At 34.7% G+C, this 72,089-nt stretch overlaps 6 protein-coding genes across 6 annotated transcripts; 5 read left to right on the top strand and 1 right to left on the bottom strand.

Annotated features, from left to right (window-relative positions):
* Positions 1–6,658: 6,658 nt before the first annotated feature.
* Positions 6,659–7,582, top strand: LOC141683341 (protein SEED AND ROOT HAIR PROTECTIVE PROTEIN-like). The gene is made up of 2 exons (XM_074488039.1): positions 6,659–6,889; positions 7,185–7,582. The coding sequence occupies exons 1-2, from the start codon at positions 6,703–6,705 to the stop codon at positions 7,490–7,492; spliced, it is 495 nt and encodes a 164-aa protein (XP_074344140.1). The 5' UTR covers positions 6,659–6,702; the 3' UTR covers positions 7,493–7,582.
* A 21,771-nt stretch (positions 7,583–29,353) lies between these two features.
* On the top strand, positions 29,354–30,298 carry LOC141683260 (protein SEED AND ROOT HAIR PROTECTIVE PROTEIN-like). The gene is made up of 2 exons (XM_074487961.1): positions 29,354–29,584; positions 29,880–30,298. Exons 1-2 carry the CDS (start codon positions 29,398–29,400, stop codon positions 30,179–30,181), a joined length of 489 nt encoding a protein of 162 aa, XP_074344062.1. The 5' UTR covers positions 29,354–29,397; the 3' UTR covers positions 30,182–30,298.
* A 656-nt stretch (positions 30,299–30,954) lies between these two features.
* LOC141684070 (sucrose synthase 2-like) lies at positions 30,955–38,719 on the top strand. Its single transcript, XM_074488904.1, has 16 exons — positions 30,955–31,073; positions 31,168–31,263; positions 33,312–33,444; positions 33,574–33,725; positions 33,829–34,027; positions 34,284–34,402; positions 34,472–34,688; positions 34,900–34,995; positions 35,193–35,366; positions 35,780–35,896; positions 35,990–36,156; positions 36,998–37,222; positions 37,462–37,783; positions 37,877–38,121; positions 38,202–38,340; positions 38,472–38,719. Exons 2-16 carry the CDS (start codon positions 31,175–31,177, stop codon positions 38,502–38,504), a joined length of 2,427 nt encoding a protein of 808 aa, XP_074345005.1. The 5' UTR covers positions 30,955–31,073; positions 31,168–31,174; the 3' UTR covers positions 38,505–38,719.
* A 382-nt stretch (positions 38,720–39,101) lies between these two features.
* LOC141684069 (sucrose synthase 2) lies at positions 39,102–47,943 on the top strand. The gene is made up of 15 exons (XM_074488903.1): positions 39,102–39,402; positions 39,783–39,927; positions 40,516–40,667; positions 40,789–40,981; positions 41,225–41,343; positions 41,417–41,633; positions 41,759–41,854; positions 42,342–42,515; positions 43,443–43,559; positions 43,650–43,816; positions 45,845–46,069; positions 46,297–46,618; positions 46,768–47,012; positions 47,082–47,220; positions 47,466–47,943. Exons 1-15 carry the CDS (start codon positions 39,305–39,307, stop codon positions 47,517–47,519), a joined length of 2,463 nt encoding a protein of 820 aa, XP_074345004.1. The 5' UTR covers positions 39,102–39,304; the 3' UTR covers positions 47,520–47,943.
* A 695-nt stretch (positions 47,944–48,638) lies between these two features.
* LOC141687218 (endoglucanase 17-like) lies at positions 48,639–51,493 on the bottom strand. Its single transcript, XM_074492418.1, has 8 exons — positions 51,150–51,493; positions 50,745–50,951; positions 50,433–50,633; positions 50,240–50,332; positions 49,987–50,148; positions 49,794–49,890; positions 49,378–49,541; positions 48,639–49,276 (listed from the first exon to the last, which is right to left on the bottom strand). The coding sequence occupies exons 1-8, from the start codon at positions 51,393–51,395 to the stop codon at positions 48,944–48,946; spliced, it is 1,503 nt and encodes a 500-aa protein (XP_074348519.1). The 5' UTR covers positions 51,396–51,493; the 3' UTR covers positions 48,639–48,943.
* Positions 51,494–66,395: 14,902 nt separating this feature from the next.
* LOC141682645 (putative pectinesterase/pectinesterase inhibitor 7) lies at positions 66,396–68,579 on the top strand. Its single transcript, XM_074487352.1, has 2 exons — positions 66,396–67,435; positions 67,772–68,579. The coding sequence occupies exons 1-2, from the start codon at positions 66,448–66,450 to the stop codon at positions 68,458–68,460; spliced, it is 1,677 nt and encodes a 558-aa protein (XP_074343453.1). The 5' UTR covers positions 66,396–66,447; the 3' UTR covers positions 68,461–68,579.
* Positions 68,580–72,089: the final 3,510 nt, after the last annotated feature.

Genomic DNA, 72,089 nt, shown 5'->3' with positions numbered 1-72,089 from the left:
GAGCATCCCAATGAGTTCTGTTTGGACAGCTTGTATATCTCGCCAATTTAGACACAGAATATGAAATATCTGGTCTAGTACAGTTAGCAAGATATTGCAAGCTCCCAATAATCTGAGAATACCTTAACTGAGACACAGGCACTCCTGAAGTATTCTTGACAAGGGCAACTTTCGAATCATAAGGTGTACTAGCGATTCTACACTGTGAATAACCATATTTCTCAAGTATAGATTTCTCTATATAATGAGATTGAGTCAAGGTTATTCCTTCAGTGGACAGAATCAATTTGATTCCAAGAATCACACTTGCCTCACCCATATCCTTCATTTCAAAATGCCTTTTCAAGAATTCTTTAGTCTCGTTAATAATCTCAATATTGGTTCCAAACAATAAAATATCATCCACATATAGGCACAAGATAACACACTCATTACCTTTAACTTTAGTGTAGACACACTTATCACTTTCATTAATCTTATAACTGAAAGGCAATATAGTTTCATCAAACTTTTTATGCCAATCTCTGGGAGCTTGTTTCAAGCCATAGATGGACTTGATCAACTTACATACTTTCCTTTCATTGCCTGATGTAACAAATCCATCAGGCTGATCCATATAAATCTCTTCCTCAAGTTCACCATGAAGAAAAGCTGTCTTTACATCCATCTGATGAATGATAAGACCATGGACTGAAGCCAATGCTATAAGCATTCGGATTGTTACCATTCTTGCAACCGGAGAGTATGTATCAAAATAATCAATTCCTTCCTTTTGCTTAAAACCCTTAGCTACCAGTCTAGCTTTGTACTTATCTATTGAGCCGTCAGGGTTCAACTTCCTCTTAAAGACCCATTTGCACCCAATAGTAGAACACCCAGGAGGGAGATCAACCAACTCCCATGTTCCATTGGAAACAATAGAGTCAATTTCACTCTTGACAGCGCCCTTCCAGTGCCTTGACTCAGAAGAATCCATAGCTTGCCGGAAAGTTAAAGGTTCGTCCTCGATATTGTAAGTGATGAAATCACCTCCAAAATCCTTGACTATTTTTGCACGCTTACTTCTCCTTGGTTCCTCTAATTCCTTAGGAATAGAGCTACTACTAGGTTCCGCCCCCACATTTGTCATCTTTTCCACATGATCAGGAATAGAACTTGATGTGTGAGTAGGATCTTCCTCAGAAGTCATTTCAGGTATTCCAGTCTTCATAGGGTAGACATTCTCAAAGAATGTCGCATCTCGAAATTCAACTATCGTGTTTGCCACTATACCATCTATGTCAGATTTTAACACTAAAAATCTCATAGCTGTAGTGGTTTCAAGATAGCCCAGAAAGATACAGTCAACAGTCTTTGGACCTAGTTTCTTTCTCTTGTGTTCAGGAACAAGCACCTTAGCAAGGCACCCCCACACACGAAGATACTTAAGACTAGTCATCCTGCCTTTCCATAACTCCAAGGGTGTTTTATCCATATGTTTCAGAGGGACTCTATTCAAAATATGGCAAGCCGTATTTAGGGCCTCTCCCCACATGTATTTAGGCAACCCAGAGTTAATAAGCATACTATTAATCATATCTTTAAATGTTCTGTTCTTTCGCTCAGCAACCCCATTAGACTCAGGTGTGTATGGTGGAGTAACTTCATGAACTATACCATTGTTTGCACAAAATTCATTAAAAGCATTACTCGTATACTCACCTCCTCTATCAGATCTCAATCTTTTAAGTAACTTACTAGTTTGTTTTTCTACTTCAGTTTTATATATAATGAATTTACTAAGTGCTTCATCCTTATGTCTAAGTAAATAAACATAACAATATCTACTACTATCATCTATAAAAGTAATGAAGTATCTAAACTGGTCCTTGGTCAACACACCACCAAATTCACAAATATCAGTGTGTACTAAATCTAACAAGTCTGAATCCCTAACAACGTTATGAAAAGGTTTCCTTATCTGTTTAGCAGACACACATACTTGACATTTAGAATTCTTTTCTATGGTATATTTTGGAATCAACTCTAAGTTCATCATGTTCTTAAGAGCACCAAAGTTTAAATGACCTAGTCTAGCATGCCATATATTTGAGGATTCAATACAATTAACAGTAGGAATAACATTATTATTCAAACTTCCCAAAACGGGATCCGCATTAATAACAAATAAACCATTTGACAAGTAACCCTTGCCAAAGAATGTACCAGTGTGAATAAGAACTACTTTATTACACTTGAACGAAATTTCAAAACCACTAGAAACTAAACAGCTTCCACTTATTATATTTCTACGCATGTCGGGAACATGATGCACTCTCGTCAGAGATAGAATACGTCCTGAAGGGAACTTCAGATCCACGTTTCCAACTCCATGTACTTGAGCAACACTTGCATTCCCCATCTTCACAGTCAAGCTATGACTCTGTTGATAAGATACAAATAAACTAATATCAGCACAAATATGTACATTAGCTCCAGTATCTATCAACCATTCATTTGACAGATAGGTAGAAAATATCACAGGGTTGTAGGATACATACCGGTCAACGTTGGTTTCAGAAGCCGTAGCCTCACCAACAACCATGTTCACTACAGGCCCACTTGCGGTTCCAAGCACAACATTTGCTTGTGCTACCTCGGTTTTCTTCGCTTTCTTCGTAGGGCAGTCCTTACTCCAGTGCCCAACCTGCCCACAAGACCAGCATGGTTTGTTTGCCTTGGGTTTCTTGGCCTTGTCCTTGTCACTCTTAGGTTTATTACTATTAGCTTTCTTAGCAAAAGCCTTCCTCTTTTGTCCTACAGTTGCTATGTTTACCTTCGAGGTACCGTGTTCAGTTGGCATCACATGTCCCTGTTTGGACTTGTGTTGTTCTTGTACCGAGATGTCCAGCATAAGGTTGGTCCAGGTGATCTCTCCTTTCTGTCTTTTCAGGGAGAGAGAGAACTCTTCCCAAGACTTCGGGAGCTTTTCAATCACACTCATCACCTTGAACTTCTCCGGGAGATTCATTCCAGACTCCTTCAAAGCATGCACTATCATCTCGAACTCATGCACCTGCTCAGTCATGGACTTATTTTCCACCAGCTTGAACTCGAGGAACCTTGCCACAGAATACTTTTCTAGACCTTGTGAGTCAGTATTATGTGTCTGGTCCAGCTTCTCCCATAAGAGTTTTGCAGAGTAGGCATCAGAAGAATAGACATCAAACAAAGTGTTTGTTAGTGCCGCCAGAATGGCCGCCCTAGCCACTCCATCCTTCTCAGCCCACTTCGCAAAAGCCTTAACTGTGTCAGCCTTCTCTTGATCCACTACTGGTTTCTCATATTCCACAACCGGCCACAAACCCTTTATAGTCAACCACAACTTCATCCTTTTCTGCCAGCGAGAAAAGCCAATGCCACCGTTGAATTTCTCCGGTAAACCGGTTAGTTCAACAGCTTGTGGGAAACTATAGGTGGTCCAATCAATGGCCCCAGCAGTTACACCCGAACTGCTACCACCACCAACGATAACCTCACTTTCGTTAACCATTATGCTAAATTCTAAATAACCAATAATCTCTTCAAGAATGTTGAGAAACTCACTAACAAGTATAGCAACATAGAGGCAAGTGTATAAAGAATTTAACAAGTTTAGGCCAAGACCACAGTTAACAAAACAAAACATGCAGGTAAACAAAATCAGTAACTGAAATAACGAAGAGAGAAAGAGAGATGTACCCGAAACCATAGCTTTCAACAGTGACTGAAATAAAGGTTTACAGATACAAAATGCCAAGAAAATAATCACAGCTGAGTCACCAGGCCTTGCTCGAAGTCCTGGCTGCTCTTGAAGAGATTATTGCCCCCTACCTGCTGCGTTTGGGATGTGCGCAATATCTCCACCAGGATAAAACAGCTCGGAGTTTATGTTAACAGCAGCAACAAAACCTCCACTTCGACCAGCACCTCAGTCACCGGAAAATATCAGCACTTCAGGACTTATGGGAGAGAAATGCAGAGAGGTTGAAGAGAAGAGATGAGAATGTAGTGTGTTGTATTCATTCAGTTTAGCCTCTATTTATAGGAGAGGAAAAATGAAACTGTCCACACACTTAATGTCTGAATTAAACTGCTCCATTAATGAAAAAATCAAAACTGATCAGATTTTGAATTCATAAATGAAAAAATCAAAACTGAACAGCTTTTGAATTTAAATTATTTGTAACAGCTTTTCACATTAACACCCACATTATTATCAGTACTTAAGTTAAGTTCTGATTTGACTCATCAGTACTTAAGTTCTGATTCTGATATCAGAACTTAACAACAAGTTCTGATTCTTATATCAGAACTTGTTACAGATCAGATTATTTGCAGGACTTAGCCTATTTCAGTACCCAGCCCAATAATCCAGTCACCGATAAATAAATTCGAATTAAAATAATTCTCAAATAAATAAACTCCTCGCCCAGGTCGCCTCGCGTACGCGAGACGCCGAGACATTCGCCCTTCGACCCGACCCGGGGCGGGGCGGGGCGCGCGCGCGTGAAGCACACAACAACACAATGGACCATCACACACCTTAGTAGTTGTATACTACTCATGTGGGTAATACCATATAAAGCACACAACCCCCTTTATTTATTTCAATGTGGGACAAACATTCTCAAATTTTCCAAGCTTTTCCAAGCTACTTTCATCTCTCATTTCATATGGATTTCATTAAGAAAATTCTTAAAACCATACATGAAAATTTAAGTTCAAATATCATTAAACAATTTCCAATCATTAGATTTTAGGATTAACATCAAGAACATAATTAAATTAAGCTCTAAAATCCTAATTTTCTAACAAAACTGGTGCTACTCTTTCTTCTCCAAGGCTACTTAAGACAATGAACTTGTACTCCATTCCAGCTTTCGTTTACACTCCTGAGGCTCCAGCTGCCGCCATCCCACCTGTTCCTCGTGGCTACTAGATGGGCTGCACTTCTTAGTTCTTCAAATATTCGTTCATTATATGGAGTTCTCTTACTTTCTTTTGAAATCAGGGTTTTTATTGAGTTTGAGATGTTATTATTTCTGTTGCCATGAGATCAAGTCACAGATTTTTTATAGTTGTGTAGTACTACCTGCTTTACAATTTACCGACGTTTGTGGTAATATTTTTTATTTTCTGTTATCATGAATTTACGAACAAGGAAGCTATAATTAAGTTGTGATTTTCTTTCAATATTAGCTTGAGAAGTTGCTAGCCTGATTCTGTTTGAATAGATTAAAGTGAGTTCAAAGCAGACATTCCTTCGTCTTTGGTTTAAGTACTTCTAAACGAGAGTAAAATTGTTTGATTTCACTCCATTGAGAACTGAGATAATCATCCAGAGCATCAAGGACCTCTTGGTTAATATTTTCAGCATAAACCTTCTAAGGTTATCTGTAAAAGCTCTGTGAACATAGCCCACATTTGATTTGCATCCCTACTTGGACATCTTATAGTGCTTGTGATCATTTTTGTTATCTCAGATGACAACGTCTACACCTGAATCTAGAAAAATCTTTTAAGGATACTGTAATGGGATAATCCAATAATAAGTATTACTAATTAAACTCTCTCACTATAAGAGATACTCAAAACGACAAGACCCCAATATGAAATAAACAAACAGCAAGAAATTTTTTATTAACGTGAGGTGTATGGACCAACACTCAACAGCTTAATTTTACTTAGCACCAGGCGAAAAGGGACCTAGAAGCCCCCTGACTTACAAGATCAGCCTTAGTTGCCCCTGAACGTTCTAAAATTCAAGATTTTTCCTGTGATCAGACCAGTTCCATGCTATCAATATAAATTAGGCAATTTAGGACTCTTAAATTTCCAAATTCGAGAACAATGAACCTCAGAAGTTCCATTTTGCTGATCACAGTGTTCTCAAATAAGGTGGTCATTTCCAGGCCTGAGAGTATAGTGTAGATGATTTCATTTACCTTTTGAACGTCCTTCATCTCCCAAAAACCTAAGAGATCTGAGCCAAAATAAAGAGAGGCTCCAAATCCAAATAATCAAAAAAATATGTATCTTTCTTCTAAAGATTTTCACTTTGAAAGAGCATAAATTGTAGTACTAAACTTGCTTAAGTACAATTTTTCTCTCAAGGACCTTCTCATAACAAAGTAGAGTTCCATTTCCACCATATAAAAATTCAAATTTCTGTAACAAATATAAAATATTTGTAATTCAAAGTGAATAATTTTTTTTCAAATAGTTGAATTTCCAATTTAAAGGATTAGTTAAATTAATATTATTATAAATACTAAATTCTTATATGTTTTTTAGCCCACACAGTGCAAAACGATACTAGTTATTACAGTAATAAATTTCCATCTTTGTACTAGATTAACAGGAAGAACTATTTAATTTTATTAAAGTTGTGGAAAATAGAAATCTGTATGATATCAGAATAAGGGCATATAAAATTAGTCAAGTATTAGTAGCAGCAGCTATACACAACGTGGAAACAAGTTTGCACTATATTAATTTCCAGCGCTGAGTTAGTGGCAAACCATCATCAGATACGAATAACAATACAGGCATGCAGTATCAGGATTTGGTACAATAACTTCCTTATAAAGAGTTCCTTGAATATGTTTACAAATCACAACTTACCTCGAAACATAAACACAAACACACGTTCTTCCACATAGAATCTTACTAAAATTCAGAATGGATGCAACAAGCAGGAGTTTTTCGCTTGCATTTTCTGTGTTTCTTGTCGCCCTGGTTGTTGTTTCGGCCACTGATAATGAGCATCAATCCGAAAAATCAAGCTCAGAAAAGATGTTAACAAAGGTTATTGGCATTCAGGGGACTATTTTATGTAAAACAGCCTCTCAACTCATCCCAATCAAAGGTAATGTTTCCGTAAATATGCATACCTCACTTTTTCATACCAGATATGACTAATTTTATTACTAGATTTTGTCCTGCTAATCAAATTGTGTTTTTACATTTTTATCTATTTTTGTGACACATTAGCTGGGAAGTAGCTTAGCCTTGTCGGTTTCTTACTGTGATTGATCTACTGAAATATTGAAATTGTCGAATGATATAAGATCTCGTTGGAAATGCCTTTATTACCTTAAATTTCAGATGTGCAGTTTACTTGACGAATAATGATCAAGTTTATGATCTATCTGACATTGCAGATGCCATAGCAAGAATAACATGTGAAGCAGTCGACAAAAAGGGCTATAAAACAGCCCCATTCTCTAAACTGAGTAGTCCAGCGAATGCAAAAGGTTATTACTTTGTGACATTGTCACCTGCAGAGCTTAAACAAGGATGGAGGATAACAGAATGCAAGGTATTTCTTGAAAAATCACCAGTGAAGAGCTGTAATGTTCCAACTGATGTGAACAACGGTAAAACTGGTGCTACTCTTCCTTCTCCAAGGCTACTTAAGACAATGAACTTGTACTCCATCCCAGCTTTCGTTTACACTCCCAAATCCTAAGGCTGAAGATCCCACCTGTTCCTCGTGGCTACTAGTACTTTTTAGTTCACCTATCATTCATTCATTATATGGTGTTTTCTTTTACTTCCTTTGGGAACCAGTTTTTATTCTTTCTCCAGTTTGTCAGGTTATAATTTGTAATTTGTTGTATGTTTTTCTTAATTCCACAATCAGCATGAGATAAATTATCAAAGTAAGACATTCTAATTCTGCTTGGCACCAGGCGAACAGGGACCTAGAAACCCCCTGACTTACTACTACGAGATCAGTAGCTCCTAGGTTGTGTAATCGATTAATCCACTTAAAAGAGGATCTCATTTAAGGGAGACTCGTCAGAGTTAAAAAAAGAGTCTAAACTTTCTAAATTTAAGATTTTACCGGTTCCATGTTGTCAATATAAATGAGGCAATTTGATTAGCGCCATGGAGTCTCCCATATTGCTTTTAATCAAGAAAACCAGATTCAACTCACATTGATAGGAAATTTTAACATTTGAGGGGACTGACAAAATAACTTAGGCTGCTATCACAATTCTTAAGAAGACATCCATGTCCTGCTTTTATGCTCCCAAGCCCCCCCCCCCCATAGGATTCCTTGAAAGACAGATTCATTTCTGCACAACCAATTACTACACATAGGGCACTTCTTAAGATTCTTAAACCATTGCAAAATGACAAAGTATCTTCTACATTAAAAGAGTTAAGCTTGAGAAAACCCCACCAATTTAAAGAAAATTTATGTCCCAACAGCATGTTAACTAAGACCAGAACAAGTAATTTTGAGTATCACACCAACTGCATATCGCTTACGCCAAGCAATCCAATGTTGTGTTTCTCAAAGTTCAGGAGGGCCTTAAAAACTTGTCATAAGTTAAAATTTGAGGCACTTTAATAAGAAGGTACTCTAACAATTTCCTAGTGGTGTCTTAAACACTAGGACATTCATCATGTGCCTCATTTTTAAGGCACCACTAAACATGTCCTATCTCATTTATTTAAATTAAAAAATTATTTTCCTCCCTTTTTACACATCTCTCTCCTCTCATCATTTACTTTCCCTCTTTATTATAATTCAAATATATTATTATTTTAATAATAAGGCTAAGACATATTGTTGGAGTTGATATATAATAAAATTATCTTAAATCACTAGGACATAATATTTTATTATATTTATAAAACATTTAGCATAACATGATTTCGAAATTTCCATAAAAATAAAAATAAGGACCTAGGAGGAACCTTTAGTTTTCAATTTCGAAACCAATGAAGCTCATAAGTTCACAATGTACTCAAACAAAGAGTTCATTTCCCGGCCTGAGAGTAAAATTGTGAATGATTTCATTCACCTTTTGAACTTCCTCCATCACCCAAAACCTAAGAATTTTAGAAAAAACAAGAAGGTCCGTCCGTGTAGAGTTCCAAACGAAAAACAGCTGAGTCGAGTTCTGTCCGAAACGAGCCGAGTTTAATTATTTTTAAACGAGCCGAATCGAGCAAGCCGAAAATAATGTTCAAAACGAGCTGAACACGAGTTTACCCCGAGTTGTCCACTAATAGTTTATAGTTCATATACATTTTTTAATCGACCGACTTTAAAGTATAATTTCTAATTACAAATTATATCAAGATTAATCTTAGAATTATACACGCACACGCACACTCTAAACAATCTATATTTGTTTTTTAATCTATACCATTTTATTTTTCAAGAAGAATTTTAAGAATATAACCAATTTAATTTTAAATTATTGTCACATTTGTAACTTTAGAAATCATACATACTTTTTAAACGACTGATGTCATAATTTTATTATATTTTGATATTTTTATTTAAATTAGATTTATGTAAATTACAAGTTATTTAATGGTATTTATGAAAATATGAAAAATTGGAGATGAATAGATAACGATAACAAAATTTGATAGTTTCCTTACGAGAAAACTAAATGTTAAATTTAGAAAAATAAACAAAATTTCTAAAAAAATTAAATTATTAATAAATGACGATAAATGTATTAATAAAAATATTTAAGTGATTAATATTAATTTATTATTTATAATATATATAAATTTTATCCGAATCGAATCAATTTGCTGAGTTCGAGCCGAGTCCTTACCAAACAGATTAAAAGCTCGACTCCTCTTTCTTACTCATTAAAGTTCATTTTCATATTCATGGTCAACTTGTTTAAGAAAACGAACATAATCAACTTTATTTACATGGACTGAATTGACTTTTGTCCATAAACGACCTTGTTCCTGGTTCCATGTAATCCAAGAATATGTATGAGATCCTTTATCTATTGATTTGCACTTTGAAAGAGCGTAAATTCTACCAAACTTGCAAGTAGAGTTTTGTCTTGAAAGAATTCTCACAACATAATAGAGTTCCATCCTTTAATCGCCATTTGAAATTTAGTTTTTTGTAACAAATATAATAGATTTGAAATTCAACGTAAATGATTTTTTTAAAAAACTATAGTAAAATTTCCAACATATGTGAATCGAACGGAAATAATTAGTTATGTTAATTTATTATAAATACTAAATTCTTAAAATATGTTTTCAGCACGCATCTTAGACGTATATAAAGTATAATTCCATAACTTATTTTTAAAATTTTCTTATTCTCAATAAAAAATTAAACATTAAATTTTTGTTCAGAATATTTTTTTTTAAAATGATTTATGCAACTATACTATATAGGAGTCTTAAAATACTTGTCGAACCATCCCTCTCAAATGTAAAGAAATGAGCACATGTTAAGAAAGTGTGATCGATGAGTTGTAAATTTTTTATTGATGGAGATTTTTGTGCATACATGGATTCATCAATATTGATGGGCTCTCCACCAATATTATTGTGAAAATAATATGTGATTAATACATATAAATCAAACAAGTGTGTGCGTGAGTAAACGACATCAAACAGAGAAAGAAATGATATAAACAGAAGAGAGATCCTCGAGTCCAGTTGAAACTGTCTCCTTAAAGCTATTTCGCCTCTCACCGTATGTGTGAGTCGATAGCCTCTCAGGATAAAACGAGGTAGCGGCGACGTTACGGATAACGAGCACCTTCAGCGAGTTTGAACGGGAACGAAATTATCACCGACAGAGAGAGAGGTAGGGTTTGTGTTTAGTAGGACGGATGTGTATGATGAGTAAGTTAACCCTAAACCCTATAACGAAAATATATAGACTTAGAGAAACGTGTGCACTACTTCTCTTATTTAATTAAACGCGTTAATTAAATTTAATTCGAGAGTCAATTATTATCTGTAATTGAATCGAATTATAACTGTCAAATTAATTCATATTCGTATTCATAAAAATAAATACCGAATAATGAATATTTATTTAAGAGCCCAAGCCCAGTGAAACTTAAATTAGCAAAACTAGTCCGTGATTATTTGGGCCAATTTTCTGCTACATTCGTGTCCGCACACCCGGGCAAGCCCGAAGGCTTCGCAAGCCTCAGATTACCCCTCGAAATCCCACAATTTGCACCCCCCCTGCGCGCGCACGTAGGAGATGGAGCAACACCTTACTAACACTTTTAAACATTACTAAAGTGTTGTTCTATATAAATCAATGGAAACCCTTTTTCCATTTCAATGTGGGATACAAGTTTTTCACATCTACATTTCCACCTTCAAGGGACCAACTTTGTATGATCACATATCATTCATCCCTTAACCATTTTGAGTGTTTCAAAGTGCCTCGGAAAGCTCTCACGGAGGAGAATATACTCCAAGTATGACCCACTCAAGAAAAGCTCAAAATGACTTGACAATATGGGGCTTAATACCCACATTTTCCAACAATCCCCCACATGGATGAGATTGATATTTCAGTAGCACACACCAGACAGACAGACACGGAGTTTGACTTGGTGATAGTTTCTTCGATCAGATATAGCATACAGTAGGTAGAGAATGCTCCTTGAACCTTCGCTCGAGTAAGCATACCAACTTTACTGGTAGACAGTAGACGTGCTTGTCCTTGAACTGTTCGACCGTTTGTGTAAACGATGATATACTTACCACTATATCGTTTTTGACTCGTTCAGCTCTCATGAGTATGTCCATTTTGGCCATGGAACATCGTCCTGGTTCTGCAGGAGTTTCTAAAGAATTGTGCCTCGCAATTCTCCTTTGAAGCGGCCCCACTTCTCTCCCACATAGGTGATCTTTATCTTATAGAGTAACCCGCGTTTACTCAACTGAATTCCAAGCGTGCACTCCTGAACTCCATGTATTCATCAGAGATCATTAAAAGCTCAAAGCTTAACCTCGTACCTTACGGGTCTCACTGTTTCCTCATCATAGGAACAGGCCAGGGGTTACCCCCACAGTGATTTGGTCATCATGATTTAGTTGTCCCATTGAACCAAGTTCTTGGGATCTCCAGTCAGTAATGGTTGGGTGTCCACCATGATGCCGTTAAGCAATAGGCTTAAGGCCCATCCCTCTCGATGTTTTCTCAACCACTTCTCTTGATAACCCTTTGGTTAGTGGATCCGCGACTTTTGACAGTATATAGTCAATAGTGATAATTTCGGTTGAGATCAATTGTCTAATGGAACTGTGTCGTCGTCGTATATGATGAGACTTTCCATTATACATCGTGCTCTGTGCTCAACCAATAGCGGATTGACTATCACAGTAAATCCCTATTGCAGTTACAGGCTTTGGCCATCTTGGAATATCCTCCAGAAACTGACGTAGATATTCAGCCTCCTCGGCGCATTTATCTAGTGCCACAAACTCAGCTTCCATCGTGGAATGAGTTATCACCGTTTATTTTGAGGATTTCCATGATATTGCCGCTCTAGCTAATGTAAACACATAGCCACTCGTAGACTTAAGTGCTTTCTTGCTAGATATCCATTTTGCGTCAGTATATCCTTCTAATACTGCTGGGTATCTGCCATAGTGCAGTCCATAGTCTCGAGTTCCCCTCAAGTATCTTAGTACCCTTATGATCGCTTTCCAGTGATCAGCTCCCGGATTACTCGTAAACCTACTCAACTTGCTAATTGAGTATGCAATGTCTGGTCTTGTACAACTCATGAGGTACATCAGACTACCAATTATCCTCGAGTATTCCAATTGGGAAACAGCCACACCTTTGTTCTTGGATAGGTGCAAAGTCATATCCATATGTGTCCTAGCTTTCTCAAAGTCATCCTTAAGAAACTTCTCAAGGATCTTGTCAACATAATATGGTTGACTTAATGCGAGACCCTCTGATGTTCTAGAAATTTGAATTCCCAGAATTACATTTGCTAGTCCCATGTCTTTCATGTCGAATCTTGATTTCAACATGTCCTTTGTAGATTTGATCACTTATCATTACTTCCGGCAATAAGTAGATCATCTACATATAGTGTCATCATGACATAGCCACTCTCGTTATCCTTGTAATAGGCACAACTATCACATTTATTGATTTTGAAGCCATTAGCCAGCACGACCTCATCAAATTTTTCATGCCATTTCATAGGCGCTTGCTTCAAACCATACAATGATTTCACCAATCTACAGACTTTCCTTTCTTGTCCAGGGATGACAAAACCTTCAGGTTGTTCCATATAGATTTCCTCATCTATGTCTCCATTTAGGAAAGCTGTTTTCACATCCATTTGATGTACAGTTAGATTACGCATTGCAGCGATAGAAAATTGTTAGTGTAGGTGTCCTAGAGGCAATACATTATTCTTTTAAATCTTTATGTCAGTTGATCATTCAATAAATGTATTTATTATGACCTTAATTACTGCGATATTTTGTTAGCATAATAAATGTCCTTAGAATCATGATACACATTGTATAGTTTAAGTACATGACTTGAACTTGAGATTATATAATATATTATATTCTTAAAGGTCCCTAGTCGAGTATTATTATATAGGACAATAATAATACATAGATAGACTAATATGTTGTTTGACAAGATAACCACATCTCATTGGTTATAAGTATGGGGATACTAAAGTCAATACATATGTACATGTGAGAGTACATGGTAACGGACAGACCCACACTGAGATTCTTCATGTTTAATAAAGTCATAGGAAAGATTCACAGTGATAATGGTGTAACGATCCTTTGACTTGAAATCATTATATTTCTATATGAGGATTAATATACTTTGACTACATTAAAAGTTACTTTTAATCGTGTGATGATAAAAGTGGACATCGGGTATATCATGAGTCGTATGAGAAATATGAATGATAGATAAATGATTTAACCCTCCTATAATTAGGAGAGATATTATTGGCCTCTTGATTGAGTGAGATTATAAAAGCATGGTCATGCTCAAATAATGATTTGTCTTGATAATCTACTCATGGATCAAGTAAACCCGGATTAAATATTGAAGAGGATGACTAAATACATGCCTCGAGTTTAATCTATAATATGTATGGTTAAAGGGATTATATTACACGAAAAACATTAATCACGAAAGGTTTTATCTAATCACGATTTAATTATTGTTTAATTGGGTAACAATGATGTATTACTAGATACCACTCATTGTTTATAATTTTATTAGAGAATAAAATTATTTCCAATTAAATAATAGCCTATAGGGTCGCACAAATAGAGCACTTAATGGAATAGTTAATTTAAATTATGGATTTAAATTAATTGATGATTATTCGAATTTTATTATAATTAAGTAAGACTTAATTGAGATAATATAAATTCAAATTAAAAGGAATATTTTTGCCCATAATAATTAAGTATGACTTAGTTATTAATTAAATAATAGAAATTCGTTTTTTATTATTTAATCCAATACCTACTAGGGTTGGGCTTTGCTGTTATGGGCCTTTTTAATCAGCCATTATAAATACATAATGATAGGTTAAAGAGGCTTGTACATTTTTGAGAAAACCCTAGCAGCAAAGAGAGGCAGAGGCAATTCGGATCGTTAAGAAGGAGGCTAGTACATCCATTCCGTAGTCAAGTTCGTGAGACGTTCTTGGAGGTGCTCGTGTGGATACCATAGATGTGTTTCTCCGAGAGGTAGACATAAAGCGTGATAGCTAGGATCTCCGTTGAGTTCGTGAAAGTTAAGCTCTTGAAAGGTATGATTCGTTATCTCCATATTCTTCCCATAATTATACATGGATCCTGTTTTGGGTTTCGAAATTTTTATTTTATTTACGTTTATCCGCTGCGTTTTATGCCTCGGAACCCAACAAAAACATCATCCTTATGGATGTTATTCTCGTTACAGGAGAATATGTATCAAAATAATCAAGGCCTTTTTGTTGCTTGTATTCTTTAATTACAAGTCTAGCCTTATACTTATCGATAGTGCCATCAGTTTTAACTTCTTCTTGAAAACCCAATTGCTACATAATGGTTTGCAACCAGTTGTCAAGTCCACTAATTCCCAAGTATGATTCTGCATAATTGTATCAACTTCATTCTTGATGGCCTCCTTCCACATAAGCCCATCAGGTGAGATAACCGCCTCCTTATAGGTTTTCGGGTCACCTTCTTCGAGCAAATAGGTCATAAATCTACAGACTCATGAGATCGTTTAGACGTCGTAGGTTGTTGGTTTCCTGGATTACAGGGAAACATTGTCTCAAAGAATGAGGCATTCCTTGATTCCATAATGGTATTCTTTTGAATGTCAGGAATCTTGGATTCATGAACAAAAAACCGATATGCAGTACTGTGTGGAGGATATCTGATGAAGATACAATCCACAGTCTTAGGACCTATCTTCACCTTCTTCGGTGTAGGGATCAGTACCTTTGCAAACATTTTTAGGTGTTGGTAACTTGGTTTCTTTTTCTTCCATATGTCATAAGGACTTACATCCTTATTCTTGCGCATCGTAATATTTAAAATATTATTTGCACTTAAGATGGCTTCTCCCCACATCGATTATGAAAGCCCAGAGCTTAACAACATCGCATTCATCATCTCTTTCAGAGTGCGATTCTTCCTCTCAGCCACACCATTTGTCTGAGGGGAGTATGGTGCAGTGACCTCATTGATTATACCATGTTGCAAACATAATTCCCCAAACGGTTCAACATATTCACCTCCACGATCACTTCATATCGTTTTGATTTTCTCAGTTTTTTGTGTCTCAACTTCTTCTTTATAGATTTTAAAATTTATATATAGCTTCATATTTGCTTTTCAACAAATATACATAGCAGTATTTTGTACAATCATCAATGAATGTAATAAAATACTTGTTTCCTCCTCTTGTTGGAGCGAATTTTAAATCACATATGTTGTTATGTATTAGGTCTAGCACTTTGGTGTTCCTTTCCACACGTTTAAATGATAATCTCGTTAATTTTGCCTCAACACAAGTCTCACACTTATGTTTTGAATCAATAGTGAGTTTTGGTATGTATTCTTTTGCACTTAAACGTCATAAAGTGTCATAATTTACATGTCCTAATCTAGCATACCATAAATTAGGAGACTCAAGAAAGTAAGTAGAAGAATTCTTCATTTCATTATCGTCCTTAACGGACATCACATTGAGCTTAAAAAGCCCATCGGTTAAATAACCCTTGCCTACAAACATAACACTCTTAGACAAAATAACTTTATCTGACTCTATTACAATGCGAAAGCCATGCTTATTCAACAGAGAACCAGACACAAGGTTCTTGCGAATATCAGGTACATAAAGTACATTCTTCAAAGTCAGATTCTTCCCAGAGGTCATCTTCAGGATCACTGTGCCTTCACCCTCAATGGTAGAAGTTGTTGAATTCCCCATATAGAGCTTCTCACCAGCATCGGAAGTTTTGAGGCTAGAGAAAATCGCCTTGTCTGCGCAAACATGCCTAGTAGCACCAGTATCAATCCACCATTCACGCGGATTCGAACTGACCAGGTTCACTTCAGAGATCGTAGCACAGAGGTCTATATCACCCATCTCCTTGGAGATATTATCAACCATATTTGCTTCTTTCTTCTTGTTTGGCTTCTTGGGCTTCTTGCAGTCAGAAGACCTATGACCAACCTTATCACAGTTGTAGCATTTCCCTTGAAATTTCGACTTCGAAATCCCTCCCTTGGGTGCCACCTTTGCCCCTTTACCATAACTAGTCTTCTTGGGCTTGGAGTTTTGAGCATGCTCCACCATGTTTGCCTTCTCAGTGGCAACATTAACTTTCTTCTCGGACCCTCTGTTGTCTTCTTCAATACGAAGTCTAACAATAAGATCCTCCATAGACATCTCCTTTCGCTCGTGCTTAAGGTAGTTCTTGAAATCTTTCCTTCCAGGTGGAAGCTTTTCAATAACAGCAGCGACTTGGAAAGACTCACTTATGACCATTCCCTCAGCATGAATATCATGAATGATCACCTGTAGTTCCTGCACCTGACTGACCACGGTCTTAGAGTCTGCCATCTTATAATCAAGAAAGAGGCCAACAATCCACTTATTTGCCCCAGCGTCCTCGGTTTTATACTTATGGTCAAGTGACTCCCATAAGGCCTTAGTTGTTGGCTTCGTATTGTACACGTTATACAACGAGTCAGACAAACAATTTCGCACATAGTTCCGACAAATGTAGTCGGAGTGCTTCCAAGCATCAGCAGCATACACAGTCTGCACGTTACTCTCAGCAGTGAGTAACGGTGGTTTTTCCTTAAGGAAGCGATCCATATGCAACGTGGTTAGATAAAAGTGCATCTTTTGTTGCCAACGTTTGAAGTTCGTTCTGTTGAACTTCTCAGGTTTTTCAGCATGTGCAGCAGGCACAGTTGGCATAACAGGTGCAGCAGGCACCACAGGTGGAACAGATGGTACGTGCGTCTGTACTACAGGTGTATGCACACCAGTAGGCACCGCAGGTATAATCGGAGGAGTGAATCCTGCAGATATCTGTCCAAGAGGAACACTAAACTGTCCAATGACAGTGTGTCCCACATGCACATGTCTCGAAGACACATGTCCAACATGTGTTTGACCCCCATCAGATCCTACGATCTGTGCGTTAGGGTTAATCGCCTACTGGTGAACCCATCAGATACAGCGATCTGTGCGTTGGGATCAGCCGTCACGTTTCCAGCTTTAATCACAGTTTGGTTCTCCATCGATCTGTTACTCAACAAAATAAGCAGATACAGATGTATCAGTCACAGATGTATAAAATAAAATAGCTTTAAGATTGTGAAAACAATCTGTGATTAATACATATAAATCAAACGAGTATGTGCGTGAGTAAACAAAATCAAACAGAGAAAGAAAGGATATAAACAGAAGAGAGATCCTCGAGTCCAGTTGAAATTGTCTCCTTAAAGCTATTTCGCCTCTCACCGTATGTGCGAGTCGATAGCCTCCCAGGATAAAACGAGGTAGCGGCGACGTTACGGATAACGAGCACCTTCAGCGAGTTTGAACGGGAACGAAACTATCAGCGACAGAGAGAGAGGTAGGGTTTGTGTTTAGTAGGACGACTGTGTATGATGAGTAAGTTAACCCTAAACTCTATAATGAAAATATATAGACTTAGAGAAACGTGTGCACTACTTCTCTTATTTAATTAAATTTAATTCGAGAGTCAATTATTATTCGTAATTGAATCGAATTATAACTGTCAAATCAATTCATATTCGTATTTATAAAAATAAATACCGAATAATGAATATTTATTTAAGAACCCAAGCCCAGTGGAAATTAAATTAGCAAAATTAGTCTGTGATTATTCGGGCCAATTTTCTGCTACATTCGTGTCCGCACATGCGGGCAAGCCTGAATGCTTCGCAATCCTCAAATTACCTCTCGAAATCACACAATTTGCACCCCCTGCGCGCAAGAGATGGAGCAACACCTTACTAACAATTTTAAACACTATTAAAGTGTTGTGCTATATAAAGTAATGGAAACCCCTTTTCCATTTCAATGTGGGATATAAGTTTTTCACATCTACATTTTCATCTTCAAGGAACCAACTTTGTATGATCATATCTCTTTCATCCTTTACCCATTTTGAGTGTTTCAAAGTACCTCGGAAAGCTCTCACGGAGGAGAACATACTTCAAGCGTCACCCACTCAAGAAAAGCTCAAAATGATTTGACAATATGGGGATCAATACCCACATTTTCCAACAATTTCGTGGACACCTCATCAAACACTAACTTTTGTCATCTGTCTAAGACACACTGAAAAATCCTTAATAAATTTCCCGCTCTGTACTAGACTAATATGTTATATCGCTATTTCTTTGTCAAAAAAAGATGTTTACCGCTATTTAATTTTGTTAAAGTTGTTTACGATTGTACTCTCCCTTTCTATAGCTTCTGAAGTTTAATCGACTTCAGGAAAAATGAAAATAGAACTGTATATAATATCAGAACAGGAGAATATAAATTAGTCAAGAATTAGTGACAATTAATTAGTGTTAAAGATTTGATTAATTGATTGAAAGAAGAATCATGTCAGGGGTCATAACGTTGAGATTGCATAAAAGGCTGTACCAAGAAATGAAAATGGGGCTAAAGAAAAAATAAACACTAGAACCAAATCTATTAAAGAAATAGTAGCAGCAGCTATACACAACGTGGAAACAAGTTTGCACTATATTAATTTCCAGCGCTGAGTTAGTGGCAAACCATCATCAGATACGAATAACAATACAGGCATGCAGTATCAGGATTTGGTACAATAACTTCCTTATAAAGAGTTCCTTGAATATGTTTACAAATCACAACTTACCTCGAAACATAAACACAAACACACGTTCTTCCACATAGAATCTTACTAAAATTCAGAATGGATGCAACAAGCAGGAGTTTTTCGCTTGCATTTTCTGTGTTTCTTGTCGCCCTGGTTGTTGTTTCGGCCACTGATAATGAGCATCAATCCGAAAAATCAAGCTCAGAAAAGATGTTAACAAAGGTTATTGGCATTCAGGGGACTATTTTATGTAAAACAGCCTCTCAACTCATCCCAATCAAAGGTAATGTTTCCGTAAATATGCATACCTCACTTTTTCATACCAGATATGACTAATTTTATTACTAGATTTTGTCCTGCTAATCAAATTGTGTTTTTACATTTTTATCTATTTTTGTGACACATTAGCTGGGAAGTAGCTTAGCCTTGTCGGTTTCTTACTGTGATTGATCTACTGAAATATTGAAATTGTCGAATGATATAAGATCTCGTTGGAAATGCCTTTATTACCTTAAATTTCAGATGTGCAGTTTACTTGACGAATAATGATCAAGTTTATGATCTATCTGACATTGCAGATGCCATAGCAAGAATAACATGTGAAGCAGTCGACAAAAAGGGCTATAAAACAGCCCCATTCTCTAAACTGAGTAGTCCAGCGAATGCAAAAGGTTATTACTTTGTGACATTGTCACCTGCAGAGCTTAAACAAGGATGGAGGCTAACGGAATGCAAGGTATTTCTCGAAAAATCACCGGTGAGGAGCTGTAATGTTCCAACTGATGTGAACAACGGTAAAACCGGTGCTACTCTTCCTTCTCCAAGGCTACTTAAGACAATGAACTTGTACTCCATCCCAGCTTTCGTTTACACTCCCAAATCCTAAGGCTGAAGATCCCACCTGTTCCTCGTGGCTACTAGTACTTTTTAGTTCAACATATGTGAATCGAACGGAAATAATTAGTTATGTTAATTTATTATAAATACTAAATTCTTAAAATATGTTTTCAGCACGCATCTTAGACGTATATAAAGTATAATTCCATAACTTATTTTTAAAATTTTCTTATTCTCAATAAAAAATTAAACATTAAATTTTTGTTCAGAATATTTTTTTTTAAAATGATTTATGCAACTATAATATATAGGAGTCTTAAGATACTTGTCGAACCATCCCTCTCAAATGTAAAGAAATGAGCACATGTTAAGAAAGTGTGATCGATGAGTTGTAAAATTTTTATTGATGGAGATTTTTGTGCATACATGGATTCATCAATATTGATGGGCTCCCCGCCAATATTATTGTGAAAATAATATGTGATTAATACATATAAATCAAACAAGTGTGTGCGTGAGTAAACGACATCAAACAGAGAAAGAAAGGATATAAACAGAAGAGAAGAGAGATCCTCGAGTCCAGTTAAAACTGTCTCCTTAAAGCTATTTCGCCTCTCACCGTATGTGTGAGTCGATAGCCTCTCAGGATAAAACGAGGTAGCGGCGACGTTACGGATAACGAGCACCTTCAGCGAGTTTGAACGGGAACGAAATTATCACCGACAGAGAGAGAGGTAGGGTTTGTGTTTAGTAGGACGGATGTGTATGATGAGTAAGTTAACCCTAAACCCTATAACGAAAATATATAGACTTAGAGAAACGTGTGCACTACTTCTCTTATTTAATTAAACGCGTTAATTAAATTTAATTCGAGAGTCAATTATTATCTGTAATTGAATCGAATTATAACTGTCAAATTAATTCATATTCGTATTCATAAAAATAAATACCGAATAATGAATATTTATTTAAGAGCCCAAGCCCAGTGGAAATTAAATTAGCAAAACTAGTCCGTGATTATTTGGGCCAATTTTCTGCTACATTCGTGTCCGCACACCCGGGCAAGCCCGAAGGCTTCGCAAGCCTCATATTACCCCTCGAAATCCCACAATTTGCACCCCCCTGCGCGCGCACGTAGGAGATGGAGCAACACCTTACTAACACTTTTAAATATTACAAAAGTGTTGTTCTATATAAAGCAATGGAAACCCTTTTTCCATTTCAATGTGGGATACAAGTTTTTCACATCTACATTTCCACCTTCAAGGGACCAACTTTGTATGATCACATATCATTCATCCCTTAACCATTTTGAGTGTTTCAAAGTGCCTCGGAAAGCTCTCACGGAGGAGAACATACTCCAAGTATGACCCACTCAAGAAAAGCTCAAAATGATTTGACAATATGGGGCTTAATACCCACATTTTCCAACAATCCCCCACATGGATGAGATTGATATTTCAGTAGCACACACCAGACAGACAGACACGGAGTTTGACTTGGTGATAGTTTCTTCGATCAGATATAGCATACAGTAGGTAGAGAATGCTCCTTGAACTTTCGCTCGAGTAAGCATACCAACTTTACTGGTAGACAGTAGACGTGCTTGTCCTTGAACTGTTCGACCGTTTGTGTAAACGATGATATACTTATCACTATATCGTTTTTGACTCGTTCAGCTCTCATGAGTATGTCCATTTTGGCCATGGAACATCGTCCTGGTTCTGCAGGAGTTTCTAAAGAATTGTGCCTCACAATTCTCCTTTGAAGCGGCCCCACTTCTCTCCCACATAGGTGATCTTTATCTTATAGAGTAACCCGCGTTTACTCAACTGAATTCCAAGCGTGCACTCCTGAACTCCATGTATTCATCAGAGATCATTAAAAGCTCAAAACTTAACCTCGTACCTTACGGGTCTCACTGTTTCCTCATCATAGGAACAGGCCAGGGGTTACCCCCACAGTGATTTGGTCATCATGATTTAGTTGTCCCATTGAACCAAGTTCTTGGGATCTCCAGTCAGTAATGGTTGGGTGTCCACCATGATGCCGTTAAGCAATAGGCTTAAGGCCCATCCCTCTCGATGTTTTCTCAACCACTTCTCTTGATAACCCTTTGGTTAGTGGATCCACGACTTTTGACAGTATATAGTCAATAGTGATAATTTCGGTTGAGATCAATTGTCTAATGGAACTGTGTCGTCGTCGTATATGATGAGACTTTCCATTATACATCGTGCTCTGTGCTCAACCAATAGCGGATTGACTATCACAGTAAATCCCTATTGCAGTTACAGGCTTTGGCCATCTTGGAATATCCTCCAGAAACTGACGTAGATATTCAGCCTCCTCGGCGCATTTATCTAGTGCCACAAACTCAGCTTCCATCGTGGAATGAGTTATCACCGTTTATTTTGAGGATTTCCATGATATTGCCGCTCTAGCTAATGTAAACACATAGCCACTCGTAGACTTAAGTGCTTTCTTGCTAGATATCCATTTTGCGTCAGTATATCCTTCTAATACTGCTGGGTATCTGCCATAGTGCAGTCCATAGTCTCGAGTTCCCCTCAAGTATCTTAGTACCCTTATGATCGCTTTCCAGTGATCAGCTCCCGGATTACTCGTAAACCTACTCAACTTGTTAATTGAGTATGCAATGTCTGGTCTTGTACAACTCATGAGGTACATCAGACTACCAATTATCCTCGAGTATTCCAATTGGGAAACAGCCACACCTTTGTTCTTGGATAGGTGCAAAGTCATATCCACAGGTGTCCTAGCTTTCTCAAAGTCATCCTTAAGAAACTTCTCAAGGATCTTGTCAACATAATGTGGTTGACTTAATGCGAGACCATCTGATGTTCTAGAAATTTGAATTCCCAGAATTACATTTGCTAGTCCCATGTCTTTCATGTCGAATCTTGATTTCAACATGTCCTTTGTAGATTTGATCACTTATCATTACTTCCGGCAATAAGTAGATCATCTACATATAGTGTCATCATGACATAGCCACTCTCGTTATCCTTGTAATAGGCACAACTATCACATTTATTGATTTTGAAGCCATTAGCCAGCACGACCTCATCAAATTTTTCATGCCATTTCATAGGCGCTTGCTTCAAACCATACAATGATTTCACCAATCTACAGACTTTCCTTTCTTGTCCAGGGACGACAAAACCTTCAGGTTGTTCCATATAGATTTCCTCATCTATGTCTCCATTTAGGAAAGCTATTTTCACATCCATTTGATGTACAGTTAGATTACGCATTGCAGCGATAGAAAACTGTTAGTGTAGGTGCCCTAGAGGCAATACATTATTCTTTTAAATCTTTATGTCAGTTGATCATTCATTAAATGTATTTATTATGACCTTAATTACTGCGATATTTTGTTAGCATAATAAATGTCCTTAGAATCATGATACACATTGTATAGTTTAAGTACATGACTTGAACTTGAGATTATATAATATATCATATTCTTAAAGGTCCCTAGTCGAGTATTATTATATAGGACAATAATAATACATAGATAGACTAATATGTTGTTTGACAAGATAACCACATCTCATTGGTTATAAGTATGGGGATACTAAAGTCAATACATATGTACATGTGAGAGTACATGGTAACGGACAGACCCACATTGAGATTCTTCATGTTTAATAAAGTCATAGGAAAGATTCACAGTGATAATGGTGTAACGATCCTTTGACTTGAAATCATTATATTTCTATATGAGGATTAATATACTTTGACTACATTAAAAGTTACTTTTAATCGTGTGATGATAAAAGTGGACATCGGGTATATCATGAGTCGTATGAGAAATATGAATGATAGATAAATGATTTAACCCTCCTATAATTAGGAGAGATATTATTGGCCTCTTGATTGAGTAGGATTATAAAAGCATGGCCATGCTCAAATAATGATTTGTCTTGATAATCTACTCATGGATCAAGTAAACCCGGATTAAATATTGAAGAGGATGACTAAATACATGCCTCGAGTTTAATCTATAATATGTATGGTTAAAGGGATTATATTACACGAAAAACATTAATCACGAAAGGTTTTATCTAATCACGATTTAATTATTGTTTAATTGGGTAACAATGATGTATTACTAGATACCACTCATTGTTTATAATTTTATTAGAGAATAAAATTATTTCCAATTAAATAATAGCCTATAGGGTCGCACAAATAGAGCACTTAATGGAATAGTTAATTTAAATTATGGATTTAAATTAATTGATGATTATTCGAATTTTATTATAATTAAGTAAGACTTAATTGAGATAATATAAATTCAAATTAAAAGGAATGTTTTTGCCCATAATAATTAAGTATGACTTAGTTATTAATTAAATAATAGAAATTCGTTTTTTATTATTTAATCCAATACCTACTAGGGTTGGGCTTTGCTGTTATGGGCCTTTTTAATCAGCCATTATAAATACATAATGATAGGTTAAAGAGGCTTGTACGTTTTTGAGAAAACCCTAGCAGCAAAGAGAGGCAGAGGCAATTCGGATCGTCAAGAAGGAGGCTAGTACATCCATTCCGTAGTCAAGTTCGTGAGACGTTCTTGGAGGTGCTCGTGTGGATACCATAGAGGTGTTTCTCCGAGAGGTAGACATAAAACGTGATAGCTAGGATCTCCGTTGAGTTCGTGAAAGTTAAGCTCTTGAAAGGTATGATTCGTTATCTCCATAATCTTCCCATAATTATACATGGATCCTGTTTTGGGTTTCGAAATTTTTATTTTATTTACGTTTATCCGCTGCGTTTTATGCCTCGGAACCCAACAAAAACATCATCCTTATGGATGTTATTCTCGTTACAGGAGAATATGTATCAAAATAATCAAGGCCTTTTTGTTGCTTGTATTCTTTAATTACAAGTCTAGCCTTATACTTATCGATAGTGCCATCAGTTTTAACTTCTTCTTGAAAACCCAATTGCTACCTAATGGTTTGCAACCAGTTGTCAAGTCCACTAATTCCCAAGTATGATTCTGCATAATTGTATCAACTTCATTCTTGATGGCCTCTTTCCACATAGGCCCATCAGGTGAGATAACCGCCTCCTTATAGGTTTTCGGGTCACCTTCTTCGAGCAAATAGGTCATAAATCTACAGACTCATGAGATCGTTTAGACGTCGTAGGTTGTTGGTTTCCTGGATTACAGGGAAACATTGTCTCAAAGAATGAGGCATTCCTTGATTCCATAATGGATTCTTTTGAATGTCACGAATCTTGGATTCATGAACAAAAAACCGATATGCAGTACTGTGTGGAGGATATCTGATGAAGATACAATCCACAGTCTTAGGACCTATCTTCACCTTCTTCGGTGTAGGGATCAGTACCTTTGCAAACACTTTTAGGTGTTGGTAACTTGGTTTCTTTTTCTTCCATATGTCATAAGGACTTACATCCTTATTCTTGCGCATCGTAATATTTAAAATATTATTTGCACTTAAGATGGCTTCTCCCCACATCGATTATGGAAGCCCAGAGCTTAACAACATCGCATTCATCATCTCTTTCAGAGTGCGATTCTTCCTCTCAGCCACACCATTTGTCTGAGGGGAGTATGGTGCAGTGACCTCATTGATTATACCATGTTGCAAACATAATTCCCCAAACGGTTCAACATATTCACCTCCACGATCACTTCATATCGTTTTGATTTTCTCAGTTTTTTGTGTCTCAACTTCTTCTTTATAGATTTTAAATTTATATATAGCTTCATATTTGCTTTTCAACAAATATACATAGCAGTATTTTGTACAATCATCAATGAATGTAATAAAATACTTGTTTCCTCCTCTTGTTGGAGCGAATTTTAAATCACATATGTTGTTATGTATTAGGTCTAGCACTTTGGTGTTCCTTTCCACACGTTTAAATGATAATCTCGTTAATTTTGCCTCAACACAAGTCTCACACTTATGTTTTGAATCAATAGTGAGTTTTGGTATGTATTCTTTTGCACTTAAACGTCATAAAGTGTCATAATTTACATGTCCTAATCTAGCATACCATAAATTAGGAGACTCAAGAAAGTAAGTAGAAGAATTCTTCATTTCATTATCGTCCTTAACGGACATCACATTGAGCTTAAAAATCCCATCGGTTAAATAACCCTTGCCTAAAAACATAACACTCTTAGACAAAATAACTTTATCTGAATCTATTACAATGCGAAAGCCATGCTTATTCAACAGAGAACCAGACACAAGGTTCTTGCGAATATCAGGCACATAAAGTACATTCTTCAAAGTCAGATTCTTCCCAGAGGTCATCTTCAGGATCACTGTGCCTTCACCCTCAATGGTAGAAGTTGTTGAATTCCCCATATAGAGCTTCTCACCAGCATCGGAAGTTTTGAGGCTAGAGAAAATCGCCTTGTCTGCGCAAACATGCCTAGTAGCACCAGTATCAATCCACCATTCACGCGGATTCGAACTGACCAGGTTCACTTCAGAGATCGTAGCACAGAGGTCTATATCACCCATCTCCTTGGAGATATTATCAACCATATTTGCTTCTTTCTTCTTGTTTGGCTTCTTGGGCTTCTTGCAGTCAGAAGACCTATGACCAACCTTATCACAGTTGTAGCATTTCCCTTGAAATTTCGACTTCGAAATCCCTCCCTTGGGTGCCACCTTTGCCCCTTTACCATAACTAGTCTTCTTGGGCTTGGAGCTTTGAGCATGCTCCACCATGTTTGCCTTCTCAGTGGCAACATTAACTTTCTTCTCGGACCCTCTGTTGTCTTCTTCAATACGAAGTCTAACAATAAGATCCTCCATAGACATCTCCTTTCGCTCGTGCTTAAGGTAGTTCTTGAAATCTTTCCATCCAGGTGGAAGCTTTTCAATAACAGCAGCGACTTGAAAAGACTCACTTATGACCATTCCCTCAGCATGAATATCATGAATGATCACCTGCAGTTCCTGCACCTGACTGACCACGGTCTTAGGGTCTGCCATCTTATAATCAAGAAAGCGGCCAACAATCCACTTCTTTGCCCCAGCGTCCTCGGTTTTATACTTATGGTCAAGTGACTCCCATAAGGCCTTAGTTGTTGGCTTCGTATTGTACACGTTATACAACGAGTCAGACAAACAATTTCGCACATAGTTCCGACAAATGTAGTCGGAGTGCTTCCAAGCAGCAACAGCATACACAGTCTGCACGTTACTCTCAGCAGTGAGTAACGGTGGTTTTTCCTTAAGGAAGCGATCCATATGCAACGTGGTTAGATAAAAGTGCATCTTTTGTTGCCAACGTTTGAAGTTCGTTCCGTTGAACTTCTCAGGTTTTTCAGCATGTGCAGCAGGCACAGTTGGCATAACAGGTGCAGCAGGCACCACAGGTGGAACAGATGGTACGTGCGTCTGTACTACAGGTGTATGCACACCAGTAGGCACCGCAGGTATAATCGGAGGAGTGAATCCTGCCGATATCTGTCCAAGAGGAACACTAAACTGTCCAATGACAGTGTGTCCCACATGCACATGTCCCGAAGGCACATGTCCAACATGTGTTTGACCCCCATCAGATCCTACGATCTGTGCGTTAGGGTTAATCGCCTACTGGTGAATCCCATCAGTTACAGCGATCTGTGCGTTGGGATCAGCCGTCACGTTTCCAGCTTTAATCACAGTTTGGTTCTCCATCGATCTGTTACTCAACAAAATAAGCAGATACAGATGTATCAGTCACAGATGTATAAAATAAAATAGCTTTAAGATTGTGAAAACAATCTGTGATTAATACATATAAATCAAACGAGTGTGTGCGTGAGTAAACAAAATCAAACAGAGAAAGAAAGGATATAAACAGAAGAGAGATCCTCGAGTCCAGTTGAAATTGTCTCCTTAAAGCTATTTCGCCTCTCACCGTATGTGCGAGTCGATAGCCTCCCAGGATAAAACGAGGTAGCGGCGGCGTTACGGATAACGAGCACCTTCAGCGAGTTTGAACGGGAACGAAACTATCAGCGACAGAGAGAGAGGTAGGGTTTGTGTTTAGTAGGACGACTGTGTATGATGAGTAAGTTAACCCTAAACTCTATAATGAAAATATATAGACTTAGAGAAACGTGTACACTACTTCTCTTATTTAATTAAATTTAATTCGAGAGTCAATTATTATTCGTAATTGAATCGAATTATAACTGTCAAATCAATTAATATTCGTATTTATAAAAATAAATACCGAATAATGAATATTTATTTAAGAACCCAAGCCCAGTGGAAATTAAATTAGCAAAATTAGTCTGTGATTATTCGGGCCAATTTTCTGCTACATTCGTGTCCGCACACGCGGGCAAGCCTGAAGGCTTCGCAAGCCTCAAATTACCTCTCGAAATCACACAATTTGCACCCCCTGCGCGCAAGAGATGGAGCAACACCTTACTAACAATTTTAAACACTATTAAAGTGTTGTGCTATATAAAGTAATGGAAACCCTTTTTCCATTTCAATGTGGGATATAAGTTTTTCACATCTACATTTCCATCTTCAAGGAACCAACTTTGTATGATCATATCTCTTTCATCCTTTACCCATTTTGAGTGTTTCAAAGTACCTCGGAAAGCTCTCACGGAGGAGATTATACTCCAAGCGTCACCCACTCAAGAAAAGCTCAAAATGATTTGACAATATGGGGCTCAATACCCACATTTTCCAACAATTTCGTGGACACCTCATCAAGCACTAACTTTTGTCATCTGTCTAAGACACACTGAAAAATCCTTAATAAATTTCCCGCTCTGTACTAGACTAATATGTTATATCGCTATTTCTTTGTCAAAAAAAGATGTTTACCGCTATTTAATTTTGTTAAAGTTGTTTACGATTGTACTCTCCCTTTCTATAGCTTCTGAAGTTTAATCGACTTCAGGAAAAATGAAAATAGAACTGTATATAATATCAGAACAGGAGAATATAAATTAGTCAAGAATTAGTGACAATTAATTAGTGTTAAAGATTTGATTAATTGATTGAAAGAAGAATCATGTCAGGGGTCATAACGTTGAGATTGCATAAAAGGCTGTACCAAGAAATGAAAATGGGGCTAAAGAAAAAATAAACACTAGAACCAAATCTATTAAAGAAATAGTAGCAGCAGCTATACACAACGTGGAAACAAGTTTGCACTATATTAATTTCCAGCGCTGAGTTAGTGGCAAACCATCATCAGATACGAATAACAATACAGGCATGCAGTATCAGGATTTGGTACAATAACTTCCTTATAAAGAGTTCCTTGAATATGTTTACAAATCACAACTTACCTCGAAACATAAACACAAACACACGTTCTTCCACATAGAATCTTACTAAAATTCAGAATGGATGCAACAAGCAGGAGTTTTTCGCTTGCATTTTCTGTGTTTCTTGTCGCCCTGGTTGTTGTTTCGGCCACTGATAATGAGCATCAATCCGAAAAATCAAGCTCAGAAAAGATGTTAACAAAGGTTATTGGCATTCAGGGGACTATTTTATGTAAAACAGCCTCTCAACTCATCCCAATCAAAGGTAATGTTTCCGTAAATATGCATACCTCACTTTTTCATACCAGATATGACTAATTTTATTACTAGATTTTGTCCTGCTAATCAAATTGTGTTTTTACATTTTTATCTATTTTTGTGACACATTAGCTGGGAAGTAGCTTAGCCTTGTCGGTTTCTTACTGTGATTGATCTACTGAAATATTGAAATTGTCGAATGATATAAGATCTCGTTGGAAATGCCTTTATTACCTTAAATTTCAGATGTGCAGTTTACTTGACGAATAATGATCAAGTTTATGATCTATCTGACATTGCAGATGCCATAGCAAGAATAACATGTGAAGCAGTCGACAAAAAGGGCTATAAAACAGCCCCATTCTCTAAACTGAGTAGTCCAGCGAATGCAAAAGGTTATTACTTTGTGACATTGTCACCTGCAGAGCTTAAACAAGGATGGAGGCTAACGGAATGCAAGGTATTTCTCGAAAAATCACCGGTGAGGAGCTGTAATGTTCCAACTGATGTGAACAACGGTAAAACCGGTGCTACTCTTCCTTCTCCAAGGCTACTTAAGACAATGAACTTGTACTCCATCCCAGCTTTCGTTTACACTCCCTAGTCCTAAGGCCGAAGATCCCACCTGTTCTTGGTGGCTAGTACCACTTATAAGTTCACCAATCATTTATTCATTATATGGAGTTTTCCTCTGGGAATCACCTTTTTCTTTTCTCGAGTTTGTGAGGTTATAATTTGTAATTTGTTGTATGTTCTATTCTTTATTCCATATATCTTAATGTATCATTTCCATAATAATATAAGTTTTTTTTTATTTAGTAGCTTATTCTCGTCTCTTTTATAATGTCACAGTTTTCTAATCCCTATCCGATATCCACTTGACTAATAACTATTTAATACAAGTTAATTTGAATTATTAGATTTCAATCTAATTAATTATGATGTTCAAATACAAAATTGCGTTAGAATTTAATTTTCATATCCGTTAACCGGGTTAAAATCACATTTTTAAACAACTCCTTAAATTAAGAATTTTAATCATTACACACCATGTAAAAATCCTTTTAAAATAATTTTGCAAAAACAAGGTATTTTAAATTCAAATTTCCTTATTTATCAATTTTTTAATTATTATGTTTCCCTGAAGCTAAAGCTAGCTCAATAATTCAAAAAAAATTAATCCCCAATAATATAGGTTTTGTTAAACAAACTATCAAAAAGAGGGGTTTTGTTGAACAAAAAATTGAAGAAAGTAAGTGATAAAAAAAAAATAGCCAAATTTTTTGAATGAAAGTTTTTAAATTTGTATTAATTATTTCTTATATTGGGTCACAGTTATGGGTACAAGTCTACTTGCTTTCCTTTCATTTTTAAACTGGGAGAAGGGATAACAAAAACAAAACTAGTCTGAAACTGAAATGTGTTGGTTCGGGGGCCTAGACAAAACAGGCACAACAGTGTCGACAAGCAAGGAGAAGATGCCACGAATACATAAAGTGGATCTCCTTTTACTCCACTATTTTACAATTTTCTTGAGTTATTTTACATTTCTGAAGCTTTCTTCAAATTTAACAGCAAAATGCATTGCAGATGATTAATGTCTAACGAAAGAATGCCCAGTGTTCGTGAAAGGGTCGAAGATACCCTAGCTGCTCATCGCAACCAACTCGTTTCTCTTCTCTCCAGGTCTATCCCTTTCTTTCTAATAATTTTCACCTATACATTTTTAGAGGTAATTTTCACATGTATATGATTAGGTTCAAACTAGAATTTGAAAATCGTAAAACATTTTCTAGCAACAAAATTTGCATTGTTGAATAGCATTAATTATGTTGAGGGCATCTTAAGGTTTTAGACTGGCTAAGTATCTGTCAAGTAAACCAGTGGACACTAAAGCCAAAGTTATGCCCCACGCCCTTGATCTACTCTTATACCCATAAATGGGCTTTAGAGTGAGGAGGAGTATAGAATATTATAAGATCATGATATTAGAGTTTGTGGTACTTTGATGTTACTTATTTTAAATGTCATGTGTTTAAATTGAATATTTTAATTTAAAAATTTTTAATTTGTAGGTGGAATTCTATTTTAATAATATGATATGGATATTATAAAAACTGTATTTTGGTTTCACCCATAGAAAATAATAAAATTGTTCAAACCGTAATATGATTATAATTCTATTTTCGTAGAATTCTGAATTATTTCTTGATATGGTACTTTGTTTCATCTTTGTACGATTACGCCGTATTTTGGTTTCACCCCTGGATTTCTCTTTCATGTAGAATTTTATTTTGTTTTTTAACAAAATATAGATTATTGGAATTATATAAAAATTACGATATTTGTGTTTTCCGTAGAATTCTTTTTTATTTTTTATTAAAATAATAAAATGGAATTCCTTATACATTGTTATTAATAAGGGAAATCATCTTTTTTAAAGGTTACTTTGGTTTTAGCCCTTTTCGGTTTAACAGACTTTTGGTTTCACCCCTTTTTAAATCTTATTATAGCTCTAAATATACCATTTTTATTCTTTTTTTGACTCCTATATCAATATGACTTAAAATTCTATATGTAATATTTTACCCGTTTTTTGATTCTTATATATCACATATTTATATTGTATTTATATAAACGGAATCGTATATACATTGTAATTTTTATATTCATAACTATTAAATTATATTTTAGCACCAAATACAAATTTATACATACATAAAGAATATTTTATTAGAAAAAAATATGCGATCACAAACTATATAAAAACACAAATTCAGCTAGCAATAAGAAATTTAATATGCAATTACTTAGTAATGTTGATTTAATGTTTTGTTAAATTATCCGTCGATCGTGTGTTGCTCATGGCTCGGCTAAAGTTCGGATGTAAAATGTTAGTTATGTCTTTTTGAAAAACATATACATAATAACGTTGAGTACAGGTTCGAATCCCCCGGAAGGAGAATTTATGATTATGCCTCCTGAGGTTAAATGCAGTTTACCTTGGTTCACGTGGTTTACAGGCTATTGAGACTATTGCGTGAGCCCGTAGGGTTTACCCAGTGCGCACCCGAAGGGTAGCGGCTGCGGGTTAACTACGATAAAAAAAAACGTTGAGTTTGTTGTTCTAATAAGATTTGAGTTAATGAAAACTGCATATAATTTAAAAAAAAAATTGCAATAATCGTACAATTTTATTTATTATATATTTTAATTATAATTTAGAATAAATTTCTATAATCATTATTTAATATTGATATTTTGATCTCGGCCCGTGTTTTGCACGGGTTATCAACTAGTTTATTTAATTTAATTTTTAAATATTTGTTGGTATTGGTTATATTTGTTGTTGTCAATTGTAACGAAACTGAGGGGAGTGTTGAATGTATAAGATCATGTTCCCCTACCACCTTAAGCTGGTTACGTATGAGAGCAGAACAGGGACTCGGGTGCCCCTTATTTGTCCCTTATTTGTTTAATTTAATTATTTGTGTTAATATTGGTATTGGTTATGTATGTTGTCAGGTTAATCGGTAACATAAGATCATGCTGGGTTAGGGTTGAATATCATAAGATTGGGAGGGTGTCAGGTTTGAGTGCGGGAGAGTTGAATTAGATAAGATCCTGTTGGGGAGGATTGAACAGCATACGATCTTGGTCTACCTTTGACAACTAAAGATTTTAGACAAAAAAAGTAGTTTTTTTAGTGAAATTTATTTATGTTTTTGTTAAAGGTATGTGTCCCACGGGAATAGAATACTGCAACCCCACAAGTTGATCGGCGAGCTAGAGGATGTTGTATGTGATGAAAATGGATGTTACAAGCTTAGAGATGGACCCTTTGGTCAAGTCATTAAATCCACACAGGTAAACCTTTCTTGTGTTTTATTCAATTTTTAAATAATAATCAAAGATTTAGATGTTTGTTTGCATAATAATTCTGCCCCTCTAATCATAAATTAAATTGTGCAATTTTTGCTTGTCATTTGGTATTAGGAAGCTATCGTTCTGCCTCCATTTGTAGCAATGGCAGTTCGTCCAAGGCCTGGCGTTTGGGAATACATTCGTGTTAATGTATCCGAACTAAGTGTCGAACAGTTAAATGTTGCTGAATATCTTCGTTTCAAGGAAGACCTCGCTAGTGGGGAGTAAGTAACTTGCTAAAAGTGTGAATAAAATTATGTACAGGATAACTTTTTCACATTTACTTACTGATATTGGCTATTTATCGGCTGATAATTAATTTGTTAGGGGTAAGGGTAACACTCCATATATGCTTGAGCTTGATCTTGAGCCATTTAATGCTTCTTTGCCGCATGCAACCCGGTCCTCATCCATTGGGTGTGGGGTTCAATTTCTGAACCGTCACCTTTCTTCAATTATGTTCCGCAACAAAGATTCATTAGAGCCATTACTTGATTTCCTCCGGCGACACAGATATAAAGGCCATGTGAGTTTGTTCTATAGCCATCTCGAGTTATTACTAGGTTATAAGTGGTTTTGTTTGATTTAATAGGTATTACTATACTTTAAATTTCTGCTGAACCTGTCTTTGCTTGAAAAGTAGTATTGTCCGCTCCCCATGGTTGCTCCGGTAGATAAATTACCCCAATTAGGCAATTCATATTAGGTTTAGCAATCCTATTATCTAACTTATAACTAGTTTGATGCTAAAGAAAGAATAATTAATCTGCAATATTATGTAGGTTATGATGTTGAATGATCGCATACGAACTGTTTCCAGACTAGAGGCTTCCTTAGCAAAAGCAGAAGATTATCTTTCTAAGCTACTGTCAGATGCACCCTTTTCTGAGTTTGAATACGAGTAAGCTTCTAATATTGAGCTTCATGTATAGATTCTTCTCGTAGTATATTATATAAGCCTGGCTTGCAGTTTGCAAGGAATGGGATTTGAAAAGGGCTGGGGAGACACTGCAGAACGAGTTCTGGAGATGATGCAACTTCTCTCTGACATCCTACAAGCTCCTGATCCCTCAAGCCTGGAGATATTTCTTGGTAGAATTCCAATGGTATTCAATGTTGTCATTTTATCCCCGCATGGGTACTTTGGCCAAGCAAATGTATTAGGCATGCCTGACACTGGTGGCCAGGTATTGATCATTCGATATTTCTACTACAAATTTTGAACTGAACTTTTTTATTTCAAACATGAGCTTCTGTCCTGCTGCTGCTCTGCAAATGGTGACAATTATATTACATATTAATGTTTTCTAATGACAAATTTCCGTCCCTAGGTATATATATGCCTGTCAGTAGTTATTATGCTGCTCCGATGTGTATCATATTAATTCTGATTTACAGATTGTTTACATACTTGATCAAGTGCGCGCACTAGAGAATGAAATGCTTCAGAAACTAAAGCAGCAAGGACTGGATATTTCTCCTAAAATTCTAATTGTACGTATTGATCTAGGCTGTGTATTTTACTATACGCATGAGCAGCACAACACAAACACAAGTGTATTATGGATGTACAACGTGAAAATTTCGTCGCTTTCCACCGCGTTCGACTTCAGGATTCTGTTTTTGTAATTCAACTTGTTTCCTTTATTCTAGATATATTTCTTACTTTACATCCAACTCATTGTGTAAAGGTGACCCGATTATTACCAGATGCAAAAGGCACCACATGCAACCAGAGGCTAGAAAAAGTTAGCGGAACAGAACACACAAATATATTACGCGTTCCTTTTAGAACTGAGCACGGTATTCTTCGTAGGTGGATCTCAAGGTTTGATGTATGGCCATATCTGGAGAAATTTACAGAGGTACTGTTGATCAATTTGTAAATACATAAAACTTGTGTTCTAATAGAAGTAAAGTTACTATAACCATCTTCTAATGTTTCTTAATAATCAATACCGCTATATCTGACCTACATACGTATTCAATTTATAGGTTGTGATTGTTTTTCAATCGAGTACACAAGTAACATAACACAAACTATTGTCTTTAAGCTATCAATTAATTGTGTAAATTCTACTGGATAAACTACACGATTACAATTAATTTTGAACTAGAATCAATATTCTGCGACAAATATACTACTGTTTGTTAATTAAAAATGAAATCACATGACAATCATATGTCCGTCTTTTAGTGCTTGGAGGGATCTGTAGCCTCTATTTCGATGCTATTAATTTTTTTAGAAACATTCTTTTTGCTTGTGAATATGTATCAGGATGCTGCAAGTGAAATTTCTGCTGAATTACAAGGCATTCCAGATCTTATAATTGGCAATTATAGTGATGGTAATCTTGTCGCGACTTTGTTAGCTGCCAAATTAGGAGTTACACAGGTAGTAATGATCTCAGAGTCTCCTCATCATACATATCCAATGTTTCTAAATAAGTTAATGTATGTGTATCTTACTTTCGCTTCATCTTTGCAGTGTACAATTGCTCATGCCTTGGAGAAAACAAAATATCCAGAGTCAGACATATTCTGGAAAAAGTTTGACGAAAAATATCATTTCTCATGCCAGTTTACTGCTGACCTGCTAGCCATGAATGCTGCAGATTTTATTATCACTAGTACGTATCAGGAAATTGCTGGAACGTAAGTCTCTTAAGTCTCTTATGCTGTATTGATCCTTATGGAACATCCCAAAATAATTGTTGATTAATATAATCGGATCTCTTTTTGCAATTACTGACCTAGAAACTAGAATGCTTGCACTTAATTATATTTATGACCTTCTGAAATAGAACAAGGCGAAATAAGAGAAATATTAGACAGAACTAATTGTGTCTGATTAATATAGAAATGCTTGGGTGGACTCCAAATCCTTGTTCCTAATTGTAATAATATTACTCAAATTTATTAGCTAACAGAGCTATATTCAAATATTCAAATTTATATTTATGTGAGTAGGTGCAATATGTATTAGTGGAGTTGCAGATATTTTTTTTTCAGACAGGAGTCTGATGGTCTAGGTCAAACTAACTATAGCTGGCTAGTGCAAGGCTATATACTTATCTTTTTGGTTACCTAATCTTATGGAAGATCAAATTCTGAAAGTTCAACCGTCAAAGCTGAAATTTACAGTTGGAATGAACTTTCAGAACTTCAGCCAGATCAGCTTCCAAATATAGAAGTTGTATAGACCTCACAACCTACTGTGATTGCATTAGCAATGTAAAGCTGTGCTATGCATAGTTTCACACGCAGAAGAATTTCTTAAGTAGTTAGCAAGTACTAAGAAATTAGAGGAACGGTCGGAAGAAGGGAAGGGGGCTCTCTCTACCTTTGACATTACTGTCCTCTACTCTTCACGAAGTCATTAACTGCATAGATTTCTAAGACTACTATTTAATTATTGCTTTTACTGAATACGGCCTTCGTTTTAACTTATGCACAACAGTAACACAAGTCTAACATGTATATTTACTATTTCCAGGAAGAATACAGTCGGTCAGTATGAGAGCCATACGGCCTTCACTCTTCCAGGCCTGTATCGAGTTGTACATGGAATTGATGTATTTGATCCCAAGTTCAACATTGTTTCCCCTGGAGCTGATATGGGCATTTACTTTCCATACTATGAAAAGGAAAGGAGGCTTACGTCTTTACACAATTTGATTGAAAAGTTGTTATATGATCCCGAGCAAAATGATGATCACATGTGAGTTAGTACCTTGCCATTCTATATATTTCTATAAATCTTTAGTTTTAAATAAACATGCACAATAGTCAAAATAAAGAAAAACAAAAATTTTATGCCTAAAATCAGTAAAAACTGTCATCATTAATTTGCTGTTTTATCTTATCACGGAATGCATAAATTTGTAAGCAGGTTTCTACTGTCAATTGATGTTAAAGTTCTTACTCCATAAATTCTTATGTTTCTTTGATATTGTGCAGTGGTGCGCTGAGTGACAAATCAAAGCCTATAGTTTTTTCGATGGCAAGGCTTGACAAGGTCAAAAACATCACAGGGCTTGTAGAGTGCTACAGCAAAAATAAAAAATTGAGGGAAATGGCAAACCTAGTTCTAGTAGCAGGTTACAATGATGTAAAGAAATCCAATGACAGAGAAGAAATTGTAGAAATCCAGAAGATGCATGATCTCATTGAGCAATACAACTTGAATGGTAATTTGCGCTGGATATCAAGCCAAACAAATAGAGCACGCAACGGGGAGCTCTATCGCTATATAGCTGACAGAAAGGGAATCTTCGTACAGGTAGAGAAGGTTTGCTTCAAAGCAGTTACCCTTTCGTTAACTATTTGTTATGCCAAGTTTTCTAATTACCCTCTATGTATTATCTTACTTCAGCCGGCATTTTATGAAGCATTTGGGTTAACTGTGGTGGAGGCAATGACTTGTGGACTCCCAACATTTGCCACTTGTCACGGTGGCCCCATGGAAATCATCGAAGATGGTGTTTCTGGATTCCATATTGATCCATATCATCCTGAAAGGGCTGCTGATATAATGGTAGAATTTTTTCAGCAGTGCAAAGATGATTCAAGTTACTGGCAGAAAATTTCGGATGGAGGGCTTCAGAGGATATACGAAAAGTATGACTTTCTAATGTTCTCGGTGAAATTGAAACCTAATTAAGTAATGTGGCACACAAATGCTTATGACTGTTTTGTAGGTACACATGGAAGATATACTCAGAAAGGCTTATGACACTGGCTGGAGTTTACAGCTTCTGGAAGTATGTTTCTAAACTAGAAAGGCGTGAGACAAGACGATATCTCGAAATGTTTTACATTCTCAAGTTTCGTGATCTGGTGAGCTCTTTAGTTATTTCAGATAAAATGCTACTAACTTGGTAACACGCGCACACATACACTGCTCAACTTGCATGTTACCAAATATTTTGTGGACCTTGTCTAAGCTTGTTTACACCTCAATGAATCAGGTAAAGTCCGTTCCTCTGTCAACTGACGGTTAGCATTGCCAGAGCCGGAAAAACTTGCTTTGTTATACTACATATTGACTAATCTAGACAGAGTTATATCAATTTGTATAGAATAAAAATTAGTAGCAAGAAACAGATTGAGCATACAAATTGGGTGCCTAACAGAAGCCAGTAGGAGATGTGTATCAAGTACTACTATGATTTTTCCCTTGTTAATTTATGAACATAGTCGCCTTTTTTTCTTGTCATGTTTACTTCTAGTTTGTTTAATTTCTATTATATCATGAACATAAATACAAATGGGATAATCAATATGTATACTTTGAAATCATTTTCCAAGATTTTGATATAAGAACTCTGTTTTATCTTTTTTTTTTTTTTCTGTTTTGAAATATACTCTGTTTTCGCTTGTTATTGACAAAGACAAACCATTGAAATTATAAAAAGAAATGGCCCGGTGGGGACCTATCTGAGAAAAATAAAGAAAATAAGTCAAATGAAGAAGCAGAGCTTAACACGTATACAAAATGCATGGACAGAGCGATAGAGATAGAATAAAATATGGGAAGCTTTTTCATTTGTATTTGTCTTTCTTCTAGTATGTTTCATCTCTATCGTGCCTTAATTCTATTGAAGTTTTAAAAAACAAGAAGATAAGTCTCTCTGTCACCGTCTCTCCCAAAATTATTATTTTCTTGGACACTCGCCGCTGTTTTATTCAACCCTGCAACTTTATAATTTTTTATATATAGTAGTACATAGTAAGAGTCACAAGATCAGTAGAAGCAGCAGCAGAAAAATAAAAGAAGGCTGAGGAAGTAAGAAAGAAAGAAATGGCAACTCGCGAACTAAAAAAATTACCAAGCATTAGAGATAGGGTTGAAGACACCCTCTCTGCTCACCGCAATGAACTTGTCTCTCTTCTCTCCAGGTACCATCTTTATCTTCTTCATATATGTATATGTATTTGTTAGTTTGAAGTTTCATTTTTTAGTTTTACTCTCTCTGTCTCTCTCTCTCCCTCTCCCTCTCCCTGAGTGTGTGACGAGGCCTGAGATGAAGATGTGTTATAGATGTTTTCGCTCTCTCTCTCTCTCTCTCTCTCTCTCTCTCTCCCTGAGTGTGTGGTGAGATGAAGATGTGTTTTAGATGTTTTCGCTCTCTCTCTCTCTCCCCCCCTGAGTGTGTGGTGAGATGAAGATGTGTTTTAGATGTTTTAGTGCTCTCTCTCTCCCTCTCTGAGTATGTGTTGAGATGAAGATGTGTTATAGATGTTTTAGTGACTATGTTTATGTGTGTTATGAAATGAAGATATGTGGCACAAGGGAAGGGGATACTGCAACCTCATCATTTGATAGATGAGTTGGAAAGCACTATAGGTGATGATGATGATGATGGTTCTGGAAAGAAACATCTTAGAGATGGTCTTTTTGGCCAAATTCTTCAGTCCACTCAGGTTTATTTTTTGATGCTTAATTATTCACAGCATGCAATATTACCACTACCTATCTACTCTGTATTTTACCAGAAGATATTGATATGTCTACATGCATATGACTAAGTTTACCCAAGTAGGATCTACTAATATATATACGAAGGGTTTATTAAGTGGAGTGAACATGTTAATTGTAATAAACCTTGTCTATTTTGTGCTGGAATTCTTAATAAGTGATTGAAGGTAAAAATGGTGAGTGTTAAATGTTTTAAGAGTCTTTGACTTGGGGAAAAAGGACAAAGAAGAAAGAATGATATTTTTGGTTATTGTAATCTATTTTTGAAGGGTATTAACTATGGCAATCATGGTTGGCTATTACTTGGTTTAAAAAAGTGGCTATTTAATATAACATGATAAGTTATGTAGTGAAACCTATGCACTTGCTCGGAAGAGCTGAATTCTCCTATTGGTATTGCACCTGAAGAAAGGAAAAGAAGTAGTACATAGAAGTAACAGGTCAAATTTGATTTCTGCACCAATCAGCTATTAAATAAGTTTTCTCTTTCTTAACCTTGTTCTTACTCTTTTTTTTTAAATTATTGGTTGCAGGAAGCAATAATTCTGCCCCCGTTTGTAGCAATAGCCGTTCGCCCAAGACCTGGTGTTTGGGAATATGTGCGCGTAAATGTATACGAGCTCAGTGTGGAGCAGTTAGACGTCTCTGAGTATCTTCACTTTAAAGAAGAACTTGTTGACGGGCAGTAAGCACTAATCGGCCTTTTTGCTTTCGCTCCCTCTTGCTATGTATATTTTACTTGTTAGTCCTTTGAAGGATAGAGTTTTGACAAATACTGACACTGTTGACCGGTGAACACGTGCCAGGATCAATGATAGGTTCATGCTTGAGCTTGATTTTGAGCCATTTAATGCTACTGTCCCACGCCCCACCCGGTCCTCATCCATCGGCAATGGGGTTCAGTTCCTCAACCGTCACCTCTCTTCAATTATGTTCCGCAACAAAGATTGTTTGGAGCCATTGCTTAATTTTCTTCAAGCACACAGTTATAAGGGTCATGTAAGTTTGTTCCTATAACCTACTTGTGTAATCACTATGCTTAATGTGCGTCTTATTCTTAATTGACAACAAATTGATATTGCGGTTCTTTTTTTATGTTCATATCTATAATGTTGTTTTTCAAGTAGTAGATACTGACCATTCTACCTCTTTAATATCTAGGTAGAAGTTTCCAATTAATGTGCACTTCTAGATTTGGGTCGATACTGGATGAAAAATTAATAATTTGCTAATCCTATGTAGGTTATGATGATTAATGATCGGATACGTTCCACATCGAGACTTGAGTCTGCTTTAACAAAGGCAGAAGATTATCTTTCAAAGCAACAACCAGATGCACCCTTTTCTCAGTTCGAATATGAGTAAAGCTTCAGTCTCTTGAACTCATAGTGTTCTTACTCTTGCTATATGGAATTAATAATCTTTGATTTGTAGTTTGCAAGGAATGGGGTTTGAGAAAGGCTGGGGTGATACTGCCGAACGTGTTCTGGAAATGATGCATCTTCTTGCTGACATTCTTCAAGCTCCTGATCCTGCCAGCTTAGAGACATTCCTGGGGAGAATTCCTATGGTATTTAATATTGTCATTTTATCTATACATGGATACTTCGGCCAAGCAAATGTTCTGGGTTTGCCCGACACTGGTGGACAGGTGGTGTTTACTATTCTTAACTAAAAATAATTAATAATTTTTTGTTCTAATGCCTCAAGATTGGCTCAGCAGAGTGGTGAATGATGCTTGTGGTAACCGTGTTAACTAAATTGTCGAATGTTCAGATTGTTTACATACTTGATCAAGTACGTGCTTTGGAGAATGAGATGCTTCTCAAGTTAAAACAGCAAGGACTTCATATCACTCCTAGAATACTGATAGTACGTTTTATATTCTCTTTCTGTTATACTTATATATACATAGGCTTGTGCTCCGAAGAGAACAAGTGTTTTTTTGCTAATGAGGACAATGGTTGGTTCTTTATCGAGTTATAAACAAAAACAAAAGGTGTAAAAGAGGCAAAATGATTGTTCTCCATAGGGAATGACAATATCTATTTACGGACAACTCTGCAAAAGGCATTATTTATTAATCCAAATATATACTTGTTTGTAATTAAGTAAAATAAAGAAGATATTTGGGTTTCAAAGAAAGACAACTAAGAAGAATTCTGGGAAACAATTAATTCACAGGTAATCTAGTAGATCTAGCAAGTGTAGCATTAATAGAATCAAAGGTTTTTTAAATTAACAGTGTAACTAACTCTAATTATTTTTTCAGTTAATTATATCAACAAGCATTACATTTGTGAGAAAAAATATTTCTGCTTTGTATACATCTTTATGCGTTTGGATCATATTTTTGAAGGTGACTCGACTCATACCAGATGCAAAGGGTACCTCATGCAACCAGAGGCTGGAAAGAGTTAGTGGAACTGAACACACACATATTCTGCGTGTTCCATTCAGAACTGAGCATGGGGTTCTTCGTAAGTGGATCTCTAGATTTGATGTATGGCCCTATCTGGAGAATTTCACTGAGGTAGGTATTAAAAATTCTCCTCAAAACCGGTTGATTCTCTGTTAAATTTAAAGTTAGCATGGTTAGTTTTAGGAAACAAATTTTACCATGTCTACTTTGTAAAAGTTGTACAGCTACATACCGTGCTTGCATTTATACATTTTTGTTTGTAAAATGGGGGTAATTACGTGGAGCATTATTTATTTGTGAAATATTAATAAGATACCAGATAGAGAGTGGACATGTTCTGCTTTTTTAAATAAGAAGACACCATAGATGAACCAAGCTACAAGTGCTTGCATTTTTTTTTCAATTTCTGTTTCTAAAATTGGGGGAATTACATTTAGTGTAGTAAGAGAAAATTAATAAATTTTAAGACAGATGGTCTACTCTCATAGGTAAAAAGATGCTATAGTTAAAAAAAGGATAGCTGGAGAGAGTAGGAAAATAACCATAATAACACATAGAAAGAGGTAACCTTAGAACCTGATTATGCTTATAAACAATAACAACAGGCTGTAAGAAAAATTGGTTTCAAGAAAAAAAAGAAAAGTAAAATGTATAAGAAAAGTGTTCAAGGAGCTGAATGCACGTTAAATCCATTGTGCATTTGATAGTTTGTTACAGTGTGAGCTATAGGAGGGCAACTAATGTTATGTGTTGCTTAGAGAACCATTGAAATCACAATGTAGCTGCAGTTGTTTGATGTCGCAATAGCGTGGTTCCGTCCACCTTCCACGAACTACCCATTTTCTTCAGATTTTCCATTGCACTTGCATCTGCAAATATAAACTATCTAAATATTAGGCCCATTTGCAACAGTTTAGGCTGCCATTGTCACTTCTTTTATATTCAGTCCTTTCGCTACTATGGTTTCGCTCAATGTCTACTAATATCTGTATTGGCTACTTAATCATACACATTGGTTTCTTCTTGCTTATGTATCAGGATGCTGCAAGTGAAATTTGTGCGGAATTGCAAGGCAATCCAGATCTCATCATTGGCAACTATAGTGATGGCAATCTTGTTGCATCTCTGTTATCTTATAAGATGGGAGTTACACAGGTAAAAATGATATCAAGGTATCTTCATTTTACGAATTTAGTATATTTCAGTAATTTGGTGTATATTATATCGTTGGTTTGAATGTTGCAGTGTACCATCGCTCATGCATTAGAAAAGACAAAATATCCTGATTCGGACATTTATTGGAAAAAGTTCGATGAAAAATATCATTTCTCATGTCAATTTACTGCTGATCTAATAGCCATGAACAATGCCGATTTCATCATCACTAGTACATATCAGGAGATTGCAGGAACGTAAGTCTTCATCCACTGTAATTGATATCTATTCGACGTGTCATACATATTGTGTCAGTATGTTAGATGTTTAGCATATTTGTCACTGGTATGGATACTGACACATCCACTTAGATTGCGAGATCTGTACAGCTGCCAGAAGTCCAAGAATAGGTTAATTATTAAGAGTAAACGACAATTTTTGCCTGATGCTGTGATGTATAATGCAAGGAAAAAGGATTTACAAGTAAAGTTTGTGACAAACATGAAATAGAAATGACAAGGGGTATAATTATTAATTATGGATGGTAAAGAAAACTCCTTGGCTATCACCTTTTCTTATATCCTAGGATGTAGTTCCCACAATTTAGGCGGGAAATACAAGTTATATTATTCATATAAGACTAACTAACAACAACAACAGTCTAAGAAACCATGCTCAACTTTAACACACCTCAGATGCCGAGAATTACATAGTGTTTCCAGCATAAAGGATTACATAACTAATATTCCCTTCTCAAATTAGTCTTATTGTGATTTCTGACAGTTAATCGATCGCATATTAATCTGTAAATTTGTTGTGATGCATGAAATCGTAAAAATCGCACTTGCTATCATCAATAGTACTTGTAATATACTGTATAATTATTAACATTCATGTTAGTTCAAATATTGGAATTCATATTAGTTAAGTTTGAATTTGTAATTTGACTTGAAAATTTGAGACAAAGCTCCTTTTAGGATTATATTGGCTTATGGTTGATCATCCCTCCTCGATGATCACGTGTGTCCAAAAATATTGTTGAATATGGCATTAAAAAATTAACTCATTTAGTAAACATTAATGGGGATGCCCAAACATTAACGGGGATGCTTGAGAAGTATTTACGTTGTGTTTGTTTGGGTGATGGAATAAAATACATAAAATTATATTTTTACTAAAGAGTGAGGTTATGACTAACGACACGACTAACGAGGGAGTACAAACTTGCTACGATAAAAATTGTGAAAAAATGGGTGTAAATGAAGCATTCACTTTCACAGTTGATACGATACCTAATGATGAAATAAATAAAATAACACAAAATGTAATATATTCAAATTCGACAATATAGTAAAAGGGTTTGTCTAGTGTCTGTGCATGACACATACTAAGCACTAAAATTAATAAAATTTGGCTCATTTTAATTGGTGTGGTTGTTGTGAATGAGGTCCACCATTATTAAGAAGTGAAATCAGTCAAAGTAATCTGAACTAATAAAATTTTATACACAGCCGATATTAAAAACACACTGTGAGCACTAATGTTTGAATTACCGATTTGGAGCAAAACATACTGTGAATGAAACTGGAACATACTTTGAATGGAACTGGAAGGTGATTTGCAAAAGAAAAAAATTTTTTGTGATTAATGTGTTGAGTAACCAGCTCATTTAAAACCTTAAGGTATTAGAGGAAGACCCCAATAGGATCATATATTTAACACTCCCCCTCACTCGAAAGCCCATTTATGGGTCGAAGAGTGGAACACCGGCGCCCATCTTTGGGGCATTAATTGTCTTTAGTGTCCACATTAAATTGTGAGAATATTGGGGGTGGCTAGGAATCGAACCTTAATTCTCCCGCCAGCCTAAGCTCTGATCTCTGATACCATGTTGAGTCCCCAATAGGATCATATATTTAACATAATGGTTTGTCAATTGACACACCATGTACACAAGTAAATCCGCCACTGATCACCACCACTCATATGCATTTTAGGAAACAAAATCTGACCTCTTATTCGACATCCAAGCATAGGTGCCGGTGATATGTCTGCAATAATGTTTCGGTAAAATTTTGATCAGGATTCAGGTCATTACATTTTCACACCTGTTGTATTTTGTTAAAATAGTATCCGTCTCTTTTAAAGACGATAAACTTGCCTAATCTCTTTTTGTTCTCTCATCTTTGCCATCCATGTGTACTTTAATAAGTTTGCTTGCACATATCTATTTTGACTTGCATGGTGGTTAGCAGAGATCACATTTTTGAATCTGCTATGTTCAGGAAGAATACTGTGGGTCAGTACGAGAGCCATTCTGCTTTCACTCTTCCAGGCCTGTATCGAGTTGTCCATGGCATAGATGTTTTTGATCCCAAGTTCAATATTGTTTCCCCTGGGGCAGATATGTGCATATACTTCCCATACTATAAGAAGGAGAGAAGACTAACGTCCCTACATGGTTCCATAGAGAAGTTGCTATATGATCCAGAGCAAAATGAGGAGCATGTGTAAGTTACTTCTTACTTGGTACTCCTTCTAAAGTATTTGCACCGGAAGATGGAAATTTGTGGCAATGATTCTGTTGCTTGACTCTATTATCGTGACCTCACTTTTATCTAATTTAATAATTAGAAGATACATAAATGTAGCAAGAAGCAACATAGATGAAGAAACAACTTTTTAACATTTGAAATTATTAGGATTAAATATTTAATATAATATGTTTTCAATGCAGAGGTTCGCTGAGTGATCACTCAAAGCCTATGATTTTTTCAATGGCTAGGCTTGATAGGGTTAAAAACATTACAGGGCTAGTAGAGTGCTATGGGAAGAATACAAAGTTGAGGAAACTGGCAAACCTTGTTCTTGTTGCTGGTTACAATGATGTGAAGAAGTCCAATGACAGAGAAGAAGTCGTTGAAATACAGAAAATGCACGATCTATTTAAGCAGTACAACTTGGATGGCCAGGTGCGGTGGATATCAAGCCAAACTAATAGAGCACGTAATGGCGAGCTCTATCGATATATAGCTGACACGAGGGGTATCTTCGTACAGGTATATTCTCTTTGCGCTGAGCTTTTGAAGGGAAGGAGCTCTGCTGCTTCTCCTCCAAACCTATTTTTTCGCTAATTGCGCTAAAGTTTCTTTGTTCTTTAATTAATTGCAATCTAAATATTCTGTTTTCTTCCAATCTTTTATTTTAGCCTGCATTTTATGAAGCCTTTGGACTAACAGTAGTGGAAGCTATGACCTGTGGCCTGCCAACATTTGCTACTTGCCATGGTGGTCCCAAAGAAATCATTGAGGATGGTCTTTCCGGATTCCATATAGATCCTTATCACCCTGATAAGGCTGCTGATCTTATGGCGGAATTTTTTGAGAAGTGCACAGAGGATCCCGCCTACTGGGTAAAAATATCTGAAGGGGGGCTTCAGAGAATATATGAGAGGTTTGTGTTCTATAATAAATTCATTTAAGTTCAACGGTAATGGCAATCAATGTACTTATATCATTGCAGGTATACATGGAAGATCTACTCTGAAAGGCTTATGACGCTGGCCGGAGTTTACAGTTTCTGGAAGTATGTTTCTAAACTTGAGAGACGTGAGACAAGACGATATCTTGAGATGTTTTACATTCTGAAGTTTCGTGAATTGGTGAGCTCTTCATCTACTCTTTGTCTATTTAAACCACTTTTGATTTCCAATGCATTTGATGTTGTAGGATTTTATAAATTATAGATGCAAATGCAATTATGCAATGTAAGATGACAATAATATTAATCTGGGCTACATTACAATTATCCTGCGCTATATTACTTTGTGCTGAAAACATAACGTCTTCCGCTTCAAAATTCAAAATGTTGGGGAGACCACGCTAATTATTCTCACTTTACTGTCAGGTAAAGTCCGTTCCACTGGCAATTGACGAGGAGGCTATTGATGGTAAACGTTAATATACCGGTGCTGAAGTAATATCAGTCTATATTTTCCAAGCAGTGTGATATTATTTACAATAAGGTTCAGGTGACTGTGAACGTCGAATACGATTTGTGTTGAAAAGAATAAAACATCATATTTGATAGGTCCACAGTATCCTGAACACAAGTGAAATTCATGGGCTTGTGTTGTATTGTATCAAATTGGTATACCTCCTAGTGGTGGTGTTTTTCCCCATCACCTATGGCTTAGATATTGGTTAACTTATCTTTAGTAAATTATGGTGATGTTTAGCACAAATTGAAGTTCTTAATTTGGGATCCTGACTCCCAAATAGTCATTCACCAGTACTGGATCTGGAATAGTTTTGGATTGTATTATGTATATCACCAGTACTAGAAACTGGGAATTGGAATGCATGGATCAAAGCCTTTTCAGTTACCTTTTTCTTTTTGCCAACTATATTTACCTTTTTCACTTCACTTGTTCAGTTAAAATATTCAGCAGATCCTTTATATTAGAAGCCACAGGACCATAGCTTAAAGATGATGGGAAATGTCTAGTTTTTAAGGCAGTCTCTTGAAGCAATCACCAATGTTATTTTTTCCCAAGTTGAGGAATCTTATTGACTGGGCTTGTTACTTGCCTGTGACCTGTGAGCCTGGCTCCAAAATCTTGAGACAGAAAGTGGTTCGAGTATGGATAATATTAAGACTTATGGCCAATGGATATCAGATGATATCTTCATCTTAATAGAATCACAGAGACTATAATATTACAACTAGTCTCAGTAAAATAAGATTAGCTTTTCTGGCTGCATACAACTGCTTGTCTGACATAGTTGTACAACCTTTTTGACCAAATGAACCACACCATTCCGTAGTATAGTTATAGTAGCATCATAGCATTTCTCCCAAGACAACACAACACCTATCCTTTTCACTTGCCCTTGGTCTCTTTAGTCAAATATGAGCATATCCTCTTTCAATGTTCTTGTAGAATTTTTAAAGTTTTTTTTTTTTGGTAAAATTCAAGTTTTTTTTCTAATATCATTAAGTTATGCTGGAATTGTAATATACTAGTACTATCTAACAAATGCACCAAAAATTGTTGTGCAAAACAAGTTAAACTAGATACACACATTAACAGAAGTTCATATAAAGAAACCACACTGTTGAGGTTACAAGTTGCACATCTTCACAATCAATACAAGCTTAGCGGAAGAAGTGTCAACAATATTGCAACTTCTTGATAAAACTGACATAGACACGATTAATTAATTCTAAATCTACTGTGTTTTTCACCTCGACATTTTCGCACAAGGTTCTGGGCTCAAGTCCATTTGAATCTCTTGCCCCAACACATCATTCATACTACCATTACTACAACTTGCAGATGATTAAAAGTGGATAAATAACATTTAGGAGTCTTGAATTTGTGCTTAGAGTTGGCCAAAAGAATGAGCAAGATAAGCCAATGTGCCAACAAGGGGTGCATTAGTGTATGTAGATGGTTCAGATTGTTCATAATCGGAACGCTCATCAGGGAACTGATCATGCTCATTAGGCCCTCCAACAACAGCACCAACCAAGATGTTTGGATCAGGTGACTCTGATCTCATGGCATCGAAACCTTGGGAGCATTGGATCTTTGCCGGGTGCGACGAGACGGACGGCAAGGATGCTGCCCTGTGGTGTATCCTCCGGGGGTATCTTGGACCATACCCAACCATGTAGGACATTTTCAAAGGATTGTCTCCCAGGATGTAGTCTACCTGTTTTATGACATTTCTTTAAAATATGTACCATGTAATAATTGAACAAAAATCAAAGAAAACATGAAAGAATATAAATGCATGTAAAATTGAAAATGTACTTGTTGTTTGGCTAGGGCTCTGAGTTTCTTGGGAGTGACAATGGTTCCACCACAAGTCACCAGCTTGTGTGAAGAAGTTAAGTACTTTGCATATGTAACCAGAAGAAAAGAAGTTGATGTAACATACTGCATGTTATCATCACCCATCTTGAAAAAAAGCCCACCTGTACCACAACCCTATCATTAAAAAGAGTTTCACATGTATTTTGAATCTACATATCTCCATTTCCCAGGCTATTATATCAATGATGTTTACTGTTGTATATACATGTAATCCATTTCTTACCAGCATGGCTAAAAAACTGTTTACATTTTAACCTCCAAGACTTGGACTCGTATGTGAATTAAGAACTGTTTGCTTCTTTTAAACTTAATTAAGGAAGATCACTATATATCTGAGAAAGAGGGAGGGAGACCTGGAGTGTACTGGTTTTGAGGAATGAGGGAACAGATGAAGTTATCTGCATGGCCTTTGTAGTCATGTAGGGACTGAACCTTTCCCACAAGAAATGCCTGAAATTGTGAAAAAAATACTTAGTTTAAGTTACAACACTGAGAGTAGCAGACTATTGGTGAGGCTGGAAGATTAGAGAAGAGAGGTTTTATGACCTTAGTAAGAAGAATCCTGGCTCCAACATGCTTGTTATCCCAACCAAATGTAGTGTCACCTTCACTAGCACCAAGAGTCTGTCCATTTACTTGAATGTAACTCAGGTATCTTGGATCTTTGGTAGCTTTATGCAACCAAGCAGCACCCCACAACAAGTCATCCTTCATACATAAATAAGAAAGATCGAATTTAAAAACCACAAGTATTTCAGAATCAATTTATGAAAAAAAGTGAAATTCAACCATATCTTACCTGAAAACCAGAGTAATCACAGTAAAAAGGGCACACATAACTTTTCAACCCATTGCTGTAGGCGCCTCTGTATTTGTCAGCAAAGGCAAACACCTATAACATATTTTAAGGTTAGTATATATTCTTCAAAAACTGTTAAAACATTTTTTTTGTTATCAAAGACATTTTTTTATAAAGATAGGAGGTAAAGTACCCTCTTGGCCCTGGCTACGAGAAGTCTGGAGTAAGCACGATCAGTTCTTCTAAAGACTAAAGAAGCAGCAGCGAGAGCAGCTGCAGTTTCAGCAGCCACTTCAGAACCAGGGTTATTTTTGTCTATCTTCAACACAGTTCTTGCAGTGTCCATATCTTCAGGTCTCTCCCAGCAAACATGGTCCTTGTTTGCATCACCCACCTATGCATATATACAAGCTCTATATCACTACTGGGTAGCCACATTTTGCTACAACAGAACATAATGTTATAAGAAAACAGAGATCTGAAGAACAGTGGAGAAAATGTTTACCTGAACAAAGATAGTGTCTGGTTGAGCGGTAGCTTTGAGAAGATAATCAGTAGCCCAACGAACAGCGTCTTTTGCATGGGGCAGCTCACTCTTCATTATCCCACCAAACTCAATGACACTCCATGAGAGCATTGTTGTAGTAAATGCCATAGGGTACCCAAACTTCACATTATCCCCTGCATCATAGTATCCTCCCACTAAATCAACCTGCATTGTCAAAATTTCATCAAGATTTAAGAACCGCAGCTCAAATCTTTCATATAATTCAGAGAGAGAGGCGGGGAGAGAGAGAGAGAGAGAGAGAGGAGGGAGGGGGGAGAGAGAGTGTGTGTGTGTGTGAGAGAGAGAGTGAGAGAGAGGGAGGGAGGGAGTGAGAGAGAGGGGGGGAGAGAGTAGTGTACATACATGCATATCAGAGCCATCAGTGAGGCCAGAGTCTCTTCTCCAAGTAACTCTTTGGTTAGCAGGGAGTTTGCCAGACCTCTGTCCTTCAAAAAAGAGAATAGATTTAGTGAGGGCATCTCTATAGTTGTGAGATGCATAACGACGGTGACGGTGGTTCCGGAGATGTGTGGGAAATGAGAAGGCATTGTTGAAGATTTGAGATGCAGTGAAGAGAAACAGAGCAAGAAGAAAAACAGAGGACCCCATTTGTTTATTATATCAAAAAAGGGAAAGGCCTGCAGTAACCGGAAGCAACTAAATTTTAACCAACCCAACTGCTCCAAGCTGAGGAATCACCAATAGAAAGCCTCTGTATTTATATACCCAAACACCTCATTTTATATTTTATATTAGTAGTATTACTTTTCATTTCCCGCTCTCCCCCCATGTTAGGCGCTTTACTTGACAAAGTAAAAAAACGGTTCTGTACATTTCTAGGTGAATGTGGTCATAGTAATTAAGTTGTTCTCTCTACCTAATGGGGAAAAGACTTGTGACTGTGTATTTTAATTAAATTAATCGTTGAACCGCTAACTGCGGCTTTTGGAGTGCTTAATTCATTCCGAGAATATCCGGAATTTGGTATAAATGTGTATGATGTGTCTTGGCGTGCATGAAATTATGCAGTTTTGGAGTAGGGTGTGTCAGATTCAGGACATTCCTGCGCCCCAGAAAAATAAGGTTTCGTGAACTTTCGTATTTTTGTGTATCAAATCTTAAACCCGAAGCCGATCTAGATTTGTATTCGTGTACTAATTTTGTGACAGTAACTCAGAACTAATATACGTTCTAGTACACTCAACACAGATTATATACGAACAAAATTAATTGTTAAAAAATATAATAATATATATATTTTAGTACACTAAAGTGTTCGTTCACTCACCTAGTAAAGAAACAAAAAAATATATTTTAGTATTTACAATTATATATATGCTATTTAGAATAGGTAAAATTCACATTTGATATTTAGTATATATATGTATATTAAATATTTTTAAAAATTTATTTATTTATTTATTCCGTGTATTTTTTGTTCCGTGTCGTCTACCTATATCGGAAACCCATACCCGACACTAATTATATTCGTATTTTCCGTTTTCGAGTACCAAATTTTTGAACTCAAACAGTAATTATTCGTGACGTTTCGTACGTTGTTCGCGTGTCGTATACTAGTATTGCAGGTCTATGTGTAACTGTAACGTATTCTCGTTCAATAATCAAAACTTATATTTATTCTCATCAATTAGTATTATAGTTTTTGTGTTTAATAAAATATTACGTTCCTTGATGTGGCCGAACATGATTAAGGACTTATCACTTGTAGTCCGAGATTTTGGGTTTGATTCTCGATTATCCCGAGATTTGTTAAAATATCTACTAAATTGAAATACATACAAACGTAATTAGTCCGAAAAAAATGTTACGTCCATTCTTTCGAGATGTTGATTCGATTTTATTTTTCGAAAAAATTGTTTGTAAATTATTTAACGGTAGAAATTCATTTGTAGAGGTTTCAGGAGAATATAAAAATTAGTTCTCTGCAGTTTTAGTTTTCTAAAGTTTATATGCATGTCCTGACAAAAAAAAGGTTTATATGCATGTAGAACCTTATAATACAGTATGAACATTTTCTATTATTGTATCCGCATTGGTTTAATTAGTTCTGGTTTTTGATTGATCATTCCCTACATTACGTTGAGATCTCTTGAACCCCACTTCTCGGATTCAAACTAAAAATAAATTTAGATTTAAAAAATGCAACAAACAAAATTTACTCAAATCTTTTGGATTGCAAACAGAATTTTTGAACAAGCTTCCAAATATGAATTGATGTGATACCAGCATCCCATTAATCCGAATAAACATCTCGTGACATTATGATCCTTTTTCTTTATGATGAAAGATTTAAATATACAAGTGAGGCTTTCTGGTACTATGCCTGATTTTTTTGTTTCATTGGAATGGGGACACTTTTTTATGCGTCAAATTTTACAATTTCATATTTGTTTCCGATAGATATTAAGTTGAAATTCGAGGTCATCGCAATTTAGTATATTTACCGCGAAGTTCGTTCACCTAGGGGTTATGACTTCCTTTTTTCGTATTAGAAGTGAAGGGTTCGATTCCCTCTTCAACAATAAAAAATTGGGAGTAGGTAGTCCTCTCTTTTAAATTATTTGTGTGTTTACAAAATTTAATTGTCGCAAGTAGATTGTTTTGGATGATGATGATTAAGAAAATGGATTTGGAGGGACACTAGAATTTGCAACTTTAAGACTTTTTGACACCGGAATCAATGGAGTGACGGAATACCGGCACTTTAATGGGCACACTTTGAGTCCTTGACCACACACATAAAACAACATTCTAACTATTTGTTGCTTTTTTGTTTGGCATTCACCTGGATATGATTAAGACTTAATATTTAACCTTGCAAATTTTATTCTATAAAGATATTTATACCTGATTTTTAAATAGTCGCAGTGCTTTCCTATTAATAGCTAATGCACAGTCTTAATTTTGTTTTTTCACGCATGAATCATGATATGGTAAAATTATACGTGACATTAGTAAGAAATAGTGCTAACATAACCCTACCAGGCATTTAATCAACTTGCGAACTTTGGCACCGAACCAAAATTGAATTATGTATTTAAACTCCGTAACAGTTGCTAAACTCATAGACCTATAAGTTAACTACGCAGTGAATGCAGCTTGACAAAAGGTGATCCATCCAAATAACTGAAACGTAAATATAAACAGCTAAAAGTACAATCATGACCCAACACCTCCTGTTGTTGCGGTATCTTTCTCGTCCTTTTTACGAAATGATGCGAAGGGTTCGAACATTGTGAACATAGTAGTGGAGCTTCTAGTTTGAATCAACAACTAACTAGTGCAATAATCATTAGCACTGTGTCACAGTCATCAAGTCCAGTGTATAAGTAATTAAGTAACCGGCCTCCTATATGTTTGGAACAGGAGACGAGTCTAGGTAATTTTGTGTCTTCTTACCTTATAAAATAAAAGACCAAGATTCCTCTGTATATACAAGATGGAGAATAGGGATATTTGTTTTGTGTGTAGATGTATAACATGGACAAAAAGTATGGAGTTATATCTTCAATGTCTAGTTCACTGAGTTGCTCACAAAATGATGAAAAAGGGACCATGTCATATAATACATACTATGTGCCTTCAGTTCAATGCATGTGATGTGGAACACTTGAGTCAATCATCAATCTTATTTGGTCAAATATGTTAGATCATACAACACCCTAATGGCAAGAACCAGAGTTCAATGAGTTGCTCACAAAATGATATGAAAAAAGGACCATGTCATATGAGTAATACATATTATGTGCTTCAACTCTTTGTATGTAATGTAGAACATTCGAGTCAATCATCAAGCTTATTTGGTCAAGGAAGTTGGATCATACAACACCCTAGCCAGTTTCTAGTGATAGAACAAGAGTTTAAAATGATGATGAACTGAAATATCTAATACTCCATCCGTCGATTGTTAAAACATTTTTTTAGATGTGTATTAATATTAAACATTCACTAATCTTTTTATTTAGCGGAACTTCAACCGGTCCTTAGTGATTCCGCCCCTGCCCAACATTTCACGTGATGATACCAAGAAAGCCCCATTCCCTAACTCCATCAATTCCCCATGCTTCACGTTTATATATATATATACCTTCTACTTTGTAAAGGTTCATTAAAAAAAAAACTCTGTTTATGCAAGAAATGGAAGCTTCTGCTCGTGTATAACACTACAAGCTGTGGTTAATTCAAACTATGCAGAAACCGCACCAATTGATTTAGTAGATTCTACCTATTTCCGAATTGATTTTTTACTCATGAATAATGGAACCAACTTGATGCAAGTAGTAGCTACTAGTTGCTGCTCAAGATTTAGGGGACTCGTTGGCTATAAATTATACATCAACTGCTAACATCAACAACATTGTTTACAGTTACCAGTGGTTCACATTTTGATGTTGCTTACACAATGCCTCTGGGGGATAAAACAAACACTACTTGCCAACCGCAATCTCGTCTTTGCCAATGTACTACGCTATTTAATCTCAATATTTCTCTCCTTCTTTTTTTTCCCATCCGCATTTTAAAAAATGCACGTTTAACATGTTAAAGTTAGTCACTTCTTGCATATTCTCGATCAGACTTCTTCTTTTTTGTTAAAAAAACACACACGCACACATCAAATTTTTGACTTAACTCAATCGTTGCACCAACTTCTTCGAAATATAATATACTTTTCATTTTCCCGTAAAATATTTGCGAGACAATCGTGAAGCGACATTCTTTTTCACATAAAGAGGGCCGTAGCTGCAAGGTTACTAGACATAAAAACAAAAACAAAAGGGAATAAACAGAAATTAATTCTTTGTAAATGTACACACACTTTGTGTAGGAAAAGCAAGTGGGGCTTTGGGGTTGTATTGGCACAAGAAAATTGGTGCTTTTCACATTGAATACAAGTAACTGACACAAAGCCAGATAAGATGGGGCTCAGGAATGAAGAAATCAGGGGAAGCTTATGAATGTCTGGATGCAGAGGGGGACTTTAATAATGAAACATGAGATACTGATGAACTCTTTTGTCAGACTGTCATAGGCCATACATGTTATCTCATGTGCCTTTCTGGAAACATAGGCCCGTTTATGTGGAACTTGTTAGTCGTAGGACACTGAGGCCCAAGTTTCTAAACAATGCCTATAATATTTAAGTTTTTCTACCAAAATACACACAATAAGCACTAGTAATGTGATGCAGAACAATTTATCTGTACCAGAGAAAAATCAGTAGTTTTTTTTCTGTCTGAGAGAAAAATCAGGAGTTGATACTAATAATAATGTAGCAAAATTATGTTTATTAAACTAATTAAATATAATCGTTTCTGAGCTTTGTTTTTGTGCTGAAGAAAAATGTGCAACTTAAAGAGTAAATAAATAATGTGCCAACAACAACAGCAGTGCAGTACTTATACTTCTTCATATTCCTGATTGGAGGTAAGGTGTTAGATAAAAACCATTTTCAGAATTTTTATAATACTCCCTCTTATTTAAAAAGCCATTAATGAGTTGAAATTTGAATAATCTGTCAACTTGAACTCTAATATTATATTATTTGATTTAAAATTTTACCGTTAACAAACTAAAACTCCTATTTAGGAGAGAACGAAAGAAAATGAATAAATGCCTCATCACAGGATAAACAAACCGATTTAAAAAATGACCAAGATCAGGAGGGCGGGGTGTCGGAAGTTTTGAGAGAATGTATTACTATGTATTATTAGGGGACAATTTAAAGGTTTTTAAGGACCCTTGGTAAAGAAAGAAGAGCACATGTTTTACCTTAAAAAAACAATACAATAATCGATTCTTTAGGATCCATTGTGCATTACTTCTTGGGCTCAAAAAAGTTATCACTTGTAAAATTGTAATTTGCACTGATCAACGTCTTGAAAAGGCCCATTCTACAAGATAAGGCGTAATAGAGCCACTCGGTCCAAACTGTCAGATTTGATTTGAACTCGATTAAAATAGTTCGGACTCAAGCTCAAGTTCGATTCAGCCTTTATTTTTACGGTCGAAACTCGACTCGTAAAATATTCGATAGGCCGAGATTGGCTCGAAAACTCGAATAGATTTCAACATATACTAACAAAAACTCAAAATATTATAGGTTCGAGTTGAGTTCGATTCAATTATAAATAAAAAATTATAAATAAAATATTAAATATTTATATTAAAATATATTTATTATCAATAAATTAATAAATAAAAGAGGCTTGATAAGGCTCGCGAATCATACGAGATGAGTAATTTAAAGCTCAAACTCGGCTCGATAAATAATTCGAAAGGTAACTCGGCTCAATTATTATCAAGCCGAATTGAATATTTAGTCAACCGAGCTCCAACAGCTCATGAACAATTTGACTCGTTTATGCCCGTAGACTACGTGATAACAACATTGCCTTGAAATATAGAATTATATATTCTTTCTTTCCTCCCTTTTTTATAACGGAGATTCACGCTCACTTCAAAAAGTGTAAATTTACGGCATTATTTTATCAATTCTTAGGAAGAAAGAGTAAAATATTATTATTTTGTTTACAACTCAAAAATGAAACACAAACATGTTGTCCTAATATCACCCGGCTCTTTAATCCGTGGAAGGCACGAGTTTCTTCAAAATATGAATAAATTGTGTGATAAATAAATTATATGATTATTGATTTTGGTAAAAATATGCATGAAATTAATTATATTTGAGGAGTTTATGTCATAAGATTAATAATCCTACAAATTTGCCCAACTATTTTTTTATATATATACATGAAAGTTCAATATTTATTATACACAAATACGTTTAAAACTTTTAGTATTATACCACATATATCTTTCGATCTAATATATGTATATTTTTTGTTTCAATCTTATGATCACAACTATAATTTGTTATAATAGTCTCTTATAACATTCACATAAAAATAATTTGTGCTCGTCGTCTGAAATCTTCGCTTTATGGGATTAATAATCTCCGATGAGTATGGTCGTAAGATTAGTGACCCCGCAAATTTATTATATTGTTTTTCTTATATACATAAAAGTTTAATATTTGTTACATTTATATACGTTTAAAATTTTCAGCATTATAATACGTATATATTTGATCTAATATTTGTGTACGTTTAGTCTTGGTCGTATGAAAACAACTATATTTTTTTTTATAATAATTCCTTGTACCGTCCATATAAAAATAATGTATGCTCTTCACGCTGAAATTTTAGTACACTGACCTTTTTTTCTTAAAAATAGTATTTGTATTTAATATATTCACTCAAAATAATAAAATTTTAAAATTGTGTTAAATTTATGTTCAGTTATAAAATATATTAAGATATATGTAATTTATATATATTGGCTTAAACTTGTGCGATGTACGGGTTCCGTTAATATTTAAATTTTTATCTATCCCGTCATATTATAATTTTAAAATATTTATACAAATATATAATAAATATAAACTTAGAAAAAAAATAGAATAACATGTAATCGTAGTTTAGTAAGATAAGTAGATCATGTCTAGTAGTTTAAGAATTTAGTAGTCTAGCCGCTAGACTACTGATTATTTATTTTTTAATAATATGATAAGTTGTGGTCGAAATTTAGTAGGATAAGTAAATTATATCTAGTAGTTTAACAATTTAGTAATTTAGCGGATTTATAATACTATTTATTTATTTATTTATTTATTTAATAATCAAAATTAAGGGATAATACCCCATTCCGATTATTATAATATAGTATAGATAGTTATAATTTTTTTTAAATGATGAAATAGTAATAAATATATGTAATAACGAGTTAGACAAATTAATACATTCACATTAGTTATAATTAATACGTGTATATTATATGAAAAATTATTAACATATATAATGGTGAAGGGTATTTTAGTAATTTTATAAGAAATAAAATGTTTTAATAAACCTCTATTTGCTATATTATATATATAATAAATAAATTTCAATTTTTGAAGGGGCGTTTGGTTTGAGAATTGATACGAGACTGATATCACGCTAAGGGTAAGTTGAACCGTTTGAATTACACGTGTTTGGTTCAAGAATGGTATAAATATTTGTGATTTTAATATATCTTGATTCATTAATTTACTTTTTTACATTTAATTATTTAAAAGGAAAAAGTAGAATAAGCTGATTTCTTACTATCATACCCCTTTCTAATACTCACTTCTCAACTGGATCCCTTACTTAAGTTTAGAGTTAAGAGCATGATATATATATATATATATATATATATATATATATATATATATATATATATATATAAAGGATTACTCCAACTAGAGTAAACAATCCCTTATTTATGTTTAGAGTTAAGAGCATAATATATTTTATGTCATATAATTATATACATCCTTAAGTTATATAATTTTATTTTTGTTACATAAATACAGGTTTTTTGAAAAATACCTAAGTTCAATATATTTTTTTGCAAAAATATTGTTTTTATTTGTTTTTGGAAAAATATGATTTTTCTGCAACTCGATGAAAATATATGCAAATTCGACGAGTTTCTACAATTTTATGGAAGTATGCATTTAAATGTAATCTAGAATACAACCAAAATTAACCCCGTATAAAAAACTCGATGCAACTAATTGTGTATATGATTGATTTTAATTGAATCGTGTTTTAGTTTTTACAATTATTTTCATAATATCATAAAATCCTAAAATGACTTGGAAAAAATAATGGTTTCGATAATTTCTCAGCAATTCCAATAAGTTTCTCAAATGTAAAAGCTCCATTTCCTTCTTTATTTTTAAGAGATACAAGTAGATCTTAATTTATATTTTATACTAAAATAATATTTTCACTTTTTTTCTCTCTTCCTTTCTTTTGTCATTTTGTAACTTTAATGTATTTTTAATTGTAAAATAATAATATGAAGTGAGTTTAAAAATTATTGTTGGAGATGAACCTATATAATTTTACTAAAAAATATTTTTTTATATTATTTTTAAAAAGGAGTTAAAGAGTCTACCAGAGATATTATGATGTCTTAGTAATTTGATTTTTTATAGCAGTATTTCATGAGACTAGTAGACCTAACTGAATATTTTAGGGTCCAATACTATATAAGGGATTATTTGATAAATCTGAATAATTTATATCTAAATTATTAATATTTTTTAACGATATGAGACAATCAAAAATCCGAATTCAGAATGAATAATATTATTTGGCTAATTTTTCTAGTAATTTGAATGCCATTATTTTTCCAATTTTGTGGATGTAATTGAACGTGTTTAGACAAAATAACGATATCAAATTATATATTAAAAAAATATTACTCTCCCGTCCCTTTGAGTTGTTAGCATTTGTAAATGAAGTATCCAACACGCATTTTAAGTCTCTTAGGATAGTGTATAACTTATTTTGAATTTTTTTTAAATAAAAGTTTAAACATTTAATATTTATTAAGAAAAAAAATTAAAAAATAATTTATATAACTATATTAAATAGGCTTTTTAAAATACATGTCAAATATTTCATTTCAAATATTAAAACCCCAATAATTAATAATTTAGACATGTACAAAATTTTATACTTTTATTATGTTGCATTTTTCTTTGTGCGGAGCGGAGGTTATACTGATTATATAATCGAGGCCTCAAGGTATGAATATTTAAATCTATATTTTTTTGAATCAATCACGCAGAGTATTTGAACAGAATGATTCAGTAGTGGAATATGATTCGGTTAGAAAGTAAACCAAACCCAGACAATATGAATAAGTAGAATCGCTGGGATACAATTTCTTGAAGGCTATTCATCTACGAACAAATGGGCCTTAGGATTTCCAAAATAGTCTTCAAGGAATTTAATGTGACGCGCAAATACTCGAACAAAAACACATACAAACAATTTTATATTGGATGATTGGGGTTGCGGTATATTTCCATTTACCGTTACTATGCAAGCTAGAATTTAAAAGTCAATTAACATGTCTAATTGTTTAAGGTATTGAATGTGACTTTTTAGTGCATACAGCAAGTCAAGCATGGTGAACTTAGAATTAGCGCAAAAAAAAAAGGTCAAGTCAAGCATGGCCAGTTAGTTTCATATACTAGCACACTTGGCTCGCATGTGAAGGGTCGGATACTCATATATATATATATGTATTTCTGTATTGAATATACGTAATTTTTTCAAGATATTGATATAAAATTTTATCCTAAAAAATTATAGTTAAAATTTATTTTAACAAAATAAATTCATAAAATTAAATATTTATATTTTTTAGCTCCTACAAAAATATTAATAATTGTATTTATTTTTATATAAACTAAATTATTTTTACCTGTAACATTGTGTTTTAAATTAATACAAGGAAATAATTATTGAATGTATTTGATACCCTAAACAAAAAGACAACTACACAGATGACCAAGTAAAAGTCGGTGACACAATGTGTGACTGTGTGCGTGTGTGTTTGTCGATAAAGAAAGATGTAGAGAAGGATCCAGCCCCGTATGGATTTCAAGCAATCAAAGACAGGCTGTGACTGTGAGTGAACGACTTAGATTTAGCGTTGTACACACACACACTCTAAATCTATCTTTCCTGTGTTCTCACGTTGAGCATGCAATAAGAACTATTCTAAATAATAACTAAACAAACATTCTGCTAGTTTTTTAAGTTTAATTTACACGTGCTTGGTACTCTTTTGTTGTTTGACTTTTGCTTATTAAGCTAAGTACCATAAATAAATTATATAATTAGTTTGACAATTGGAACAGGGGTTATTGTGAGTATGCATGTAAATTTTATTAGGTGTGTTTGTTTTATTATGTAACCAATTTATAAACAAACCATTTTTGGTTCCAAGTTGCGCAGCAAGTTAACGTATGCAAAAATTAATACTCAATCCAGATCTTAAAGGATGTAATCAACTATTCTAATTTACCATTACATTTCGCTTATGAACACTATTATTTTATTTATTACATGATAATATATAATATTATACTCTAATTTATACTCTAAGAAAAGAAGAGGTACCAAACAATTGAACAGCGATTACTCGCTCTCACTTCAATATCAGACTTCCTTTATCTACTGACAATGCCATCTCTAGTATTATTCTTACTAGTAGTAGATATTCGCACGGGCCGAGATCAAAGATTACAAAAATATTTTTATTTTTTTTATTAAATTATATAATAAATAAAATTATACAATTATTGCAATTTTCATTTTTAAATTATATGTAGTTTTCATTAATTCAAATCTTTTCATTAATTCAAATCTTATTATAACAACAAACTCAATCTTATTATGTATCTATTGTTCAAAAAGACATAACTAATATTCTACATCAAAACTTAATTAGTCGCGACACGATTGATGGATAATTTAACAAAAAATTAAATCAACACCACTAAGTAGTTGCATATTAAATTTCTTATTGTTAGCTGAATTTGTGTCTTTATATAGTTTGTGATTGCATAATTTTTTCTGATAAAAATATTCATTATATAAGTATAAATTTGCAATTGGTGCTAAAATAACATTCTGTAGGTATGAATCTAGAAATTACAATATATATACGATTTTGTTTATATAAAAATAATATAAATATGTGGTATATAAGAATCAATAAACGGGTAAAGTATTACATATAGAATTATAAGTCATATATGAATAAAAATGAATAAAAATGATATATTTAGAGTTATAGCCAGATTTAAAAAAGGATGAAACCAAAAGTTCGTAAAACCGAAAAGAGGTGAAACCAAAAGTTCGTAAAACTGAAAAGAGGTGAAACCAAAGTATCCCTTAAAAGATGATTTCCTTATTAATTAATAATAACACTGTCTAAAGGATTTCATTTTATTATTTTAATAAAAAAATAAAAAAGAATTCTACGAAAAATAGAAATATCGTAATTATAATATGATTTTAATCTATATTTTGATAAAAAAACAATATAGAAGAAAGAGAACTATATGGGTGAAACCAAAATACGGCGTAACCGTACTAAAATGAAATCAAGTACCCTATCAAAAAATAATTTGAAGTTCTACGAAAATAGAATTGTAATCATATTACGGTTTGAACAAATTTTATTATTTTCTAGTGGTAAAAACAAAATATAATTTTTTATAATATTCATACCATTTTATTAAAATGGAATTCTACCAACAAATTAAAAAGTTCTAAATTAAAAAAATTCAATTTAAACACATGGCCTATTTATTTGGTCGTATTTTATATTTCTCGGAACCTATTTAGTTTAGCCAATTTATGAACTTATTTATTTTAAAACATAATTAAAAATAGGATTCAAACCTATAAAAATAATAAAAAATTACGGCTTATAAAAAATTTAAAAATGAGTAAAAATAACACATATACAATTATAAGTCATATAGGAGGAATAAAAAGGGATAAAAATAATACACTTGAGTTATAAAAGGTGAAACCAAAAGGCGGTGGAACTAAAAATAAGTGAATATGTTTCGTTTATTAATAAAGAAAAACAGGTAAAAATAATACATAAAGAATTATAAGTCATATAGGAATCAAAAAATATAAAAATATTACACATAGAGTTACATCATGAATCATAAAAACAAAAAAACAAAGTTATAAAAGGTGAAACAAAAGGTGGTGAAACTAAAAATAAGTGAATATGTTTCGTTTATTTATAAAGAAATACGGGTAAAAATAATACATATAGAATTATAAGTCATATATGAATAAAAAGGATAAAAATATTGCACGTAGAGTTACACCATAAATCATAAAAACAAAAAAACAAAAAGTAATAAAACCAAAAAATAAGTGAAAATAAAGTATCACTTAAAAAATTTATTAATAAAGAAAAATATGTAAAAATAATATATATATATATATATAGAATCATAAGTCATATAGGAATAAAAAGGATAATAATAATACAATTAGAGTTAGAGTTATCGTGAAAAGTGAAACCAAAAGATGGTGGTACCAAAAAAAAATGAAACCAAGTACGAGTTAAAAAAAGTTTCGCTTATTAATAAAGGTTATTAATATTAATATTTATATAAAAAAAGCAGAAATTTATAAAAAAAAATCATGCATACGTTCATCTGAGACAGATCATTTTTAAAAAAAAGGGTGAAGGAATAATCAGAAAAAAAGAGTTAAAAAATTAAGATATTTTGGCGCCAAGTTGACATGTGCGTGTCAGCGTAATTAAGCGTGTTGACTGAGTGAATCGATATTATAAAATTTATCTGTGATGTAGAGATGGTGAAGACCAAACAAACCCTCTACTTCAATCGATTTAGGTTTTATTCGTTGGTGTATGACTTGATGAGTACATCAAGGGAAGGTTAGGTGAGAGTCGATCGATATACATGTTGAAATAGAATTCAATAAATTGACATCACTCATCACTATCCCCAAATAAATATACATACAGATATATATTTATATAAATTCTTTGCCCTACCAATCACAAAAGCCTCAAAAGTCCCACATACTACAATCCCAGTTCTTCCCATTTCAAACTGACGTGGACATCACTATCATCATTTCATGATATTATTTCTTAATTTTAGTCTTTTTGTCCATGCATATTTACCTACATTTGATCAAATAAAACAAGATTTATGAATTAGTTAGTTAATGTGTAAGTTTTACTTCATATATAGTTGGTGTAACTAATCTCTTGCTTGTTGTTTCTTGCATATTGGTTTCAAGAGTTTTTGTGAAATCAGCAATATGCAGGTCGATCATGTATTGTATGATTTGATGCCATGACTATGAGCAGGTCAAGCTATATCATAGCATGTTCCTTATAAATAATATACAAAATTAACTCCTAATAATATTTTTTTTAATAAAATCTACTTGAATTAAATAGAATCATAGGTAAGTAAATCAATAAGGAAAGCAGAAGCTATATTTATCGGTTCCTATAAACATGACTCTGGATGAGAAGTCATGTATGAGCTACTGCTTTAGCAAATTTATACACACATTTGTACCAGCACATTTTTAAGTGCCTGCTTAAATCAACACATTCAGTGACAATCTAATGAAAATAAGACTTTCACTTCCCTTCATTAAACGTATATGCAAGAAACTTAGAATCCGTCTCAAATACATCATTTTCTATACATTACTTATTACAACTTCAATAACAATATATATGCTCATTTCTTATGTAATAATAATAATAATAATAATCATGTACCTTCCAAATAAAAGAAGTTAGGACCTGATTGGTAATTAAATGTTCTGATTACTGTAAATTCATTGTTTTAACTAATTAATTGAGTAAATTATTTTAATTAACAGATTAAATTTAGCTTATTTCAATAAAACTGTTTGATATTCAGGTGTTCAATTATTTTTTTGTACATGGATTCAAATATTTTTTTTAAAATTAACTTTTTGTGACCAAACCGTTATTTCAAAAAATGAATTATCAAACACTAATATTAAAATTTTCATTTGATTGAAGCCCTAATTTAATTCGAAAAATTAATATTTAGTTAAAAAAACTAACTCTCGATACCATTAGGCCAGGAAAAGTAGGTATTTTGGTGCATACGTACGTTGCCTGGCGTAAAAATCACAAAAATAGAAGAAAAAGAAAAAAAAATGTAAGCATACATGGTCCATATAATTTTAGATATATAATGTGGTTTTAATGGTATAAAACCTTGTGACATTAGATATATTAAACCCAATTATCATGCATGGAGATTTTGCAGTTGTAATGGACAGCATTAGGTAAAAAACAGTGAAGAGGCACCCAAAAATCTGGCGGCATGTAAGAATTAATTTACTCACCATTACCTTCAACTACCTATTGGGTAGCAACAACTCGTCTGATCCCACCAATTTCACCTTTTTTTTTGGTTTACAACGAACTACATCAATAAAATCATTTTGTATTAGTTTATATTTCATTATCTTATCTATAGTGAATGTATTCGTAATGATTCCGTATACAACGTAAATCTGTACTAATAAAATTATGATATCTCGGATCATTTTGATCTACTCAAGGCCAAAATAATTAATGAGTAATGAGATAAATACTTTGACTATTGCAATCCAAATTTCTACAATAATGATGGATGTATACTCGAAAACCATGTTTTACTCATGAATGATGACTAAAAGGAATTGCAGTTAGAAGCTGCATTACACATTTTTAGTGCCAACTTATAATTTTACTCAATGTTATCTTACACATTTATATCTTACTAATATTTACAATAAGGACCCTACTTGGGATTTCCCATAATCCATGCAGCAAAATCCAACCACAACTTAAATTAATTAAGTACTGCTTCAAGTTCTTGAATTAAATATACTTGTAATTCGATCGGAAAGGAGCCTGTTTCTTGAAATGTAAGACAAAAATACAAGGGGAACCAAAATTACCGGGTCGCCTAAGAGTTAACCCAACCCCAAGTTAAAGATGAACGCGGTTTTGAATTGAATTTTGAGCTAGAGCCATGCAAGTGGACCTTCAATCTCAAGAATATGAAACCTTGTTTAAATATATTACTTATATGACCACTTAACATTACCTAATCTTTCCCTCTACTCTATATATATGAACTTTAGTACCATTATATTTCTACACATTCTTTCATTCATCTCTAACAATCTCTTCATTCATTCACATGGCCTTAACTCTCAAAATGTCTTGTTCTATCACTGTACCTCTCACTGTTTTTGTGCTTTCACTTTTATTCTCATTCTCTACCTCAGCCGAAGTTTCTCCTCCAATCCCCATTTGTAATTCCACTCCCTATCCTTCTTTATGTAGATCTTCTCTTCCAACCAACAATGCTACTGCCAATGTCTATGATTACGGCAGATTTTCGGTCAAGAAATCTTTGTCAGCTGCTCATAAATTCTTGTCACTGATCGAAAAATATCTAAGTCGACCTTCTGGTTTGACAGCGGGGACGATCGGTGCCCTTCAAGATTGTCGGTTACTAGCCGAATCTAACATTGATTTTCTAGCAAATTCTTTCCAAGTTGTGAATAAAACTCAGACTCTTTCGACATTGCGTGCCGATGATGTTCAGACACTGCTTAGTGCACTTCTAACCAACACACAGACTTGTCTTGATGGACTTGAAGAGACTGCTTCTTCTTGGAGATCAAAGAATGGTGTTTCTATTCCTCTTGCTAATGACACTAGGCTTTATAGAGTTTCTTTAGCTCTATTTAGAAAAGGGTGGGTGCACAACAAGAAGAGAGGGTCATCTAAGCCTCATAAGAGACATAGTGCATTTAAAGATGGCAAGTTACCCTTGAAAATGTCCGAGAAAAACAGAGCGATTTTCGAGACTGTGGGACGAAGAAAGCTTCTTCAAACTGAGACTAATCAAGTTGTGGTACGTGATATAGTGATTGTGAGTCAAGATGGAACCGGCAATTACACCACCATCAACGATGCTATCGCAGCTTCTCCAAATAACTCAATAGCTGGCAATGGCTATCATTTGATTTATGTGACGGCAGGAGTCTATGAAGAATATGTGTCCATTGCCAAGAATAAAAAGTATTTGATGATGATCGGTGATGGCATTAATCAGACGGTGATCACCGGCAACAATAATGTCGTTGATGGTTCCACTACATTCAATTCTGCAACATTTGGTAAGTCTTTATACTACTTGCTTAATATTTCATCACCTTCTTCTTTTACCTTTTTTACAGCATAATGCATGACTAGTAACTATGACTGGTTGATGAGGAATTAATTTAAGGAACCTACATATTGAGCATTTAAAATTTACAGCTTCCATACTTGTTGCAGAGAGACAACAATACACAAACAGAGAACAATCCCTACTTAATTGGGGGACAAACTAAAGAAACAAAACTGCTTAGCTCAGACAGAATTTTAAAACAATTTTACCATAACTACTTCTTGAAAAAGAAATTGTGAGTGCATTACTAATCATTGTTTATGTCACACATTCAATATTGCAGCTGTAGTGGGACAAGGATTTGTTGCGGTGAACTTGACCATTAGGAACACAGCAGGAGCAATCAAGCATCAAGCTGTAGCGCTACGCAGTGGCGCAGATTTATCAACCTTCTATAGCTGCAGTTTTGAAGGATACCAAGATACACTATATGTACATTCCCTGAGGCAATTCTACACAGAATGCGATATTTATGGCACAGTCGACTTCATATTTGGTAACGCAGCTGTCGTGTTTCAAAACTGTAACATTTATCCTCGCCTTCCAATGTCTGGCCAATTCAATGCCATTACTGCTCAAGGCAGAACTGATCCAAATCAGAACACAGGCATTTCGATACAGAACTGTAATATCAGAGCTGCTGATGACTTAGCTTCTAACAATGGAACTACCAAGACATATCTCGGTAGGCCCTGGAAAGAGTATTCAAGGACTGTTTATATGCAATCTTACATAGATACATTGGTTAATTCTGTTGGATGGCGCGAGTGGTCTGGAGATTTCGCGCTAAGTACACTGTATTATGCAGAATATAGTAACAATGGGCCTGGATCGAACACTACAAGTAGAGTTACATGGCCTGGATATCATATGATTAATGCAACGGATGCCGGAAACTTCACAGTATCAAGTTTTTTACTTGGAGATGATTGGTTACCGCAGACTGGAGCTCCTTATTCAAGTAGCTTGTAAAATGAGTGATGCTCATTGTATCTTTGTCTCAGATTCTTATTATTCTTTGAAGGTCTTTCGAAATCAAAATTTATTGTAGCAGATGTAGAAACAGTTGTATACTTTCTTCATATTCATTACATTGATGTTGTATTACAAGAATAGCAAATGCTTAAGCATATGTACACTCTGAAATCTGAATTACTTTACTATTGATCTCTAAACTTTATACTGACTCGCTTACTTTCAGATCAAAATGTTTGAGTCTAAATCTTGAACTCGGCCTGTATGATACAGTCATACCAAGTACTAAGAGCAACTCCAAGAGTTGCAACAAACTCCTAAATAAACTACTATTATATGCACTTCTAAGTAATTTATCATGACCCAACTCCAACAATCCTTCTCAATTAAGCTCTATTTATTTTAAAAATAATTATATGCACACTAAGCTATACTGCACCTAATGAAAGAGCTGATCATATTTTTGAAGAAAATTACTATGTACGTACTAATATAAAATTGGTTGTGGAAGCATTATATGCCCCTCTATAAAAAGAAAAGTTTTGAAGATTTTAAATTTGTAGGGAGGCATAAGAAAAGTGTGATAGATGATTTTTGTGTTAGTTTTATTAAAATATGACTTAGGAGGGAGGATATAGTAGCACTTAGAGTTCTCTAACTGACCAAAAGGTTTGCATAAATTTTTAAAAATATTTCTACTTTACCTTTATGAATCACATTAATATTAGAACTAAACCTTTCAAGCAAAAAATAAAATATAATAAACCTTTTCAAACTGCAAGTATAATCAACTTTTAAAATCACAGTACAATACAAATTTAGTAATGTTCAAATAAGTAATTTATGATTTAAAATAAATAAATGAGCTGTAAATGATAAATAGATGAATAGTTATACAAGTGTTTGAATAAATTTACTTATATGTCAGAATATTTTTATTTAAATAAATTAAAATAAATTATTTTTAAATACAATTATTTTTAACTCGTGAATTTTAAATTAGATTAATATTTTTAATATATATATATATATATTAAAATTAAAAATTAACTTTAAAAAGTGAAAAATTGAAATTAATTGAGAGAAAAATACATGTTACTTAACATTCAACTAATGAGCTAATAAACCGTAAATTCAATTTTTCCCCTTTTCCCCAGATTCGTTCATTATTATGCTTTTAACAAAAAAAAGATATAATTTCAATTGTGAGATCTTAAATCTTTTTTTCTCTCCATTCATGTGAGAATTTTCCTGTGTCTCTCGTGTCCTAATCTTTGATTTGGGAGCATTGTGAGAGTTCATTTGATGGCAAATATGGGTGACTTAGACGATCACATGGCCGGGCTGGATATCGACGAAGAGAAGAATGAGAAGCTTGTGTTTGATGAAGATGCTGAGATGGTGAATAAGTATGAGCTTTGTCTGGTTGGTTCTTATCGAAGGAATCCATTAATACTAAAGCAATGAAAAGTAAAATGACGGACATTGGAGACCTACAATGGGTATTACTATAAATGAGATTGATGTCGGCTTAATTCTGTTTCAATTCTATCAAAGGGAGAATTTGCAATGGGTGCTAAGTGGTGGTCCGGGTGTTAGGAGGAAACCCACACACATATTCGAGATTCAATTCTATCAATACGGAGTGCACACACACACAACAATATATTTGACGTGTAAAACCCACGTCCCAACTTGTATTATTAATCAAAATAATTATCAATAATACATCAATACGTAACACCTCAATGATGTCCCAAACTGATACTTGAGCTCAAGCATCTCCCGCACGATACCTAAGACGACTACATCTCTTAAGCATACATCATAACAATAACATGACTATGTATATATAGCCATCACAAACCTAGCCAACAAGACATACCTAATCTGATTACAATAATAATTATCTGCCCATACAATTATTACCCATTCCCATTATGATAATAATTGTCAACACATACAATTATTACTCAATCCCATTATAATAATAATTGTCAACATATACAATTATTACCCAATTCAATTATGTCTTGTATCACCAAGCCTATACCACATATTGGGTTTAACCCCAACAATCCTCCCTTTCAACCTAATACTCCAGATCAGGTTGAATGGTAACCATCAAAACATCAACGTCTGTTCGCCGATGCCTCCCCTCGAACAAGAATCCATTCATCTCGTTCTTTCAACTTTTGAGAATCACTAAGGCCCGTATAGTGACCTCAAATAACTCCAGACTACCGTTCTTCATCCTAACGGCATATCCATCCACAAAATCACGTGCATCAACCACGAGTGTCTCCTTTCAGCATTGAGTCACCCGATCCTTACTTTCACAATCCTTCAGCCTTTTTTGAAGAGCATCACGAGTATCATCCAAAATTTTTCACCTGGTCGATCAACCATCAAACCATTGAAACTATTGCAATGATCCCGTCCATCTTCCACCCCGAGTCCGAACGAATTGATCCACAGTGCAAGTCAACCCCCATACCGCACATAATTTTGTCAGCAAATCCATCAACGTACTCCCCCATACCAATTGAACCTCGAACTTTCCTCCAGCCCAATTCATCGCAAACCTCGAACCTCGGCTCTTGATACCACTTGTTAGGAGGAAACCCACATACATATTCGAGATTCAATTCTACCAGTACTGAGTGCACACACACACACAACAATTTATTTGACGTGTAAAACCCACGTCCCAACTTGTATTATTTATCAAAATAATTATCAATAATACATCAATACATAATACTTCAATGGTGTCCCAAACTGATACTTGAGCCAACCAATGCTCCCGCATCTCCCGCACGATACCTAAGATGACTACATCTCTTAAACATACATCTAAATAATAACATGAGTATGTATATATAGCCATCACAAACTTAGCCAACACGACATACCTAATCTTACAATAATAATTGTCAGCCCATACAATTATTACCCATTCCCATTATGATAATAATTGTCAACACATACAATTATTACTCAATCCTATTATGATAATAATTGTCAACAAATACAATTATTACCCAATTCAATTATGTCTTGTATCACCAAGCCCATACCACATATTGGGTTTAACCCCAACACCGTGGTCTTTCGATAACATTATACTGGTGTTGAATGTGATCCCTCTTAAAGAAAATCCTGTCCATGTCCCTCTATGTTTTTTGAATATATGGATTCAAATCCGATCAGGTCTAATGATTGATGTTGTGGATAAACAACTGGGTGATTTTTTTGGTAAATTTTTAATGTATGATCAGAAGAATGATACTAGTTTATGGAGAGATTGTATGAGGATTAAAATAAAATTAGATATCCGTAAGCAATTAAAAAGGAAAAAGAAAACTAATCGGAGGAATGGGAATGAGCTTGTAGTTCATTGCAAAAATGAAAGGTTGGGGGACTTTTGCTTTGTTTGTGGTATGGTATCTCACACTGACAGGTTTTGTAGGAGATTTCTTAACAACAGGGGGTGATATCATCAAAGAATGAGGAAGTTGGCTGCGCGCTCCACCGCGACGACTTGCCGGATAAGGGAGGAGTAAATGGTTGAGGGAAGACGGTGATGCTGACTGAGATTCTAGATTTGGCGAGGCCAACAATAG

Source organism: Apium graveolens, chromosome 9 (assembly GCF_009905375.1).
Source record: "Apium graveolens cultivar Ventura chromosome 9, ASM990537v1, whole genome shotgun sequence".
Taxonomy (NCBI): domain Eukaryota; kingdom Viridiplantae; phylum Streptophyta; class Magnoliopsida; order Apiales; family Apiaceae; genus Apium; species Apium graveolens.
Note: the sequence above shows the minus strand (reverse complement) of the source record. Positions and strands in the feature narration are given on the sequence as shown.

Bases quoted from the DNA above. Each gene is read 5' to 3' on its own strand.
- LOC141683341 (XM_074488039.1), top strand. From the start codon at position 6,703: ATGGATGCAACAAGCAGGAGTTTTTCGCTTGCATTTTCTGTGTTTCTT. The intron at 6,890-7,184 runs GTAATGTTTCCG...CTGACATTGCAG, and splicing joins TCAACTCATCCCAATCAAAG to ATGCCATAGCAAGAATAACA.
- LOC141684069 (XM_074488903.1), top strand. From the start codon at position 39,305: ATGGCAACTCGCGAACTAAAAAAATTACCAAGCATTAGAGATAGGGTT. The intron at 40,982-41,224 runs GTAAGTTTGTTC...AATCCTATGTAG, and splicing joins CACACAGTTATAAGGGTCAT to GTTATGATGATTAATGATCG. The intron at 41,855-42,341 runs GTACGTTTTATA...ATATTTTTGAAG, and splicing joins TCACTCCTAGAATACTGATA to GTGACTCGACTCATACCAGA.
- LOC141684070 (XM_074488904.1), top strand. From the start codon at position 31,175: ATGTCTAACGAAAGAATGCCCAGTGTTCGTGAAAGGGTCGAAGATACC. The intron at 34,996-35,192 runs GTACGTATTGAT...CATTGTGTAAAG, and splicing joins TTTCTCCTAAAATTCTAATT to GTGACCCGATTATTACCAGA. The intron at 36,157-36,997 runs GTAAGTCTCTTA...TACTATTTCCAG, and splicing joins TATCAGGAAATTGCTGGAAC to GAAGAATACAGTCGGTCAGT.
- LOC141687218 (XM_074492418.1), bottom strand. From the start codon at position 51,395: ATGGGGTCCTCTGTTTTTCTTCTTGCTCTGTTTCTCTTCACTGCATCT. The intron at 49,891-49,986 runs GTCATAAAACCT...TCACAATTTCAG, and splicing joins CCAGGATTCTTCTTACTAAG to GCATTTCTTGTGGGAAAGGT. The intron at 49,542-49,793 runs GTCTCCCTCCCT...GTTGTGGTACAG, and splicing joins TCAAAACCAGTACACTCCAG to GTGGGCTTTTTTTCAAGATG.
- LOC141682645 (XM_074487352.1), top strand. From the start codon at position 66,448: ATGGCCTTAACTCTCAAAATGTCTTGTTCTATCACTGTACCTCTCACT. The intron at 67,436-67,771 runs GTAAGTCTTTAT...TCAATATTGCAG, and splicing joins ATTCAATTCTGCAACATTTG to CTGTAGTGGGACAAGGATTT.
- LOC141683260 (XM_074487961.1), top strand. From the start codon at position 29,398: ATGGATGCAACAAGCAGGAGTTTTTCGCTTGCATTTTCTGTGTTTCTT. The intron at 29,585-29,879 runs GTAATGTTTCCG...CTGACATTGCAG, and splicing joins TCAACTCATCCCAATCAAAG to ATGCCATAGCAAGAATAACA.